General features: G+C 43.6%; 3 protein-coding genes across 3 annotated transcripts; 2 read left to right on the top strand and 1 right to left on the bottom strand.

Moving 5' to 3' along the window:
* Positions 1 to 5,712: 5,712 nt before the first annotated feature.
* On the top strand, positions 5,713 to 16,393 carry CSRNP1 (cysteine and serine rich nuclear protein 1). The gene is made up of 5 exons (XM_042889039.1): positions 5,713 to 5,749; positions 10,636 to 10,831; positions 13,017 to 13,276; positions 13,942 to 14,238; positions 15,150 to 16,393. The coding sequence occupies exons 2-5, from the start codon at positions 10,660 to 10,662 to the stop codon at positions 16,131 to 16,133; spliced, it is 1,713 nt and encodes a 570-aa protein (XP_042744973.1). The 5' UTR covers positions 5,713 to 5,749; positions 10,636 to 10,659; the 3' UTR covers positions 16,134 to 16,393.
* A 20,141-nt stretch (positions 16,394 to 36,534) lies between these two features.
* GORASP1 (golgi reassembly stacking protein 1) lies at positions 36,535 to 43,243 on the top strand. Its single transcript, XM_042888565.1, has 9 exons — positions 36,535 to 36,658; positions 37,002 to 37,082; positions 37,874 to 38,077; positions 39,174 to 39,260; positions 39,606 to 39,736; positions 40,277 to 40,418; positions 40,999 to 41,143; positions 41,363 to 41,518; positions 41,730 to 43,243. Exons 1-9 carry the CDS (start codon positions 36,596 to 36,598, stop codon positions 42,005 to 42,007), a joined length of 1,287 nt encoding a protein of 428 aa, XP_042744499.1. The 5' UTR covers positions 36,535 to 36,595; the 3' UTR covers positions 42,008 to 43,243.
* A 2,445-nt stretch (positions 43,244 to 45,688) lies between these two features.
* On the bottom strand, positions 45,689 to 67,453 carry WDR48 (WD repeat domain 48). The gene is made up of 19 exons (XM_042889038.1): positions 67,295 to 67,453; positions 61,879 to 62,019; positions 60,306 to 60,384; positions 60,020 to 60,102; positions 59,776 to 59,905; positions 57,462 to 57,550; positions 56,588 to 56,689; positions 56,059 to 56,283; positions 55,144 to 55,218; positions 54,698 to 54,800; positions 54,135 to 54,232; positions 53,203 to 53,310; positions 52,784 to 52,880; positions 51,858 to 51,953; positions 50,768 to 50,876; positions 49,426 to 49,513; positions 48,796 to 48,872; positions 47,611 to 47,803; positions 45,689 to 46,816 (listed from the first exon to the last, which is right to left on the bottom strand). Exons 1-19 carry the CDS (start codon positions 67,340 to 67,342, stop codon positions 46,721 to 46,723), a joined length of 2,037 nt encoding a protein of 678 aa, XP_042744972.1. The 5' UTR covers positions 67,343 to 67,453; the 3' UTR covers positions 45,689 to 46,720.
* Between the last annotated feature and the right edge of the window lie 3,615 nt (positions 67,454 to 71,068).

Here is a 71,068-nt window from a genome sequence, read left to right as displayed (position 1 = left end):
TAATTTCTATTACCTCATGGCGACTCCATTGATAGACAGCAGCGCACCTTGGGAGAATTAGGGAGCAAAAAGTAATGGGGGTTTTGTCCTCACAAGACAGAGCTGTGAGAGCTGCCTGGCTCGCCGCCAACACCACCAATTACAAACCCAGAACAGGAGGCAAGTCCTAGCGCTGAAAAATTACCATTTCCCAACCAGCTCAGTGCTGAAGAAGCTGTGCTGTAAGGTTCTGTTTCCTTTGGGACCCATTAGGAATCTAGGATTGCGATTTTGGGCCCCTCTGGTGTCTGGAGATGGTTTATTGCCACTGAACATAGTGAAGGATGGAGTTCACATTGCTGCTCCTTGTCCCTGTATTTGTATCTTTCTGGGAAACGTTATGTCAGGAGACCAAACAGTTGAGCATACATAAGAACTGATTTTGGAGGCTCTGTCACTGGTAATTATGCCTGAAAGCTGGAGATTTAATTATTGCTGGGAGGGTGATACCCTTGCAAGGACTGCAGCGGTCCCATCGCTGGAGATGTCACAGTGCTAACCCAGCTCTCTGCACATCAAGGAGTGAAAAGCTCAACACTCTGCATCCCCCCCCCCCTCCAAATCCCAGCATGAGGGATTCTGTTGACACCCAAGTTAACCATCAGTTGGGTTAATTGAGGACACAGCTGTCTGCATAACACTGCTTCTCTGCTGTGTTTGTGCTGCTAACCATCACCGGCGGTGGCTGAAGCTGCACAGCACTGTCACAATTCCCACTCTGTGTCTGCAGTCTACATTAACACTTTCTCGCTTGGGTTGATGATTTTTGCACATTTGTTGGGAATCAAACAATTATATCAGCACTCCTCAGCATTTAGATTGTATTGTCCAGCTGTCACAGGATCACAGAGTGGTTCAGATGGAAGGCACCTTAAAGATCATGCAGTTCCAACCTCCCTGCAGGGGGCTGGCTGACCCCCACCACATCAGGCTGCCCAGGGCCCCATCCAGCCTGGTCCTAAATGAATGGGGCATCCACAACTCCTCTGGGCAACAACCACACCTAACTACAAAGTTCCTGTACATTAAGGAGAGTGCTGTATTACAATGTCCTTATATGCATCAAGGATTGACAACATAGCATAACATGTACAGAAAGAACAGTATCCAGCACTAAATTCACCCGTAACCACCCAGTGGGTATGTAACAACATAGTATACAGGGCCTTACACGTTTTGACTGTCTTCCAGCATCATCTTCAATTGGGAGAAGGCTCTCATGAACTTGTGCTGGTCTAAGATCAATGAGGGAAGCACAGGGCATCTTCCATTTCATTCCAATGGCTGGTTCCAATGCAGTCACACCCTTCCTGTGGTTCCCAATGCAGGTGAATGGTAAAGCCATTCCATTTGCCAATTTAATGTCCATCTTCTGTTTAGTGTCCATCTTGAGGATGATCAAAGGGCTGCAGCATCTCTCCTATGAAGAAAGGTTGAGGGAGATGGGGTTGTTCAGTCTGGAGAAGAAAAGACTGATTGATCTCATTGTGGCCTTCTAGTACTGGAAGGGAGCATACAAAAAGGAGAGAGATCAACTTTTCATATCATCCAACAGTGATAGGGCAAGGGGAAATGGTTTTAAACTAAAAGAGGAGAAATTTAGGTTTGATGTTAGGAGGAAATTATATACTGATTAGTCGGAAATGTTTTCTTAGATGGTGGTGAGACAGCTGCCCAGAGAATGTGGATGCCCATTCCTGGAGCTGCACAAGGCCAGGTTGGATGGGACCCTGGGCAGCCTGAGCTGGTGGGTGGCAACAACCTGCCCATAGCATGGGGGTTGGAAATGGGTGATCTTTAGGGTCTCTTCCAATCTGGCTGCCCTATAAAAGCTGCAGCATCACCCCCTGCTCCTTCCCGCTGCATCCTGCACTTGGTCTGAGCCATTGCGCTCTGCCTGGATGCTCAGCAGGGAATTTCCTCCGATCAGAAAAATGCTCACATGGCATCCAGCCAGCAAACCCAGCTCCAGGCCAGGCTGCCAGCAATCTTGGCAAGGGAGTGCTGGCTTTCCTGGGCATGGGGGAGAGGAGGATATTTCTCCTGAGATGGAAAAGCCATGGTAAAAAGACCAACCTGGTTTGGGTTAGAAAGAAATATAGAAATATAGAAAGAAATAGCTGCACGTTGTTTTTGTTTTTTTTCTCTTCCCTCTCGAGTTCATTTGTTGGAGTATGGAGTCTCGAAGATGCAACATCAACAAAATGCACATAGAGTGAAATATTCCATTCAACCTAAACAGGAAAACGTCTTATGTTGTTTGAGGGCTATTTATCCTTCTGTGTTAGCTTCCACCAGGCTCCATCTCACAGCGGCTTTACTTTCCTCGAAACAAATAAAAGCGAGGCAGAAGTTTAACCCAGAGGTCACTTTTCCAGGATATCCCCTTTCTCCCATACCCTGGCTTTCATGCCAAACTCAGCTCAGGGACAGTGACAAACGACCTCCCCTTCATCTCCTAGGCACGCCGTACGGAGCAGTGATGTTACGCCCCAGTCCCACCATAACAAAGCCCTCCATGTCCCCAGGGATGGGATGGTGACACCCCACCGGCGCCAGGACCGCAACCGACACGGAGTCGCCGGGTGTAGTCCCAGAGCTGGAGGAAGCGAGGAGCCAGCATACAACCTGAACTTGCTCACCCACAACCCAAACCCCAAAAAGGAAAGCCTGCACACATGACGTCTTCCTGTCAGGAAATATTAATCACGGCCATGTCCAAACATGGTCAACGAAACGTCAGGAAAACCACTCCTTTGGAAACCGAGTGCTGTATGCTGCCACATTCAGGAAGGGCCTCCTGCCCTGAAGACAGGACTCACCCGTCAGTGCTTATAAAAAAGATGGAGACCAACTTTTTAGACAGTTTGATAGCGATAGGGCAAGGGGGTAATGGTTTTTAACGTTAAGAGAATGGGTTTAGATATGATATTAGGAAGACATTCTTGACTCAGAGGGCAGTGAGGCACTGGCACTGCTGCCCAGAGAGCTGTGGGTGTCCCATCCCTGGAGGTGCTCAAGGCCAGGTTGGATGGGGCTCTGGTCAACTTGATCTGGTAGGAGGTGTCCCTACCCACAGCAGGGGGAGGAGCTGGATGGGATTTAAGGTCCATTCCAACCCAAACCATTCTACAATTCTATATTTCTGTTACTGTGAATTTGTGAGCTGGGTGCTAGGGGAAAGATGGAAACACAGGACAACCACAATGTCATGGAGTTCCACCAGATGTTTTCCTGAGCAGCAAAATGGTATTGGAGTTATTCTCCCTCCATCCCCTGTTGTTCCCCATAGGAATCATTGAAAGGTGCCACAGTGAGACCAGCAGCAAAAATCCTGGTAGCACAACCTGATGTTGGTGGCATCAGCTGAACTGGCTATGGTTTTGGTGCTACAGAAGAATAGTTCATCATCAGATTTTCAGTATTTTTTTTCTAATATTTTAGCCTAGAGTTCAAAAGAGGTCCCAGACATGTTCAAGAATCCAGAATTTCCTTGTGGGGCCCAAAGTGGTTGTGAGACACAAAGTGGTTACGGGACAAAATACCTTTTGCAGCCCAGCCTGCTCAGTCTTATGGGTCCAAGCCCCTTCCAGGGGTCAACCCTTGCACCCAAAACACTCTGTGAGGCCCAAACCCACCAGCCCAAATCTTGGGACCCCAGTCTGCTTGTGTATCCAAAGTGTTTTGTGGGGCCCAAAATCCTCATAGGACTCAAACCTTTTTCTGGGCTTCGTTGGCCACAGGCTAACCCTGAGACTCCCAACCCCCTGAGGGACCCCTCTCAGTGGGGTCCTAGTTCAGTCTTGGGGTTCAAGCTGTGTCCATGGATCTCAAAAAGATACCTGAACTTCTTGTAGAGCTCGACTCTGTTTCCAGGTCAATCATTGCTCATGAGTTTCAGAACCCTTCAGGATACCCAACCCCTTGCATGTCCCAAAGCCCTTCCAGGGCTCGGGTCTGAGTCCAAACCCCACATGGAGCTCAAATTCTCTTCTGGGCTTGGGTCATCTACAGGCACGTGGGTCCCAAATCCTCTGAGGGACCCAAATCCTATGGGTGACCTAAATCCATTTTACGATCCAACCTGTGCCTTTGGTTCTCCAGACCCCAGGTGGAACCTGAATCCCCCTAGTCATCCAAATCCCTTACTTCTCTGAAAGAGTGGTGATGCATCGGCAGCCTGTGCCCAGGGAGGTGGTGGAGTCACTGCCCCCAGAGGTGGAGATGCAGCACTGAGATGATGTGGGTCAGTGGACACGGTGGGGATGGGTTAATGGTCGGGCTGGATGATCACAGATGTTCTTTCCAACCTTCATGATTCTGTGATTCTATGATCCCAGTGTGGTCGTGGGTCCTTAAATCCTTGTGGGATCTGAACAACCCGAGGCATCCTAGCCCCTCTTGGGGTCCCATCATGGCTGTGGCTCCCAACCCCCCGTGAGATCTGAAATCTTTGAGGCATCCAAAATCCTGTCAACAATTCTGGGTCCCAACACGGTTGTGAAACCCCAGGCCCTTGTGGCATTTGAACATCCTGGGGTATCTAAACCCCTTTTGGAGTCCCAGTGCTGCATGTTCCCAAAATTCCATGAGATCTAAACACTCTGAATTACCCAAATCTTTACCAGGGTCCCGCATGGTTCTGGAAACCCAAGCCTTTCCCTGCAGTATCCAAACCTCTTTCTGGATCACAGTGGGTTCCCAAATTCCATGTGGGATCTATACACCCTGAGGGACTCAAACCCCTTTTGGGGTCCCAATGTGGTTGTGTGTCCCCAAACTTCCATGGGATCTGAACTCCCTGAGACATCCAAATCCCCTTCAGGGTCACAGTGCAATTGCGTGTTCTGAAATTCCATGTGGGATCTCAACATTCTGAAGCACCCAAACCTCATTTGGGGTCCTGGTGTGGCTGCGTCCCCCTCAAACTTCCTCGGGATCTGAACACCCTGAGACATGCAAATCCCTTCCAGGGTCACAGTGCAATTGCAGGTTCCCAAACTCCATGTGGGATCTGAACACCCTGAGGCACCCAACCCCCTTTTGAAATCGCAGTGTGGCTGCAGCCCCAAACTTTTGGAGGGATCTGAATACCTCAAGGCACCCAAACACAGTTCAGGGTCACAGCATGGTTACGAGCGCCCAAACTTCTGAAAGATCCGAACACCCCAAGGCATCCGAATCACTTTCAGAGTCACAGTACAATTGGGAGTTCCCAAATTGCACGTGGGATCTCAATGATCCCCCTTTTGGGGGTCCCGGTTTGGCTGCGCGTCCCCAAACTTTCACGGGATCCGAACTCTCTTGAGGCACCCAAAGCCGTTCTGGGGTCCCGGCGCGGTTGTGGCTCCCAGCCCCTCAGGCCGTGTTTGCGGGGAGCCCCTCACCCCTCCGGCGCCCGCGCTCCGGGCCCAAGCCGCCCCGCCGTTCCCCGGGCCCCTCACGGGCAGCGCCCCCGGCGGGCGGGGCGGGGAGGCGGCGGCGGCGGCCCTGAGTCAGCGCCCCGCCCGGGGGGGGGCAGGAAGCCGGGCGGGCCCGGGAGCGCGCCGGCCCCGCTCCTGTCACCGCCTGCGTCAGAGCCCGGAGTTTTCCACTGACGAAAAAGGGCAGCGCGGCGCGGCGCGGCGCAGCCCCGGCAGCGGCAGAGCGGGAGGCGCCGCCGCCACTGCAGCCGGAGCCGCCGCGCCGAGAGCCGCAGCCGCCGCCGCAGGTAGGGCCCGGAGCGGGGAGCGGGGGGGGGGGGGGGGTTCGCGTCGCCAACGGTCCGGCTCGCGTCGCGCCGCCGTCGGGGCGTACGGCTGGCGTCCGTCCGTCGGGGGTGCGGATCGCCGTCCGCCGTCGGGTGCGGGGGCTGCGGCTCGGCGCTCCCGGCCGCGGGGGTCGGGGCTCCCCGTGTCCCGGCGGACGGAGCCGGGCGGGCGCGTCGCGTAGGCGCCGTTTGGGCCGGGGCTGCCGTGCCCGCGGCGCCCGGGGGCGGCGGGACCCGGGGAGGGTGAACGAACCGCTCGGAGCTCGGCGGGGACGGCGAGGATCGGGGAGCGGAATTGGGGGGGGTCTCCGCCGCGAGTCCCCCCCCGGTTTTTTTTCCCGGCCGGACACCTATTGACGGCACCCCGTCGCCCCTCGCTGAGGCTGCGGCTGCAGTTTTGAGATGTTGAAAGAAAAGCGGGGGGAGAAGGGGAGGGGGTGTGTGGGGGGGAGGAAGGCTGGCCGGCTCGCTGTACCCCGGAGCTCCCGGCCGGGGATGTATTCCTGTCGCTACAGCAACACCTACCGGCGCTCCGACGGACGCGCCGACGGACGGAGCGCAGCGCCCGCAGCGCTCAGCGCAACAGCGGCGGCTGTGGCAGCGCTTTGGGGAAAGGGAGAGGGGAACCGGAGGAGCCAAAGGGAAGCCCTCCGCACACAGAGCTGCCCCGGTATTCCCGGAGCGCTCATCACCTCCGCCGTGTCACTTTGGGATGAGGCTGACGCACGGGGACAGCCTTTTCCCAGAGCCAATTATTATAATTATTATTTTTTAATTATTTTTCCCCCCTTTTATTTTATTTTATTATTATTTTTTTTTTTCACGGAACTTCACGTTTTAATCATTATTCTTTTTTCTTTTTTTTTTTTTTTTCCCTTTTGTTCTTTTCCACGGAGCTTCGCCCTTTCATCGTCACTCTTTTTTAACTATTATCATTTTTTTTTTTCTTTTTCCCCTTTGTTCTTTTTCGTGCGGCTCCACATCTTAATTATCGCTCTTTTTTTATTATTATTATTATCCTTCTTGCCTTTTTCCTTTTCCTCCTTTCTCACGGAGGACACCCGGAGCTTCACATTCCTACCTTTAATAATTCAGTGCGGGAAAGGAGCGGAGCCGGGGGCAGCGTGCAGCACAGCGTGTACCTGCGGGAGGGCACACACGGAAACCTGCCCTGAATTATTCATGGGGTGTAATCAAGTCGAGGATTTTCCTAGACAAAAGCACGCGTCGCTCTGTTCATATTTATTGCGGTGCAGAGTACATCCGAAGCACGCTGCGTTCGGGCTATGTCAGATAACCTTTTAATGCATTTCCTAATGTTTCTTATTTACCTTTTGAGCTGTCAGTGAGCCAGAAGGGCTTGATGGCAAGCCTACAAAGCCGTTTCTTGCTGGGGTTCCCTAGATATTGGCTCACGTGTGCCCTGCTTCCCATGGACGGCGCTGGCAGTAGGATCGCTCAGGGCACAGCGAGTGCCTAAGGGCTATTTATAACCAGGGGAAAGCTGTGAAACCCTAAACCCAACCACGGGAGAGGGTGAAAATCAGCTGGGCTGAGCCCTACGGGCTCCCCATTGCACCTCAGTAAATATGGCAGGAGTTAAAATGGTTAAGTGGACGGCAGTGATTGAGGGCTGATGGCTCTGCACTGGTGTCTTTTTTGATGGTGCTGAGGTCATGCGGTGCGAATAACACCTGGAAAAGGAAGAAAAACCTCCCCTTGGATTCAGCTCTGGATTCAGAGCTGTAGTGTTGGGTTTTAAAGCAATATTGGGCCCTGCTGAAGGCTCAGCCCCTTTGCACTGGGCTTGCAGGGTGCTCCTAAGGCAGGAAAGCTGCTGGTAAATCCATGCGTAACACCGCTTGTTTTCTTGCTTTGCAGAGGGAACTTTGCTTACAGTTCACGTGTAGATTTGGGATCCTTCCACCTTTCTGGGATTCTCCCCAGGCGGAAAATCAAATTGCAAACACTGCTGTTCTCCTGCAGTCCCCCAGGAGCTGCTTCCAGGAGTGATTCCCTTTAATTGCCGCATGCTTTGCTCCTTGCAAAACCCCAAAACTTCCTCCCCGTGCCTCTGTGCAGCCCCTTACAGCCAGGCCCTGTAGGATTTTGGGTGCCCTCCTCCTCTCTGGGCTGCACGGATGCCTTCTGAAATCCAAATGACTCAAAATATTTACTGTTGATACGTTGTCCAAGTGGAGGATAGTTAAAACATTAATTCTTTGCATTCCTGCATATTAGGGCTTTGCTCTGCAACTCGCCGAGTGCCAGAAATGGGACTTAGCGGATTCACTCCCCTTCCCCCCCCCCTCCCACTAAGCTCCCCCACCCCCCCAAAAGCTTGGAAAAAAAAATAAAAAAGAAAAGGAGGGAGACAGAGAGAAAAAGAAAGGAATGCACATCTGGGCTAAATATTTGTTAGAAAGTATTCCCAGGATAGTGGGAGTTCTGGTGCCAGAGAGGAATTCCTGCGGGTTTGATCCATTGCATTATGTACTTGTTCCAAAAGCTGTTTTCAGTAAAATAGATGAGTAAGAAGTCTTAGCCAAGAACAGAATGTCTTTTTTGGCAACTAAAAGGAAGATAGGATTATTTTATTTCAGGTTATGTAAAAAAAAAAAAAAAAAGAAAAGAAAAAGAGAGAGAGTGAGAGGGAATAAAGGTGGTAAAATCCTCCTGCGCTCTGAGCCGCTTGCAGAGATTTCCACTGCCGAGCGCTGATATTTTCTGTTTTTCACGCTGCTGTGCACATTTTTGTGACTTCTATGGCAGGCACAGATGCGGATGGGAGTCTCAGGCTTGCGGCATCACCGCAGCTCAGTGATCCCAGCCGTGGTTTCAGCAGCATTGCTCTCATGGCTTGGGTTCTGCTGCCGAGCGCTTGGGCAAGGAGGGGAGGGCGCTGATGGCGCCTGGAGGAGGGCATTGGCTGTGCTCAGTGCAGGGCACCGACTCAGCCCTGATGGCTGAACCCCATCCGGGTGGTGTTTATAGGGGGCAGATGGATGTAAAGGTATTTTTTCAAAATAAATTAAAAAAATGGTACCGTCCGAAACACAGCTCCGTTGGATGAGTGTTGGGACAGCATCGACATTCTGCTCGCTTCCCTGGGAATTATACAAACTGGGAAAGCCCCTTCATACCTTTGGGGTTTTTTGTCTGTAGGTAGAAGTCCTGGTGCTGCCCAGGCTGCTGGCAGCTGGTCCTTGCCCAGCTCATCCCCGCAGTCAGGATTTGGGGTGGAGGGCTGAATGGATGGATGGCACGTGGGAGGAGGTGGCAAACTGATGCAAGGATGGGGTGAGTTTGGCCAAAACGCCATGTCACTGCCTGGCGGCTTCTCTCTGATGCCCGCTGGTGTCCCTGCAGGGAGGGGACAAAGCCCAAGTGACATCAGTGCCTGCTCTACTCCCATCTTCTGGATGTGCTGGAGAGCTGCATTCTCCTCCTGTTGGCTAGAAGGCAACATCCTTCAGTAGGGATAGAGGAGACGGCCTTGCGGCAGTGACTGGGTTCATCCCAGAGCCACCTGTGTTTGTTTTTGTGGAGTTTTTGACCATTCTATGTGGATGAGGAGGTACTTCATTTTGGACTTCATTTTGGAAGTTTTTTCCTTCACTTCTGGCATGGGTGACCATCAGCAGAACGGGTGGTGGAAAAAGAACTGAAAAAAAAGGAGATTAGAGAGTTTGCAACGATGTGGCTGCCAGCACTTTGCAAGTGAAAAGGAGAGGGCTCAGCACTGGTGCTGGATTGGACATGGTGCCACAGCCACTTTCTGCACATCAGCTTTGGGTCAAGGCCTCGACAACCCAACCTCTGGCACATGCAGCCCCATGCAATGATTAACTTCTTCCAAGCCCAGAAACACTTCATCCATCCATCTTTAACCTTTCAGGGGACTTCTGGCACGGAAGCTGTCGGTGAATGTGATTGATAAGCAGTGGGACTTTGCAGGCACCCACCATCGCAGGCACTGTTGAGCATCCCATCGTGGGGAGGTTCTGAAGTCCATGCAGTTTCTGTGCCGCCTGCTCAGGGCTGTCAGGAGGATGTCGGTTTGAGAGATTTAAATTCACATCAGACATGCAAAAGAGGGTGAGAAAGTGATATGGTTACGGTTACGAGGAGTAGGTTGTGCTGGTGGGAGGGTTTCACAAGAGGGCATGAGGACACTTTGTCCATTAACACTGGGTTTGCCCTTCCACCATGCTGCTCCAGGCACACTGGGTTGTGAATGCTGGAAATGGGCAATAGAAGAGCGTGAGGGAAATTTAGGAATCTAGGCAAGCACAGAGCTGCTTTGTTTTTAATTAGCTACGTTGTTTTTAATTGCTACTATGCTTGATACATAACCCAGCCTAAACAAGAATAGCTTATTGAATGGGGGACTGACTATGAAAGGCACCGTGAGGAGAAGGGCTGTTCTTCACAGTTGATATATTTGTATTTCAGTGCTTCATTTAATAAGTCTGTTTCCCCAGGGGGCTGTAGCAAGTAAATCATGCCAGCAGATTGTTCTCTGCAAACCGGCTTATTTTTGTAATTAGCAAGACGCTCGAGCTGTAACTGCGCAGAAAGCGATCGGGGGAAGGAGTTAACATAAAAGAATTAGTAAGCAAAATGTAGTAATTATTGTTGGATAACGTTTGTGTTGATTGAATGGGTTCCTGGGCGGTTGCGTTTCCTCTAAAAGAGGAGAGGAATTGCAGCTGCGTGCAGGGGCGGCAGCGAGGTGTGGTTGTGGGGTGCACCTTTGGGGAGTCACAGCCTGCGCACTGAGCCCATGCAGACTGTCAGTGGGATGATTTCCCTCTCTCATGATGCTTTTCTCCCTTCCTTTGCAGTTATATGAACAATACGGCGTCACCATGAGCGGGGTGTTGAAAAGGAAGTATGAAGAGCTGGGGGATGACAGCACCTACTGCTCCTCCTCCTCCTGTTCCCCTCTGTCTTCCTCGGCGTCCTCAGGCTGGGACTCGGATGAAGACAGCTCCCGTGGAGACAGCAAGCCCAGCTCTGCCATAGCACCTGGCTTTACCCGTGAGTCCCCTATCGCCTAGCCCTGTTTGCCCTATCCTTGTAACCCCCCAGCGTCTTCACAAGAGTCTTCCTCAGCTGCTCCTCCTACCATTTTGCCATTTGTTTGCACCTTTTTTTGGTCCAAATCCAAATTTCTGGGCCCATGGGGCACGCCAGTGCACAAGTGTCCAGAGGATGCTGCTATCAGAGCATCCTCCGTCCTTCAGCATGCTATCAGCTGTTCCATAGGCAGCTATGGAACAGACAGCCCGTAATGCTGGTTTTGAAAAATGATTAACCAGCAGCCTAATTACCATTTCAGAACCCGCTTCCTATGTAAGGTGGGGACTTTGCCAAAGAACACGACGCGTTTGACATTGCCTCCGCTGTCAGTACAGATAAATGCTATTTTGTTTTCCCAGTGTTATCGGTTTTGAGGGCTTTTAGGAAAACATGCAGAAGACAAGGTCATAAAATCCCTTATCTGCTGTGCAAAGGGAAAAGAAAGACAATAGGAGACCATCTTCATGGAGGAGAAATGGTCCAACCCAGTAAATTACACTGAACACCCACTGTATATAGCAGTTAAGCTCCACTTAGCAGACACACACAAACACACAGGGTCTGAAAAGGCTTTAGAAGTCTTGTAATAATAAAGAGTCTCATTCTTGCTTGTCTTCCCAGGTTTGGTGACAAAACAATGAACTTTTTGTATTCTCTGGCTCCATTGAAAAAGGGTCAGGAATGGAAAAACAATTTGGAGGGGGGGGGGGGGAAGGAGGGAGAAGCAAATGCCAAAGTGCAGCAGCTCGGTCGATAGATGCTAGCGGTGGTTAACTTGCCTCTTGATAAAGAGCTGATGGTTTAGAAGATTGAATCAAGGTTATTATGAAAAAGCAACGCACAGTGCAAAGATAGCATCAAAGCGATGGCGCAGCCTGGTTCGAAACCCTCAGTGAGTGAGCAGAAGCTGCTGACACAGCTGGGTGAATGCTTTTTTTTTTCTTTTCTTTTTTTCCATCTGAAACTGAGATGCGGTATTTTGGCAAGCAAGACCTGTGAAATGTAGGTGCAGCTTGCTGTTCAGTTTGCACTTTCTCAGCTCTGCTATCCAAGCAGCACAGCTCAGTCTCGTGCTAGGGACTGACCCAGCCCTTCCTGGCTGCTTGTTCCCACATTCCCACTACTTCATTAGCAGAGAGTGACACCAAAAAAATCAGACACTGAATTTGTGCATTGCGTCCTCTTCTTCCTGGCATGCAAACAGCACAAGGGACATTTGGATGGGATATAAGGAAAGCTTTCTATAATAAGGGTGGTGAGGCATTGGCACAGGTTGCTCAGAGAGGTGGTGAATGTCCCATTCCTGGAGACACTCAAAAGTCAGGCTGGACAACGCCCTGAGCACCTGATGGAGCTGTGAGTGTCCCTGTTCTTTGCAGGGGGGTTGGACCAGATGGCCTTTAAAGGTCAGTTCCAACTCAGACAGTTCTATGATTCTGTGAAATTGCTCTGACCAGTTATTCCACCCCTACTTGCTCCATCTGCGTGTGCAGAACCGGGTATCTCTGGAGAAGCTCTGTTCTGAGTGCTGTGTAGTGTATTTCAGCAGCATAAAATAAACCAGAGTCATGCATTGCTATGTTTACCCTGGGGTCACCTGCATCAAGATTAACATCTTAGCAGCTGCACTCAAACGAGTCTTAAAAGAATAGACTGTAGATTCGTGGTTCCTCCCAGTGGATGGTAAAAGGAAATATCAGGAGAAGCAGCCAATTCAGGCTATTTTCTGTCCTGCCCCAAAAGCTGGAGCTGAAGCATCAGTGTCCCAGTGTTGTGGGACCCTGGGACAACAGGCAGGGTGAAGGGGTTGGGAACAGGACAGGTGTGCAGGGTGGTTGGCTGCTTGTTCGTTCTGCTCTGCTGCATGTGAAGTAAATGTATTTCCTGGCAGAAGTTGTGGTGGGGAGGAGAAGCAGTGGGCATTTATTAGGGTGAATCTGAGTGGTGACTCCAGTGCATCAGGACTTGGCTTAGTTTCCCCTGTATCCACTTTCCACCTTTAGATCCTGGAGCACGAGATGCGGTGACCTTATCGTATCATGTTACCATTGCGAGTCCGGTTCATAGCGTTTAGCAAAGTTATTTTACCTCCATCTTCAGGATGGCATTGCTGACTGTATACTCTTTTCTCCCCCTTTTTTAGCCACGTCCATCCTGAAGAAATCCAAACGGCTGAAGAAGAACAACGTGGAGTTTGACCGGGTCACTGTGTTCTACTTCCCGCGCTGCCAGGGCTTCACGAGCGTACCGAGCCGCGGGGGCTGCACGCTGGGGATGGTGAGCAAACACAGCTCCTCTCGGCAGTTCACGTTAGCAGAGTTCTCCAAGGAGCAGGAAAACGTTCGTCGGGAGAAACTGGAAGAGAAATTGAAAGAGGAGAAGTTGGAAGCCTTGAAATGGAAAGTGAGTGGCTGGATTGGGGGTGTCTTTTCTCATGAAGGTCTTTTCTTTCTGTTGGTCTTTCCGAGTCCTTGGGACATTGATCCAGAACCTTCTGTGGGTCTCTGAGGAACACAGGTCGGTTCTCTGCCTTGAAAGAAGTGATGCTCAGCTCCCCTAGCAGGTATTCATCAGGTGTTCAGGTGGGACCTGAGTGAGATGCTGTGCACCCCATGGTCTTCAGGCTCTCGGGTTTCTCTCTGGAGGCTCTGAGACAGATACTGGTCATAGAGGTGGCCACTACTGGGGCAAGTCAGGAAGTGTTTGTGCTATGCAGTCAGATGTATGGTCTGGTGTTTGGGTGGTCCTCTGTGGAGCCAGGAGTCAGATCCTTATGGATCTCTTCCAATTTGTATTATTCTGCGATTTTATGATTCATGTATTGGAACAGGCTGCCCAGGGAGGTAGTGGAGTCACTATCCCTGAAATTGTTCAGGAACCATGGAGATGTGGCACTGAGGGACATGGTTAGCGGGCATGGCGGGGATGAGTTGGGATTGGACTAGATGACTTTAGTGGTCTTTTCCAATCTTTATGATTCCATGATTTCTCCTGGCCTGAGGTGTTGAGGGTTGCTGTCTTGGTGTCCCTGAGACCTCCATAACACTTTGCCCATGTTTTGCCCTCAGCTCACCATGAACGGCACGAAGGAATCAGAGGAAGCCAACCAGCTCACTATTGAAGACATCTCTGACGACGACATCGACGTCAGCAACGTGGACCTGGAGGATGGCTTTTTCCTCCAGCCCTATCCAGCCAAGAAAAGGCGTGCACTGCTCAAAGCCGTTGGGGTGAAGAAGATTGACAAGGAGGAGAAGCGGGAGCTGCACAGCATCCGCCTGTCCCGGGAGGATTGTGGCTGTGACTGTCAGGAGGTCTGCGATCCCGAGACCTGCAGCTGTAGCTTGGCAGGCATTAAGTGCCAGGTACTTCCCTATCTCATGCATCTCAAGTTGAAGCGGGTAAAGCTGTTGGAGATGCTGCTGGAAAGCATCTTCCTCCCAAATCGCTCATCCCATGGGGATGTGCAAGTGCACACACATTGTGAATGGCAGAGAGAGACAGGCTGTGGGGGATGCCTTGGCAAAGGGAAGCCCTTTGCTCCTCCCACGAGGCTCCAATTTCTCCTCCTCCTTTGGTTTTATTCTTATTCTCCTTGTTGGTGTGCATCCCAACTCCCAGCACACATAGGAGCATCAGTGTCAGCTCTGCAGGCCTACCTGCACATCACAGGGTGACCCCTGTAGCTGCACTTAGTTACCTTCATTTATTTTTTTTTAATATTTTCTGTTTTCAGAGGTGCTTGTCCTGCTGTGTTTGCAGGAGTATTCATTACTGTGGGTGCTGCTCACTTGCTTGCTATGTGCTGTGGTTGCAGGCTGGGCGGTGCAGGGTGTGTGTGTGCAGACAGTTGGTGTGCACAGGCACTTGGATATGCACAGGCAGATGGATGTGCACAGGGGGACTCATGGTCCATGTGCATGTCACAGCCCCCCTCTAGTGGCTGCTCACAGCTGGTACGTAGAAGTGCTGCAGATACCAGTGGAGCAATTTGTCCTTCATCCCGCAGAGAGGCAGAAGCTTGTGATATAGATCAGATATTAGATATCGTGGTGCAGTGCACAAAAATTCACATTTGCCCACTTATGTCTCCTTTCCGAGCATCTTCCAAAGAGCAAGTGGTGTGGGTTGGTTTTTTTTTTACTATTTTGTATTTTTTGGCTTGCTTTTAAATCCCTCACCCATCCTGCAGAGGTGATGTGTGAGAGTTGGGGGGGTTAATCAAGGTGGCTTGGGCTTTAGGCGAGGGTCCTCACCCCCATGTTTTTCCCCTCAGATGGACCACACCTCCTTCCCCTGTGGCTGTACCAAGGACGGCTGTGGCAACACAGAAGGTAGGATCGAGTTCAACCAGGCCCGGGTGCAGACCCACTTCATCCACACCATCATGAAGCTGGAGCTGGAGAAGCAGCAGCAGAGCAGTGAGGGGGTGGCAGAGGTTGAACCTCCCTTCCGAGAGCGGTTGCCTCAGCTGGGCTGCACAGCGACAAAGGGGCCCTTGGAAGAACGCACGGCGCCGCTGGCCCCCGCCTTCCAGTTCAGCCCTGAGTTGGAAGCCCTGGGGGAGAACAGCTGCAGCAGCGACATGACGGACTCCTCCATCTCCTCCCACCCCAGCGAGGACCTGGAGGAACCCTATGAGAGCCTCCCCTCCGACAAGTCCCAGTCGGACATCGATGACGATGGCTTGGCACGCATCCTCCACTTCAACGATTCGGATGCCGAAGAGGAGGCAGACCGCTGCCAGGACAACCTGAGCTGTTTCCACCCTGCCGACTTCTTCATTGAGGACCATGGCTGCGAGGCCAAGCCCGGCCCTGGGGCCTCATCCCACCTGTCTGAGTGCCTGGACGAGAACGCCAACCAGGACAGTGGTGGGCTGCTGGAGGAGGCCATGCACGCGCGCTGTGATGGGGTGTCATGCTGCGCCCCAGCCCCAGCTGAGTCGTGTTCCAAGAGCTATGCTGACCTCAGCCTTTCCTCTGACTCCTTGGATTTCTTCCAGTCCTTCTCGGACTATAACTTGGGACCCCTTTACAACTCCTTGAAGGAGTATGAGAACCTTGATAACTTCTCAGCGTTACAGTTTCAGTTGCCTAATTTCCCCGGTTTCCCGCAAGCTGGAGATCAGGGCTCCTGTTTCTTGGAGTCTCTCATCGGTTTGTCCGAATCCGTCCCCGAAACCCCAGCCCCTTTCACAGACAATCAGCTTTTGGAGGACGCCATCAAGTCATCGCTGATGGAAACGGTGAAGGTGTGAAGCTCCTGGCTGGCTGGGGATGCGAAGGATTGGCAGCATCGTGGTGCTGAAACCAAAGCCGAAGAACGGTTGGACAGGCAAACTTTCACTTGTGCTATGTGAAAAGGATTTAAAAAAAAAACAAAATCAGACTTTCTGAGCAGACAAACTATTTTTGGTCTTTATAGAATGTGGACGTTTTGACATACTGCAGCTACAATCAGTCCTCTTGCTGTTTGTGCAAAAATTTCTAAACTTTCATGATGGGGTTGGGGGACGGGAGGGGGTGGAGGGAGGGACGAAGACTTTCAAGTATGAATTTCCTTGTGTTTTGTATGCAAAGGCCTGTTGAGAAATGCTCCTTGCGAATGTTGCCAGTCGTACACACAGCCCCTTCTAGAAACGTTTCGGTGTCGCGGGAACTTTTTCAGCCAACTCTTGAAGCTGTATTTATTGTGAAAATTCGTGATTTGCATAAGAGCCAGACCAACATGCTCTTGGGTTTAAATCAGAAAAGGTTTACAGAAGAGATCCGTACACTATATACATAATCATCCTTCATCTATTTATTGCAAATTCCAGAATTTAACTAGCCACTGAAGCTTGAACTAGCATGAAACCTTATTTAAATTGGTGATACCTCAGATGTATTATGTGCACAATCATATTTTTTGCATAATATATCTGTATTTATTTATTTTCTACCTGTAGTACATGAATAGCACTGTGGTTTGTCAGTGACCTGGAAGGGCAGTAAGGTCTCCAGCAGCACACGTCCTAAAGATGACCCCAGTGTCTGAGTCTGGGAGGTGCTGTGTGTTTGGTCTTCACCTCACACTGCTACAAGAGCTGAATGCAAGGTGGGTGGGAGGGGAGGGATGAGGGAGGTGTTCCTACAGCATCCTCTGGTAGTGAACCATCCTTTGTAGACGTGATAGCGCGTAGTCTGGTATGCATGATACTGCTATAGGGAGCAAAACCATCCTGTGTTTGAGAAACATGAGCTAGCTCTATTTAATGAACAAAAATCACCGAAATCTTTCCATAAATTATTTTCTAACTTATTGAATTTCCTAAGGATTTGGCCATGAGATCATTCGTGATCGCTTATGGTGCCTGAATATGCAGAGGAACTGCCAGCGAGGGAGAAAGTCAGGGTGACCTTTGCAGCCTGTGGGGCTTTGGAGAGCAAAGTGAAGGGCAGCAGCACCCTTACGACTCCCAGATATCAAGGATATGGCAACTCCAGAAACTTGTGGGCCAGACTGTTTATACTCTTTTTTTAAGCAGATAAATTGGGTAAATCAAGGAAAGGAGATGAATATGAAGGTTGTTGCATTATTTATTGAGTCCGATTGCAGAGAGGAGGAAAAAAGAGAAATGGTTGTGCTTAGGAGGGAGATTAGAGGCCTACTTAGATTTTTTGTTGTTTGAATCAGCCTGAGAACATGACACTATTTGGCCATGCCACGTAACTGGACCCAAACCTGCACGCCAGTGATACACTAAGTGCCTACGCCAGCAGCGTGAGCGTCTAAGTATCTCTCTGGAAACCCACAGCTGTACATTGAAATCCCCCCTTGCATAGTCACCCAGTTGGGGGGAATCATCCCAGAATGTGGGGCTGAGGACCTTTCCCTTAGCTGAACCCTCGCTGTCCCCACCGGCAGGTATGGGGGCTGTTTGAGACCTGCCACTTGATGGACAAGTAGTCTTGCCATGCCACCATGGCACCCTGCCAGCAATTCAGAAAGCTTCTGGCGTATGAATAGCACGAAGGCTGGTTTTTTTTGTTTTTTTTTTTGTTTTTTTGTTTTTGTTTTTTAAATTATTGTTATTAATTATTATTATTATTATTTAATTGTACATCTTCTCTGGTATTGAGCCGGTCAACCTTGAAGCAGAGTCAACCCGCCACGTCCTCCCACGAGGCATCCCCTGAGGCCATCGCCATGGGCAGGAGGGCGACTGTAGGAATACTACTGGCAGATGGAGGATTTCCTGGATACCTATCTATCTATCTATCTATCTATCTTATTTTTTTTGTTGTCGCCGTCGTTTCTTTTGACTGAAAACCCCCCTTGGTTGTCTTCTGGTGGTAGTTGCTATCCTTCAGACTGCATCAAAAATACTGACTGTTGGAAGTCTGGTACCGTTCTGTATTTATTGGCACTAATATATTTTATAACATTCCTCAGTTTCTCTGCATATATATATATTTATATATATAAAATATAGGCATATATTTTATATATATATATATACACAACACTTTTTGTAATGAATGACAGAGATTGACTCCTGCCATTGTGGATTTTTTTTTTTTTTTCTATAATTTATTCATTTTATTTGTGTTGGTGCCAAAAAAAAAAAAAAAAAAATTTTTTTTTTTCTCTTTTTTTTTTTTTTTTTTTTCCAAGGCACTGAAATGTAAATATATAATTTTGTTGCTTGTTTGTTTGTTTTTCCTCTCGGTATCTATGTAAAAAGTTGCCTGTTAAACAGTTTTTAAACTGGCTATTTATTGACACAATCTGTAATTATCTAATGTATTGATTGAAACACTTTGGTTTCAACATAGCTTTATTTTAGCTTTCTTTGTGTATATATTGTGATTATGTTGCTTAAGGGTACAAGTTAAAAAAAAAAAAGCTTTATTTTTACCTTATCCATTTGCATTTGTTTAAAAAAAAAAAAAAAAAAGGAAAAAAGCATATTTGTCTACAGCTGCTGTCTCTCATTTCATCAAAGCAATATGAAGAAATTTCCATTACACTTTCAATAAAATAATTTTGTTTGAATGCGGCAGCGTCTTCACCCTTTCTCCTTGCGCCTCCAGCATGACTGCTTGTTACTTTCTTCTCTCTGCTGTGGCTCAGATGCTTGGATGAGGGGTGTGAGAGCTACTGCATGTCACAGCTGCTCCTTTTTTCCTTTGTTTTTGCTTTTTTTGGACCGGTTTGAAGCTCATCACCCCAGGATTCCCACCCCAAATAATGAGATGGACCTCAAAATCATGACTTTGCCCAAGGACGGGTGTCCTCCCAGAGGTACCCAGTACCACGATGAAAGAAGAGTGTCAAAGGACGCCCGTGGGGTGGGACACTGTCCTCATCCCCATGCCTGTAGCTCTGTCCAGACCTGGACATTGAAACTGCACCGGGCAGAGCATCTTTAGCAAGGAAATGGGAAATGGTGGTTGTATCAAAGCCCAGCAAAGTGCTGGCACGGTGGGTTGGAGTTGTCTGGCTGGAAGGTCACTGTATTGAGGCCATCTGGGCTGTCCCACTAATGTAGCTCTTTCTGCAGGACCTTCCTGCTGACTGGTGCCAGCCCATGATGTGTGGCACTGAGGATTCAGGAATGGAAAGGCCAAATTCATCAGTGAGCACAAATCAGAGACATGAACACGGAACATGAGCTGGATTTGGAACCACGTGTTTTTTCCCCATCAACGTTTGAGCCCCTCAAAATCCAGACTGAGTGGGAATAAAAAACCCTCTAGCCCATTGCAAAGGTGTTTCCCACTGTCACTGTAGTTTGTGCTGATGAACTGTTAAATGTTCACCTTCACTGGGCCAAAACAGCCTACAGCAAACTGTCATGGTCACCACAGCCTTCCTGCTTTTCCACCCCAGCGGGAGCCTCCTGTGTCACTCGTCTCCCTCCTTGGCAGCCTCCATGGCAAGGCTGAGGCCAGCTGCAATTCAGCACGCGGCAGGACAGACGTGCCCAGACCCGATGACACACGGCTGTGATTCATTGCCGTGGGCAGCTTCTTCAATGGACCCAATAAATCCCTCCTCTGCAGCTCCAGCTCGAGCTGTGCACTCCCCACCTTCCTCACCCTCTTTACTGTCGTTAGTTTTTCTCCTCCGTGCAGCTACCCTCGTTCCTAACACCCAAAAGCACACAATTATTCATTGTTTGCTATCATTTCATTCTTTAGTTGCTGCTGAAAGAGTTAAAGCATCTTTGCAACCAGCAGACAGACAGCAGTTCTCTCCCTACATAGGGACTGAGTCATTTGTTGCGCAGAGCTGGCACCAAGCAGGAAGGAGATGTCTCTGTTCTGGGCAGGAACAGCCATAAAGTGACAAAAAGATGGACTTCATGTCCAGTAGGGAATAAAAACACCCCAGGAGCTGCAGGGCAATGCAAGCCCAGGGTGTTGCCTGGGATGCTTTCATGAAGCCAGCTTTTCTCACATCAAGGACCTGCGTCTACTCTGAAGATCCAAAATAAACCACTTTTTATCCTTGCAGCACAGAAATCCTCATCACTCCATAAGGGTCCCTCTATCTAATCAACCAGTATTGCACACCAGCACAAAAGCAGTTTAATTTGAACCCCATGGGGGTTCCTTTGTGCTCATCCATCTCAGGAGCATCCAAGGAAATGGGTGTTGCTAAATGTAGAGAAGAAAGGTAAGTAATTCCTAGAATCATTGAAGTAGTAAGGAGCACTAAGATCATCTAGTCCAATCACCAGCCCATGCCTGTGACAGCTCTAGGCCATGTCACTCACTGTGACATCCACTCTTTTCTTGAACATCTCCAGGGATGGTGATTCCCCATCTCTCTGGGCAGCCTGTGCCAATGCCTCACCACCCATTCAGGGTTCCTAATATCCAACCTGAACCTCCCCTGACACAACTGCGTGCCAGTACCTCTCATCCTAGCTCTATTTCTTGCTAGAAAACAATGAATATTCTTCTTTTGACAGACACCTGGCTAAAGGGAGAATTCAGATAAGTCACTGATGGAAAGAACCAAGTTTTCTCCTTCACAGCTTCATCTACAAGGAGTTTTAAATACGGCTTGAACCACACATTTCATCAGCCTGCTTTGTATCACCAGGATGCTGTGAACAGCAGCATTGCCATCTGCTGGGCAGCAGCCCCAGCTGCTTTCTCCTTCAGCTCCACAGCACATTTTGCCCAGAGAGTGAGGTACCAAAATGCCTGAGGCCTGGAGCTCAGAGCAGAGCAGGCTGAGGCAGGGCTCACAGCCATACAGCTCCAGTGCTGAGCTCTGCTCTCTGGGGACAGCAATAGGGCCCGAGGGAACAACGTGGAGCTGTCAGGGGAAGGACAGCTGGGGGTGAGGGAAAGGCTGTGCCTCAGAGGGCAGTGGGCATGGAATGGGATGCCCAGGCTCAGAGCTGCCATTTGGACAAGGTTGCAGGAGGAAGCTGCCACCACAGCAAATAACATTCCTCCAAAATAAACCTGCTCTATTGAGAGCGTTATCTACTCCACTTCTAGGAAATAATGACTTGGATACTACTTTGGAGTAAATAGAGATGAGAATTTAATGGCTCGTAAGTGCTTTTTATATTGAAAGCTTCCCAAAGTGCTTTGCAGTAATTAGGGCTGAATAGCTGTGAGGAGAGGTGGGAGCACATTGTATTCCCAAAAATATGGGTCAATTTTGCTCAGGAGAGGAAACAATTGGGTGATGAAGTGATGTAAATTTGACTATTGTACTTGGAGGTTTATCTGACAAAACACGTCTGGGGTAGGATGTGAATGAGGGCACGTCCATAATATAAGCATGGAATCATAGGATCATAGAATCACAGAATCATAGGATCATAGAATCATAGGATCATAGAATGCCGTGGATTGAAAAGGACCTCAAAGACCATCTAGTTTCAAAGTCTCTGCTATGTGCAGGGTCACCAACCAGCAGACCAGGCTGCCCAGAGCCACATCCAGTCTGGCCTTGAATGCCTGCAGGGATGGGGCATCCACAGCCTCCTTGGGCAACATGTTCCAATACGTCACCACCTTCTGAGTGAAAAATTTCCTCCTAAATCATCTCAATCCAGCTGTGACATGACTGAGGGCTCCATTGCCATGAGTATCTCTGTGTGATCTCTAAGAGTATCTCTGTGAGATCCTCTAAGAACTCCGGGTGTGCTGTGTTTGGGGCCATTGGAGATGTTCTAAGCTCTGTAGACAGCTCTATGGGGTTGGTGGAGATGAAATGGGGCCTCAGAAACCTGTGCTTCTCTGAATCAGCAGCAGGATGGGATGTCCTCAGTTGTCCCTAGTGGCCTTGTCCTCCATACTGGATCCCTGAATCCCAGAGCTGTGTTGTACAGCATCTACAACCTTACCAAACACCTCAAGATGTTGTGGCCATCCTGTACCTCACCAGCACCCTACACCTGCTGGGATCAGACTCAGAAGGTGCCTTCAGTAGCCATGAGTGCTTCCTTTCTTTGTTCTGCTAAAGGACATGGGGAACATCAGTTTTCCAAAACATGGACGGCTTTAGCTGCATACTCATCACCCAGCTGTGGAAAAAGCACATATTTTATTACATAATATTTAATATTATGGTACCCAATGGTGTTTTTGCTGTCCTATTGGATATTGTATCTCTGTAAGACCTAGTACCTTCACATAATAAAGCCTGTTGGAAGAACAGCATTTTCCACAGGTGCCTGAGGTAAGGTTACAGATTTTCCTGTAGTGCTCAGAAGCAAGGCTCTTGAATGCCAAGGCATGGAAGAAGCACATGCAATGCCACGTGAGTGCTCCCAGGCCATCGCCTCCTCTTATCCTATGCCATAAATCACAGCTGAGCAGCACAAACTGTTCCTGTCATGGGAACCCGGAAAAAAAAAAATGCTCCTTCTTGGTGCTGGGGACGTGATAATGACTCTAAACAGCCTCTAACACGTGGCTCTCCTGCAGCTGCAGCATAATATTTCTCCTCCTGGCTGCCATCCTTAACCTCTTTGTGGCTCAGGCACTGAGCACACAGAGATAGACCCAATCTCAGGCACCTCAAAGCCAGCAGAGACTGCACTCCTTCACCTCTCAGCATCCAGGAGGGTTCTGGAAAGGATTGAGGGACTCCTGTGGAAAATCCCACCCTCTGAAGCCTTTGATCATGTATACTTAGGGTGCTGCTCTCACTTGGTTCCTAAGCAAAATGCAAGGGCTATGACTCCATTATTAGTGAGTCTAACAGATCTAGAAGTGAAGCAGCTGAACTTGGTGTCACACGCTGTCTTAAAAGTAGCAAGAGCCACTCACTAACATTAAAGGGAAGGAAAGCTAATTCATTATTTTTTTTTGTGTCTTTGCCTGTGTCAGAGGAGGACAATTGCCAAAATTCTGAATACAGAAGAGACATTGTCAAGGGCAGCCTGATAAAGCAATGTGCTGCAAACACAGCTGGGGCTCCAGTCCTTTTGTAAATCCTGAATAAAGTGCTGCTGGTTTCATTTTCACTTGCGCTCACCGCAATAAGCAGAGTTTATCTGTTTTCCAGTAGGACCTCCGGGTAATGGCAGTAAAAAGAAGCTCCCGGTTGCTTATCTGAGCGTCTGCAAGCAAACATAAAGGACAGAGTGCAAGGCTGTATACACGCCGTTTTATCAGCCCGCAAAACTTCTTCGGGAGCTGGTGATAAGCACGTCAAGCATTCCTCCGGTTTGCCAATGCCCTCTAGTGGCACCTAAGCATTCACTTTGCATCTCTGTCTGAAGCAGGGTGAAAGATCAGCTTGTTACCCCCTATTGTAAGCACGTTCACTAACGGCATGGGTAATTAAGAAAGAGTGTGTGTTGGTGTCGTGCTGTCTCATTTGTGCGGTGCACGTATGACTTGCTGCAGAGCAAAGTGTGTAACATGGTCTGTGGGCTGTGAAACCTGAACTTCTTTCCACCTTCCTATCCCTATGTAGGTTTCTCAGGATGCAAACCCATTTCAAGTGCTGGCATTAATGCAAATGTATCTCCTCTTATGTAAATCAGCAATCAGCTTGATTTCCACTCCCAGGAAGTCAGCAATTATGTGTAAAGTCAAGGTTAAAGCAAAGAGAGCTTTACCATTCCTTTGATTAAGTGCACAGTGAGATGCCCAGCTGTGCAGGAACAGCAGCAGGAACTCAGAGGGTGAGAAGGATGCGGCAGTAGGAGCAAGAATGAGGATGAGAACAAAGGTTTTAAGTCTTTATATACATATATGTACATATAAAGTATATGTATATATATGTATATATATATGTATATAAGTATATGTATATATGTATATATAAAGTATATGTGTATATATATATATGTATATAAAGACTTAAAACCTTTGTATATACATATATATATGTGTGTGTATATATATATAGATTATATATATATGAAACTACAAAGTATTTGGCACCCAGGCCATGCAGAAATGGTGTGTGTGCCTTTGAACAGTGGAGTAGCTCCATATAGGAAACATGGAAAAGAGACCATGGAGCTGGAAATCTGCATTAGCTGGTTTTGCTCATTACTGTGTTAAGATGCCTGTAGTGGTTTAAATATGCTCACAAAAGGTTATGAATTGGCTTAGGGAAATTCATTTCAAAAGAATCACAATCATTTAGGTTGGAAAAGACTGCTAAGGTCATCTAGTCCAACCACCAACACATTAGTCCAACCATCAGCTTATCAAAGTTCTCTGGCTAAGCCCTTTCACTGCACCTGGTGACATCACAGCCACTGTCTTTAAAGCTTCCACGGTTGAAGAACACCATGAGCAGTCTTCCAGGTCATATCAAGTGAAGTGAAATTGACGTCTGCTTCCAGAAGTCTCCACAACCCCACCACAATGACCGGGAAGCAATGCATGCTCTTCCCAATCTAAGTCCCTTTTTTTGGCTGATATCCCTTCCTTCAGAGAGCTGCCAGATCTTTCTCACAGAGATCTTGTTCCCTCCATAGAGGGAACCCTTTCCAATCGCTGTAACAAACACTTCAGGTTTTGTGCTGGCATGCTAAGTGGAGAGAAAGAACAAATATGCTATAATCTATACCACTTAGCTGCTGAGACATTCACCCTTTCCTAGCTTAAATATTCCAATTACAATTTACTCAGGCAACCAAGAGGAAGAAGATATTGAATCATCTTCAGTGAAGTGGTAGCAATTTTCCAAGCATTTAATGCTAGCATATTTGATAAGAAGCTGTTGTCTAAATCTTTGCTTAATGTTACTATGCTCAGAACTTGTTAAACTGATCAAAAATGTTCCCAATGTGGAAAAAAAAAAAAAGAAACTGAAAACAAACCCACAACCAAAAGAAAGCAAGGACCTGTTCAAGGTGTTGCCCAAGGTTACCCAAACACCTCCACATTGCACAGTTCCCACTGGGCCGTGCAGAAGAAATAACACCTGACAAATTTCGGATCGGGTTAAAACCCAAGCAGGGCTAACCCAGCCAGCACTTCAGGCTGGTAACTGTCGATGCACATGTTGCATTCCCTTCTAAGAAAAGCATCTGTCCACCCAGCTGCCTGCTGCTCCATGTAACATGACCGGATCTTTATCAATTGGATAATAAGAGCATTAGCCTAAGGGGAGGGTGGTTCAATCTTGGCTGGATGTGCTGGTCCTGTTTTCTAGCATCCTTTTCTCCTCCCTTCTTCCTGCTGAACGTACTTCTCTCTGCCTGCACCCAAATTGCTGGCTCTCAGTTCCAGGGGTGGCAGAGATCTGGGCTAGGAGGAAAAAAAGAGGAAAATGGGAAATGCTGTGGCTGGCAGAGATCTGGTCACGCTCATAGGAATGCAAAACATCCCAGACTTTTTCCCAGGTGGAGCAGACCATTACCCAGATGGGTAGTCCACCTGACCATGGCAAGTGGTGGTCCTTGCAGGGGGAAATGCCAAGAGGTGCATTCCATCTTTGCTAGCAGCCTTAACATAGCCCTTAAGATGAACATGTAGAAGCCTTTGCAATGAGTAACATTATGACAGATGGCAGTGGAGGGGCAGACTGACAAAATGGCAGCTGACATGGAAGTGTAGATGAAGCAAAAGTGTGAAACTGAATTTCTCCATGCGGAAAAAATGGCACCCATTGACATTCATTGATGTTTGCTGAATGTTTATGGAGACCGTGAGCACAGTGAGGTGGGAGATGATATTTCAGCAGTGGCAACAACAGCAGTGGGTCATCCCTGCTGGGGCAGATTTGTACGAGCACAGCATGTGGGCTCTTGTCCATTGGTGGCAAAAATGCAGAGCTCATGGTGGTGACTATGTTGAGAAATAGTGTTTTGTCACTGAAAATTTGCTCTATCAGTGTTGCTGTGCTCAGTTGTATTTTCCATGGAAATAGTTTGGAGGCATTACTTTTGGAGCAACCTACATATCTGCACCCTAAAATAATTCCTCTTCTCTCACTGCAGCCTGGGCAAAGTGAAAGGTTGGTTACTTGTGATCTAGAGGAATGTTTTCCTTTTTTTTCAGGAGCCACCTCTGCTAATATTCATCCAGTCGCATTCCAGACATCCAGTGTAAAGCTCAACCACTCTAAGCACTTACTGACACGCATTAGGCATCTATCTAGGAGCACACAGATTCTTCAGTACAACATAAAAACCCAGAGACTTGTTTCCACGATGAAGCAAAATTTCTTCAGGACAAACAGAGCATCAAAGTATAGGCAGTAAACCACCTTGAACTGCAGTCAAAGATCAGTTGTCAGCATGAGAAATGGTTGGTATAATTCCATACACGGCACGGACCTGAATTTTCTCTCCGGATCATTTTTACCCAAGTTTCTATTGAGGAGTTTGTTTTAAAAGTAGGTGCAGGGTTCTATAAGTACTGACATCAGCAGGTCTGGGGCTAGACAAGGTTGAGGGACTCGGCTCAGTGGGCATGGTGGTGATGGGTTGATGGCAGGACTAGAAGATTCCAGTAGTCTTTTCCAACCTTAATGATTCTATGATTGTAGACATAATAAAGTAAAAAAGGAAAAGTTAAGAAAATGAACTGGAAAAGAGAGCAAGGTTCATTCATCCAAGTATTGAAATCTGCTGCCCATGGGATGGACACGGTAGGACCAGGGTTTTTTCTTGTGTAATTTCACCAGCCCTATTTAACCAACCCTTTGTATTTTCTTGGAAGCCATAGAAGTTCATTGTGATGTTTAGCACTGAAACCTTTTTTAAGCCATTGAACATTTTTTCCCTTTACATCATAGATCATTTTTAGCTCCCAGTTAGTTTTGGCTAGGAGGTCAGAGAGTGGCCTCTTAGCCAAACAGTCTCTTCTCTCATTTCCACCACATTCATCACCCTTGTTAGACCTGGCCAGCTCTCTCATTTTCTATTGCTAATTTATTATTCCAAAGATTCTGTGTGTGCTCTCTATGTACAATTCTGTTGAAGAACATTGTTGTCTGTTTATTCTCCTTTTGGACACCGTGCCATTTAGATTGAGTAATTGTTTGTCCATAATCTGTACTCTACAGCAAAGCAAATGGTATACTCATTTTGCAGCTGAGTGGCTTTGATGTTGGGTTGTGCTGTAATGCCCAAAGGAGAAATAAATTACACTCCAGATGATGAATTACAGCTGTTTTCTGAATTCCTCCACTTCAGACATTGTTTTAGTGTAGAGCTCCAGGGGGACTGTCTGTGTTTTGCTATATGCTTGGTGAATGAGGTGAACCTCTTGGTCATATGTGAATGAAGAGAGGGGAGTAAGAGCACTAGGACTGGGAAGTACTGCTCCATGTAAGAGGACTTGGCAAGGGTGAAAAACCTTGAATTTATGAGTTATGACTGACTGTAGGTGAAGGAAATCAATTAAAAAACCCACAGAAATTGGAGTAAATGGCTGATTAGTTTTTGGTATCACAGAAATATAACAAAGCTCCAATTCAGAAATGTAGCTCGAGATGCTGAAGCCTAGTGCTGCCATCCAAAATGTCAAAATTCTCTGTCTGGAGACTTACTCATTAGAAGTGGCAAATCAATTGAGTGTTTTGCAAAGTGTAAGAACGTGGTTTGGGCATTGTAAAGGTTGCTGCAAAAAGGTGCTTTGCTTGACAGTTAAATGATAACGCACAGGAAAACCCCCAAGACAGCAGTCTTAATACTCTATCTTGCAAAGCATAGTTGTTTGAGAAGACAGTTGAATCTCTTCCAAAAAGGCTCCATAATCCTGACAAAAGCTGAGCAAGCTGGAGGTTGGGCTACATGATCTCCTGAGGTCCATTCATCCTGAATTATACTACGAGTTATTTTGATTGAGTGTTCAGAAAAATTGCACTGTCACTCTCTACAGGCAGAGGCCTTGGATTTGACACTGAAAAAACACTGCTCACAACAATGGGAAGAGCAGATGAGTCCATCAGAACGGAGAAAAACAATTCTGTGAGTTATAAACAGTCCATCAGAAAAACTGCTGTTACGAGGCACTCGAAGAGCCGAAGTCCAGGAGGATTTAGACAAATCTCCTATTGCTGCTCTTTGTAGCTTTGTTAAAGTATCTCAGAGTTTGACTGTGACGAGCCTATCTGAAAGGAACAGAGCACAACCAGTCTCGTCAATACGAAGTTACCATATTTACCCATAAAAAGCACTAGGAGAAAGGATCATCATCTTAAAAAATTGTGAAGCATTTGCCTTCATTTGCCTTTAAATACAAAACTATAAGCAATAGGAAGTGTAATAATCTCTTTAGGTAGACATTTAACTTACTTTACAACGTGTTGATGGACATACAGGTGATCTCACACATATGACATCCCTTCACTTACAGTTTCAGAGTTCCTACAGTTTTACAGAACGTGTTTTATTCCAGTTCATATACATACATCAGTGCAAAGTCAACCACTTAAAGAAGAGATAAATCAGGCACCAAGTGTATAAAATGTTAAGGAAGGAGGAAGTAGCCCTGGAGGAGAAAGGGTTTTGCTATTTACTTTTCTCCCTGTACCACAGCTCTTGCATTGAATCGTGACTGCATAAGTACCTAGTGCTCACATGCTTAGAAAATGCTTCTGCAGTTAATCAAGTACATGTGCTTAGGTGCTGAATGAATTTAAACGCCATCAATGGCACGTGCTGCTGAAAGCCTGCCAATTCAAATCCCACTCTGGAAGGCAGATGCTTACATCTCTCCAAGATTCTATCTGAAATGCCAAAATTGATGCTCTTAATCTCACCCCAAAACACTAGCAAAGTGAAGAGCTTTACTCAGTGCTCCCTTTGTGAGACAGTGAACGAGAGGATAGGCTGGTCATAACAGATGCTACGTTGCTTAACACGATGCACAAAGTTACACCTGTACTACAGCACTGACAACAAATTAAATAATGAAGAGCAGTATTCAAAAAAGAGCAGCTTTTTCTGCAGTCTGGAAGGAACTGCTTGGAGCAACTGGCAAGGATAATTTATAATTAGAGCAGCATACAGCAGTAGCGTATTGGCTTCCGTGCTCTTCAGTTACGGGTGCTTAACATAACACAAAACTGATGAGTTGGGCAAGTTCCATCAGCTGTGCCAAGGGTAATGTTACCTACACGCCTGAGCTGCTCTAACAGCTTGTTGCTACAAAAAAAAGAAGGGACTTCTTATCACTCCACTCCTGGCAACGTGGTCCTGAGCTGCCTTGAATCAGCTCTGGGAGCTTTCATTTCACGTGGTCAAATGATTTGACTCACTAACCTGGGGGAAAATTGCTGGCATTTTTGCTCTGTTATTTCTCTGTCATTTTAGAAAGTTGAATCAGGCAGGTATGGAATTGGATGGTTTCAGAGCCTGTGCAAAGAAGCAGGTGACACCATGTGGCAATCACCAGATTTATGTCCCAAACACTCAACTTCTGGTGTTAGAAAATCAATCTCTTTCAGTTCCTCCCCACTGAAGCTGTTCCATCCTGTATAAATAACATATTAACTAGAGTAGGAATGAAAACCTGATTTGTGCTCTGTGTAGAACCTGGCTGTTGGACTACAGTGTCAACATCTATTTTCCTTCCCAGCATATTTCTCATATATATGAAAATGCACACACAAGAATAGATCTTTCACTCCATGTTTGTTCATGAGAAAGATGATGCAGCTTACATGCCTACTTCCAAATATGTGTGCACGACTGAGAATCCCTGTGAAATAACAAACCACCACTGAAGTATCATGGCTCTTCCTAGTGGATAGTATAGCTGGTTCTCCCCATCTCCCATCTCAGTCCTTTCCATTCTTAAGTCCACTTCAATGAATGCTTCTGTTAAAGTGCTTCACTACTCCAACACAATATGCTGACACTGATGGGGTAAGTGCAGCTATGCGTTTCATCACTGCTTTTTATCGAGGGATAACTCTCAGTATATAAAATTCATCCCTTTTCACTCTGGCACTCCAGGACTGATGGACTTTAAAACATGCCAGGGATGGTGCTGTCTGCAAGCAGATGAAATGTACTGAAAGGACTATGGTTGCATAAAAATTCCTGCATAGATAGACAAACAAACCCTCACTTGCTCCATCTCCTGGCATTATGGACACAAAACACCATGATCTCTGATCTCTGGCATTGAGACCTCCATACAAACACCATGGAGAGCCTCTTGACTGGGAGACAGTTAGAAATGGAGTTTAATCAGACTGCTGCTGAGATGCAGGGAATGGCTAGACAAGCATATTAATCACAGCCTGTTTACAGGCAAGTGACCACTTTTAACTCCTTATACCTCTATTTTCCCATGCTTTTTCCTCCCCAAACCAACTTGATCCTTTCCTTTCTCCACCTGCAGCAGTAGCAGGACTCGAAAGTGAACCAGTTTGTTTTGACCATACCAAAACCTGCTTTCACTGCCAGGAGAACAGGAGCAGACAAGAGTGCTTTTCCTTGCTGGAGAACACTTGGACATAAGGATTGAACATCCTGGTATCTATCAGCTGTCCTGGGCCTGATCCTTTCAGCAGCTACACACCAATGCATTACACAATCTGTCTTCCTAGAGAGGTCACTACAACCAAGTGAGTTAGAGGCAAAATAATCACACTCATCTTCAACAATGAAGATAAAGGAACTGCATCCTCAACACGGAAGGAACTACAAGCCAGTCAGCCTAAAATCAGCCATTAAGAAGGCTACGGTGCAAATTTTGAGTCATGAAGGCCAAGAAGATCGCCCAGTATGGATTTACCAAAGGCAATTGCACCACAGTCAACCCAGTGCCTTCCACAGTGAGTTGTCTGGGACGAGGGCAGAGGATGTTTAGCCTCTGGTATGGAATAACCACATGTAACTGTGCATGCTGAGGGGACTCTAGAAAAGGATCACGATGAACAACAAATTGCACAGTGAACCCTTGCAGCAAACAAAGCCTACCACAATTTAAGCTGCATTAGCAGGTGTGTAGCTAGCAGATTGTAGGAAGAAATTTCCCTCACTATTCAGCATCTGTAAGACTGTATCCTTGGAGTAGTTGTCCAGTTGGGTGTCCCCCAGTGAAAGAAAGACACTCAGATACTGGAACAAGCCCAGTAAAGGGCCACCACATGACTAGGGGAGCATAACCTAGAGAGTTAACCAGTTTGCCTTTTAATATAAAGCCTCACTTTATGAGCAGAGCACCTCTTGAGGCTCCATCGGAAGTTACTTAGTCACTTAAACATACACTTACACAGCCATTTTAATGCCCCCAAACACCTGATACATCCTCATTGGGCTGACATAGGACTTACAGGAGACTCGTTCACTTCTGAAGCTTTAAGGTAACTTATACCAAACGCTATTCAAGTAATTTCAACATACTCAAGCCTGCACTACTGCTTGCCTGCTACCAACTCAGTCTGCCGGGCTCCTCCCTCACTGAATGCAGCTTAAATGCTGGAATATTTCCAAAATCTCTATTTGTATAGGAAATACCTTGGCCTGACAACTTGAGTAATTTTGATAGCACTGGCATGCTGGTACAGTAACTGAGCAAACAAAGAATTTGCTTAGTCTCTGCAAGTCTCAGTAATAAGACAAGTAAGCCTATTAAATAAGAGATGCAGTACTGCTGCATTGAATTGAGTTGCTTTGGAAGCACCCAAAAGTTATTTGTCAGTGAACATCAATATATTATTTATATTCAATGCCACCAATATAATGTTTATATTCAATTTATATTCAAAGTCTCCCTTGTGAATAGAGCTTGAAGCAACAAAATCAACAGAGCTGGCAACAGCTGAACTTTGGCCTCTTCATAGACAGAAATACACTTATCATCATAGAGTCATAGGACCATAGAATCATAGAATGGCCTGGGTTGAAAAGGACCACGATGCTCATCTAGTTCCAACCCCCTGCTGTGTGCAGGGTCACCAACCAGCAGACCAGGCTGCCCAGAGCCACATCCAGCCTGGCTTTGAATGCCTCCAGGGATGGGGCATCCACAGCCTCCTTGGGCAACCTGTGCCAGTGCTAAACCTCTCCTGTCTTAGTTTAAAACCATTCCCCCTTGTTCTATCATTTCTTATATATGCTTCTCCAGGATTGCAAGACTCTATTGATGATCATTTGAAGTTTTTATGTATGGTGTATATATGAAAACCCTGCCTTACATCGTCCTGGAGACAACTATATGTTCACAGTCCCTGTTCATGAGCATCCTGTCCTTGTCCTCAAAGAGGACGTATCTGTACAAGCAGATATGACTGAAGATCTGGACAAATTTATTGTTTGCCACTGAAGTGGGTAATCTTATCAGATACACAATTTCTGATGAACTCTACAGAAAACAAGTATGCAAGAAGCCAAAGAAATGTATTCACACCATGCAATTCTTCTGCCATATTGCACAACTACTTATACAACGGGGGAAAAATCCTCTGTTATAAGGGTACTGCCTAGAAGTGCTTGTTTTTGTCCACTAATTGAAAAAGAAAAAGAAACCTGTGACTGATCAGTTAGCTTCATACAATCTATGTGCTCATCTAACCACATTTGAGAATGGTCAGCGCACGTTTCACCAATTGACTCTCATTTACATTGGAACCCTTAGAAAAGACCCATCCTGCGAGCGAGTTGCAATTGCCAAGCACACAAAGGGCTTTGAAAAATAAGCATTTGAAGTTTACAGTGCTCTGCAGAATCTGTCGGTCGCATGTCAAGTTGTTTTAGTTCCATTATGCTGGAAGATAAAGTGCATTTCCTTCACAAGGAAAGGAAAGACCACACGCAGGTTTTTCTAAGGCTGTCATTTTTCTAATTCTAAAATGCCGTAACACCAAAATGCCATAACAGTGAAATGCCACACTTCAAGTGATTTCAAACTTTGTAAGAGTCAAAATGTATTGCTAAATGGCTTGCTAATTTTCATGTCCACAGCCTGACATTCCACCTCACAAAATTAGCTGTATTTTTATCGTGTATTGACTTTATTATAAAAGGAAAATCCACTGCTGACAAAGTGTTATGGAGAATACCTCAAGTGTTACTCTTGGCCGTTTCCTGATTTAAGTTCTTTACTATGAGAGTGGTGAGGTGCTGGAACAGCTGCCCAGAGAGGTTGTGGATGCCCCATACCTGGAGGTGTTCAAGGCCAGGTTGGATGGGGCCCTGGGCAGCCTGCCTAGTATTAGATGTGGAGGTTGGTGGCCCTGCCCTCAACAGAGGGTTGGAGCTTCATGATCCTTGAGGTCTCTTCCAACCCAAGCCATTCTATGATTCTACGACTGATAATACAACCCTACTTTCACTATCTAATAAACAATTAACAGAATGACATTTAGAGAGTGAGATTTCAGAACACATTCACTAAGAAATTTGACAACCATTCTCACCCACCAGTTACAGATCAGCACATTCAAGTACAGCTGGGTTCCCTTTTTACCATACCCTGGATATGATCAGACAGCCCTCCCTGCATATCATCATAAACCCTTCTAAATGGAAGGAGGAAGACTGCTCAGAAAGCCTTTCAGTACCAGTCTACTTGCTTCTGTCATATAATTACATCAAAGTAGCTCCAAAATGACAACCAAATCCAAGCAGACCTGCAAGAAGAGTTTTATCCCCTAACAAGGACTTACTTTCCCACTGCAGAAAAAAATACAAGCATTCTTACTTATCAGAAAAAGAGGAAGAGGTTCGGAGTAGTGTAGAGATATCCACTAAAAAAAAACACTTCTACCCATTAGCTATCAAAAATATTTGTGTAATATATTCCTTTCTCTTTTCTTTTTTCTTTCATTTCTCAGCTCTCAAACAGCTTCACAATCTATTATATTAGCAGCTATTAAAATAAAATTGTCCTAATGCATTAAATGTTGAAAAGTCATATAGATAGAAAAAGTCAAATGAAATGAGTCTCCTAATTCGCACAAACAATACTCCCCTCAGCACTCTCCCAGCCTTTGGATGGTTTTAGCTCAGGAAATATCTTTTGCTACAGTTGTTTCTGTCTACATATTGGCTTTCCCTGGATTTTTCTTTGGTGAACTCGACCAGTGCTTCCTTGGGGCCAAGTGAACTCTTGGCATCACAGCCTCCTGTGGTAGGGAGCTGCAGAACTCAATGAGCTGTTACATGAAAAATCACCTCCTTCTGCTCACTTTGAACCTGTGCTCTCACAATTTCAACAGTTCCCTTGTTAGAAAAGGGAACAAGAGCAAACACTCAGCTCCCGACTACTTCCCCTGTACCACAAACGACTTTGTAGCACATGCTCTCTCTCTCTCTTCAATTGCTTCTCACCCAAATGAAGAAGTGCTGCCTTGCTTCATCATTCCCTATGTGTGATACCTTCAACTATTATTAATGCTCTCTTTCAATCTTTCCAGTTCTTATTGGTTGTTTTTGGTTTTTCTTTAGGAAAAGACAAGGGAAAATTCATATGGTAATTCACCAATGTCTTCCTTGCTATTCCTTTTTGCTTTTACAGCAGTTCTCAGTTACTACCAATAGCTGAAATGCCTCTTTGTAAACCTCAGGTCTCACAGCAGGCTGTTGCTGAACAGCTCAGAGCCCACAGTTTCACACGTGCAGTCAGTCAGAGCTTTTCCTGATACATATCCTTTTGTGTTTACTTACACTTCGTTATATCTATGCTTTTATTGCCCACCTAATCTTTCACGAACCTTTTACAGTTCTGGAATTGCTCCTTCCTTTTACTGCTCTGAATAATTCCATCGGTGTATTTTGTCATTTCACTGCTTATCCCTCTTGCCAGCTTATTACTATTTATTACAGCCAATAGGTGTGCTAACTCATTTCTGAATTCCTTTGAAGAGCTTGTGCAATTGCCACCTGTTCCTTCAAAACCATAAGTTTGGAAGTCTCCTTGGCATTCACTTTAAGTGAAGGCAGATCCTCTGACAGGTTTCCCACCAAAAAAAATGTTTTGGGGTGGGATCCTCCTCACTGTCTTCCACAGTAAACATCAAAGCAGATAACTCCATTGGGCTTTTAGGCTGTGGTCTTATATATTCTAAGTAATCCTTTTGTAACAGGGTCAGTCTCTGGCATTCTCTTTTGGTGTTTGAAGAAAGAATGAAGAAACTCTTCCATTATTGAGGAATTACTGATGCAGAATCAGAGTTCGTCCTAAGACGAATGGAGTGGAAGATAAGAAATTTAAGGAAGAAGGGAAATATCAGCAATTCTTAGTGATTACCAAGGCTCCGTATGCCTTGGTTGGATGGCTGCAGCCAGACAGTTGTTGTCAATGGCTTTGTGGCCAGTGATGAGTGGTGTCCACCAGGAGTCCGTCTTAGGATCGGTGCTCTTCCATTGCAATGACAGGCAGTGGCACTGAGACACAACTGAGACACAACAGAAAGAAGGAATGTGATCCAGAGGGACCTGTGCAGGCTTGAAAAGTGGGCTCATGTGAACCTAATGAGGTTGAACAAGGCCAAGGGCAAGGTGCTGCACTTGGGTCGGGGCAATCCCAGCTGTATGGACTGGGAGAAGAACTCACCGAGAGCAACCCTGTGGAGAAAGATATGGGGTCCTGATGGACGAAAAGCTGCACACCAGCAGCGGTGTGAGCCTGCAGCCCGGGAGACCGACAGCAACTTGGGCTGCATCAGCTCTGCTGATGGGGCGGCAGCGGGGACAGGGAGGGGACTGTATGAATATTCTATTCTGTGATTCTGTGACTGCCTCGTGGGGCCCCGCATGGAGCGATGCTGGGGGAGGGATTGGAGCTGTGGGAGCGCGTCCAGGGGAGGGCATGGGGATGCTCAGAGGGCAGGGGGATGCTCAGAGGGCTGGAGAGCTCCTGCCGTGCCGGAAGGCTCGAGGAGCTGGGGGTGGTCGGTCTGCGGAAGGCTCCGGGGAGACCTCACTGCGGCTTTCCAGTACTCAAGCTTACAGACAGGAGGGGAAGCGACTTTTTACACGGTCTGATAGCGGCAGGACAAAAGGGAACGGTTTAAAGTGAAAGACGGGAGATTCAGATTACATGTCCGGGAATTTTTTCACTGAGAGGGCGGTGAGACACTGCCACGGACCGCCCACAGGAGGACACACAACCTCGTTCCGACCCGCGCAGCCGCACACGCGGCTGAGCCGCCCCTCATGGCGGGGCGGGCCGGCAACGGCGGCGGGCGGGAGCGGAGGCGTTGCTAGGGGCGGTGCTTCCCGCATCTCCCTGCTCGGCGCTCCGCTGCTCAGGTCTGCGGGGCCGTTCGTCGAGTTCGGGCGGCGGGGAGATGCTGCTCGGCGCCGCCGCTTGAGCCGCGCTGCCAGGCATGGGGTTGGGCTCGAGCTCCGAGCTCCCGGACGGCGGCGCCGAGGGCTTCCACGTACACGGGGTGAGGCGGAGCGGGGCGGTGGGGGTTGTGGCGCCGCGCTGCCTCAGGCGGGCCGGGCCCGCGCTGCCTCAGGGGGGAGGAACTCGTGTGTGAAAAATGGTGGTGCTGCACCTGGGAAATGTGTGTGTGTGTGTGGAGGAAAAGCCCCAAGGGGCGATTGGAAGCAAATAACATAAATATCTGAGTTCACGGTTGTGGACTGCTTCCAGTGTCTGTCACTTGTTGTGTCGTTTCTGGTTCAGTAGAAGGTAAATATTGACTCAGGTGTAATAATTAACACCATATCTCTTAACGTGATTGCAGATCCATGTACAATTAAAATGTATATATATATGTTCTTCAGGTTCAGGAGAACTCCCCTGCTCAGCAAGGAGGGCTGGAGCCTTTCTTCGACTTCATCGTTGCGATAGGACACACCAGGCTGGTGAGTCCTTCTAAGACTTTATTTTCTTTTTTCTCTTTATTTTTTTTCCTGAAGTATCATTACTGTGAGAGGTAGAAGGCAAAGCTGTCAGAATAGAGAATGGCTTGTGGGGCGTTGCACGTGGCATTAAAAAGGTAAGTCAAAACCTGAGGAGCCTTACTGATGCCTTCGGTCAGCCTGGCTTCTTTGCAGGTTAACTCTGTGCTTGTGGTGTTATTCGTGGGTGTTTTCTGCCACCAGGTGAATTTTGAGCTGGTGAGTCAGTGGTGAGAGCTCAGCATTTGTTTAAGCAAAGTTGTTTGAACATTTGATAAAATAGGGGAAAGAATCACTGACAGGAAGAAAAGTGCCACGTGGCCTGTTTGCTTATGGTTTAGGGCTGGTCACAGTTCCTGAATGGTGAGTTAATGAGGAAGAATTAAGTGCGTTTTAATGCATTGTTTTGGTTTGGAAGATTCACATCTTTGGCCCGAGGATCAGTACTGATCAGCCAGGAAGTGCTGCCACTTACTGATGCAAACATGTAGCTAAGATCTAACATTCCTGACTTACCAGAGGTTAAAAGAAAAGGAAAGTAAGCAATTAAACTGAATGAGAGTAGTTACTCTTTTAGAAGCTGACAGCACACACTGCTTCTGAATAAAAGAAAACTGCACTGCTGGACTGATTGTAAAACATGAAGTCTAATGACTGCTTTGGTTCCTTGTATTCAAATTCTGCCACAAGCGTGACATCTGTGTTACGAGAGCAACTCGAAATCGCATTAACCATATATATGTATCTCTCTACAGAATAAAGAAAACAATATGTTGAAAGATCTGCTGAAGGCAAATGCTGAAAAAGCAGTGAAACTGGAGGTGTATAACATCAAAACAATGAAGATAAGAGAGGTGGAGGTGGTCCCCAGTAACATGTGGGGAGGACAAGGTCTTCTCGGAGCCAGCGTGAGGTTCTGCAGTTTCCAGGGGGCCAATGAACACGTGTGGCATGTTTTGGTGAGTCAGAATTCCTTGCTTATCCAAAATAGTTATTGCCGAGTTAAGAACAGAATGTAGACTTCCATTTTGAAGCTTCCTCCCAGACAGCAATATACTATTTTATTGGTGGGATCTATTCTCTCTAGGAGGTAAACATCAAAAAGGTGTTCTATAGAGTCACAGAATGGTTTGGGTTGAAAGGGAGCCCAAGGATCATCAAGTTCCAACCCCCTTCCACAGGCAGGGCCACCAACCTCCAGTTTTACTGATCAGATTTGAAGCTTTTCATCTGGTGTGTGTGTGTGTTTTCTGTTAGATGAGGTATGCCATTTAGAAGGATTGCTAATTCATAGTCTGAGGTATTTCAGGAATGTTTTCATAAGGATTTACAGATCCTTATGCGTGAGAATGTTGCTGTATATGTAGAATGCAGTTGTGGGTGACTGTCTCTTGGTGGCTTGCTGGTGTTCCTATAACCTGGCTTTAAAGTACATGTGTTTTTAAGAGTAGTATGTAGAAGTGCAGTGCTGAAATCACGAAGAGGAGGGGAACACAGTCTTGAAAGCTTGAGCTATTTGAACAGAGACAAGTTGTTGTCTGTTAGTGTTGCCTGCCACTAAGAATAAAATGCATCGCAGCCCAACCAGACTGTGCAGACTGCATGATGGGCAGAAGGGTGTTTTGTCTTGTTGAAGAAACAATAGCAAAGCAAAAAATAAAAATAAAAAGCAATGATTCTGGCTCAGTTGGTGCTTTTGTTTTTTCAACTTCACTGAAATAATACTCATGTAGAAAAAGCACCAAAAAATTGTTTCAAAACCAAGAGGGAGAGCTGAAAATGTAGAACAGCTTAGGAAAGACTGAGCTGGTCTGTTCTTATGTCTGTGATTCTTGAAGTAAATGCAACCTCTTATCAACTTCAAAACATCTCATTTCCAAATTGGTCCTTCTGTATTTGGCATGTCTTACACAGTGTTGCTCCTACCATTAGACTGCTTGAAGACTTCTGTGTTGTCCTGTAAACCAGATGTTCTTTTCTCCTGTTGTCTTTTGAGTTAGCTTTTAGTAATTTCATCTTCTGAGAGTGCAGGTGACAGCTGCCATTCTTTCACAGGATGTTGAACCCGCATCTCCTGCTGCTGTAGGTGGATTGCAGCCATACTCTGACTACATTGTTGGATCTGATCAGATTCTGCAGGAGGTAGGGTTGGTGTTCCTTCACATAACATTTTCATGCCTGCTGTGTTTGTCTGTTAGGGTTTATAACCCTAATTGCATGCACACAGAACATACAGGGGTGGTTGTTTTGGATTTTGTGAGGTTAACATTTGAGGTGCTTAATGGCTGAGCTCAACTTTACCAGTATTTACTCATTTATCTATCTATTTAAACCTGGCAAAGGAGGAAAAAAAGAAGTGTACATTAATAAGTTTTAGTCTATCTTTGAGTTTTTAATATCTCATGTTGAAGTAAATGCCTCAAATACCCATTTGTTTCTAGTTCCTCATCTCATGCGTTTAATAACTGCTGTTACTTCTTCTCTTAGTCAGAAGATTTCTTCTCGCTGGTTGAGTCCCATGAGGGAAAGCCGCTGAAGCTGATGGTTTATAACACTGAAGCAGACTCCATTCGAGAGGTAGTTGTGACTCCCAATGGAGCTTGGGGTGGAGAAGGAAGGTACTGATCTGCGGACAGCCACTGGGTGATGACAGCTTATGCACTCACTGTAAATGAGCTCTTGTTAAGAATATTGTCATTGATTACAGCTCGTTGTTTTCGCTTTAAGGCTTATTTCCTTCTCGCTTGAAACTGTTCATCATTAAAGAAAAGAAATAGCTGGGAGGTATTAGGCATGTTCTGGATCTAATCCTATTTGAGTTGGTACTGATGGTAAAACTTATGCTGACTTCCTTGCTAGCAGATGCGCGAGCTACACTTTCACACTTGAGCATTTGGTGAAGCAAGAACGAAATGCAAATCAGGTCAGATCGTATATTTCATGAAGATATAGAAAATAGTTAACCAAGAGCTGAGCTACATCTATCTAAATATCATTTGCCTCGTGCTCTGTTAGTAGCAGAAAGGATTCTTGCAGGTAGGTATTTCCTGCTCTCGTTTAAGGACTCGAACTCTTTTCGTTTTAGAAGTCAGAATTTAAAAGGCTTACCAGCCTTGTTAAGGACTTTTTCCAAATCTTGTTTTACTTCTGTTGTGCAGTTTGGGGTGTGGTATTGGATATGGCTATTTGCACAGGATTCCAACACAGTCAATAGCATCAAAGAAAAAGCCAGAAAGCAAACCGCCTTCGCCTTTACCAGAAGCTGGAACTCCTGTACCATCCACTAATGGTTACACAGAGGTACGTAGGAAGTAAGATCACACATCCTATGGGATTTCATTTTCATTTAATTTTCTGCTTGTTTTAAGATTCAGAATGCAGTATTTTTGAGCACAGCAGAAGTAAGAGTTGGTGACGCCAAGCAGATGGCAGAAATGATGGCTTGAGAGAGAAATAGACTTTATTGCCTCAAAATTCCTTCTGGTATCTTTCTGTATTCATCACTAGTTTGGGTGCAATAATGACTATTCCAGTTATTCTTTCATTGGTATTGGCTGAAATGCATTTTTGTCAGATCCTTGCTTCTTGTTCTGAGGATGTGATAACTGTCTGGGTCAGTGAGAAGATGGTTTAGGATATCCTTGTGACTAGGAAATAAAATATACCTACAAGAGTTAAGTGTCAGCTGTTCAAATAACACGTTGGCTTTGAAAGAATATGTTTTAACCAGTCATAAACAGTGACTTGATTATTAGTTTCAGCATCAAGTTCTCTCTGAATAGATGGACTTAGAGACCGAGGCAGAACACTGTCTCATGGGAAGACTGATTTCAGGTGACACTTGCAGCATGAAAAGATGTGTTTTACTCTGTCATTCCAGGCTGCATTATTAGCACCTACTTCTCAAAGTGACAACTCTGAAGTACTTATGAACCTGGATCAATCCACAGGCCAAGAAATGAGTGGGTATTCACCAGAAAGCTCACTTTCTCCTCCTCCCCCTCTCCAGAGGGTTATGGATCCAGGTATGTTTTCTTTCACGCTTTTTCCAACCTACTCCCTTTCAAAAGAAAGAGGACATTTAAATAAACCAAAAAGCTCTAAACAAGTTTGAGAATTAAATACAAGACCATGAGCAGTGGTGTAGAGTTGAATAAATTTCAGTCTGCACATAGCATGTCTCTTTTTTTTGAAGCTGAAGTTTTCTGTTAATCTGAAAGTGTCCCAACATTTTCTTTCTTCAGGGTTTCTTGACATGTCTGGTATTTCACTTCCTGAGCTCACTGACTTAACAAACGTGTCCAGCATTTCTTCCTCTGCCTCCTTCAGCATGCCAGCAGCAGGCTCTTTTGTAGGCACTGAAAAGCTCATGTCAAACAGTGACCCTTCTGCTTATTTTGGTAAGTGTACTTTGGGTTTCCAGACCTCAGAGCTCAGAGACCTCAGAGCTGAGTAAACGCAGCTCGTGTATTTGGTAGCTTGAATCTGCGTGCTGTGCCTGTCAGAGGCTTGCCATTCAATCTGATTTTTTGGGCGCCATAACCAGAGGCACTGACAGGAATTGGTGTGTGTTTGGTTCTTTGCTTTATGACATACTTCTTGATTTCCCAGAGAACACCACAGCTTTGAGCCCTGAAGATATAATGAAGAGTCCTGAAGGCTCTGCCAGGCAGCCAGAGTTGGACCACCTTCTGCCTACAGCATCTTTACCTTCTTTTACTCTTCCTAATGAAATTTCTTCAAAAACAGCACTAGAAACTGATCCCCAAAACCAAGAAACAGTACTCATGAACAGTTTTGAGAGCTCTCAGCCCACTGCTCAGGTGAAACCTGATGATGAAGTGGTACCTGAACAGAAAGGCGATGAAGCTCCACAAAGGCATGAGTGAAATGGATGCTGCTGCTTTTTACAGATGAAAGTATGCTGTAAAATTATTTTGGAATATTTTTATGATGAAAGAATTACATCTGTTCTATTTTGTTAGTGTAGACAACACTATAAAAAAACATATCCAGGTGAACTACATATTGTATTGTCTTCTGCAACCACTGTTCAGCAGATTGGTCTGAATTCAAACTTTGAATGCCAGCCAGAGTCACCAAGTGGAAGGCAAAATTAATGTGGAAACTAGTTGGAGAATGGTCTTGAATGCAATCAAATGTCTGAATTTCCTTAGTGACAAAGGAACAGCTTTTCCTCTGCTTTTCTATTTGCTGTTTTCCTACAAATCATTAAGACACGGGGGTACGTCATGGTGCAGCAGCATTTATTGCTTTTTGTAGCTTTATTTTTTATCTTGTTTCCACTTGTTTTCAAATAGCTTCTGAAGGTGTGGTAGGTGAATAGTAAATCTGAAATGAACAATGAACAATGTGAGGGTGTTTTTTATACCTCTCAGGGCAGTGATTTATCACTAAATTTTACTACTTCTGATTGGGAATACCCTCAGTGTAGTTGGTACAGTTAAGGTGGTGAAAATCCTCAACGAATGAAGGGAACTGGGTACCTGTGGGTCAAAATGTTCTTTATATTCCATAGTCATTGTTAGTTTTAAACACAGTTTTGATGTAAAACAAGGCAGCCCTGCCTGTAGCAGAGGGGGTTGGAGCTTAATGGTCCTTTCCAGCCCAAGCAGTTCTATGATTCTATGATCTGATTCTATGAAGACGGGAGGGGGTGAGAATACTTTCTTCCTGCTTAGAAGACAAATAGATTACACCTTAAGTAGAGGTTGCAGAATTAAAAGACTTGAAATCCAGTCTGCTGGATGGCCTGCTAATACTAATCTTTCTACTGCTGCTAAAATAAATTTCTTCTTTTATTCCCTTAATTGACTGCTAGGGGAGTAAACATCCAAACAGACACTAAAGGTTTATAATAATGTAATTTAAGCTAGAGGTAATTTCCTAAGCCTCGTAAGTGAAGGCACGCAGGTGATCTGTTATTTCTTACTGTTTGTTTAGGACTGCTTCCAGCATTGCACCTTTACCAATGTTGTTTTTAAGCTTATAGCAATACATTTAGGTGATGCTGTACCCTAAGCACATTTTCGAACCTTCAGTGGAGGAAGTGTCAAAACTGAATTGGAAATGCTATAGGAATAAAGAGCTTGATGCTTACAGCAGCCTGTGTCCAGCCTGCTTCATTGTAAGTGGATCTTGGGACTGGGAGGAGTTGGTGTGAAGATTTGAGCCCAAGGAACATTTGTCTGATAGAGCAGTTTAGGAAAGCCTAGTATGTTCTATTCTTCTAATAGAAGGTTAAGCTTCATTTAGCACTAATTCTCAATTCCTGATCCCCTGCCAGGTTGGAGATTAAGTCTCAAGATGCTTGAATCTACCTACAGTATAGGAGTAGGGATCATAACGTCCAAGCAGGCATTGGTGGGTTTGAGTTGGGTGCTTCAGCTACTGCAGGGTTCTGAATTTCATCTCAGCTGGTACCAGGGATTACTGCAGGAACTTCACATCCTCTGCCTTCCACTGTTTTCAAGTGAGAGCAGCTGCAAGTTGCTAATTTCATTTAATTAATGGTACTAACCTGTTATTCCTGGCCACCACCATTCAAACATCCTTTTCCCTTCAGAGAAGCACTAATTTGCCTTGGCTGAAGGTCAGGGCAATTAGCCTGGTCACTCCTCTCCTACAGAATATAAACAACTGAACTCATAAATCCCAAATCACATTTTTTCCCCCACCACCTCTTCTGGCCGTGAGTTAGAATTTAAGGCTTTGACTTCATTTTTTAGTAGGTTTTTTTTTTTTATAACTTTTAGTCTTTCTGAATTTCACACTAAATCCTTCAAGTAGTTGTCCTAAAATGATACATTTCAACTATAACTACTGCCTACGACTGCTGGTTTCAGCACTACCCTGACTGAAGGGAAAACATCACTTGCCCCAGTGAATCTTTTTTCTCATAACAGGCTCTGTCTCTCAAAACTTTATTTACAAAGCCTTTCCAATCTGAGCATGGAATTCAAGAAGCTCTACAACTCAATGGCCTTTCCTATGATTCTGACCATCTCGATCTCTTGCTCTGTTTGTAATGCACCATTGGGATGTGTCTCAAGCTGACTTTGAAAAAGCTGGGTGGTGCATTTTATGTTCTTTCCTTCAGGACTTCCAGGAAGCAGTTCCAAAAAACAAGATGAAAATTAAAAGATGACCAAAAGAGATTCCTCCTATCTGCTGTTCCCTCTGAGAACTCTGGAAATACATTTAGCCTCTACCTTACTGCTCTCTCCTCTCAGAGCATCACAACTGATAGCACCCACAGGAAATATTGAGCATTTCATTTCTGCACTTTCAGCATCAGAAAACACAATGGTGTTTTTCCATTTGCCACTTAGAGCACTAATGTTTCTACATCCAGAAAACTCACTTGAGCTACCTCTACCTATGTTCTACACTGCTGCTAGCACACAGTATTCTCACAGCATGAAAATAAGCACTGCCTGCAAAAGCAGCATTAATTGTGCACATTCTTCATCTCAACAGCATCTCCAAGTTCGCATTTGAAGGCCTGCTACATTCTCATATTCACCCACATTACAAGATCACCTTGGAAGGAGTTGATGAAAGCACTGTGGTTACCTCAGCCATTCCATTCCTTGAGGCTTCAAAGTACTCAAACTCTTTTGCAGTTCAGCCACTAAGTGGCAATGGTACAAGTTACAACCTCACACAAGTGATCCAATACACAAAACAGTTTCAGACTTTTAACTGAAGCCTTTTATTCTATACAATTGTGAAACATCATTTATCCTTCTGGCATTGCAGACTCCTCTGTCACTCTTCCCTGAAATTGCAGTTTTAGGATGTTTTGGAAAAAAAAGGAAAGAGGAAAAATTACAGCATTGGGTTATTTCTAACAAAATTACTGGGAGAATGTACAGTGTAGACAATGGGTCAGCAAGATGACCAGAAAAAAGCCCACTGAAACAAAGCACAAACCCTGGCTATTAGTTAATACAAGTCAGGACAATTTATCAATAAAAATTACAGTTGTGTTTTAAGCATTAATTCACAAATACTACTGAAAATGTGCAGATAGCACAACCGCATTAAAGTGAGCATACACAGAAATGGGCTCTAAAAACTGAAAGCAACCCTTCCAAAAGATGAGTAAAAGACATGCTAGCTTAGTTCTGAGCCACGTTTTTTATTCAAGCAATGAGTTTGTTGAGTTAGGTTAATAGAGCAGAAGGCAATGATTTCATTTTTTCAAATAAAATACAATGAAAAATATTTCACACTTTGTTGACCAATACAATCCCAGTAACACAACCTATTGGGACTTCCTTTAGGCCTCAACCTAAATCTTGATAGCAAGACCCAGGAAGGGCAAGAGCACGTGTCTCCCAAAGAAACTCAATTAACGTACTGCCCTCTGAAGGCACTTGTGCTTCTGCTTCAGACAAGTCATCTTCACATCATTTCTTTACGAGGATTTTAATTTATTCTGGATACAAATGGTTTTCCTGGGACAATCCCACATTTTCTCAACAAAAGCTGAAGCACCGTTCCCCCCTCCCCCCTTCAATAAGTTAAACTATAAAAGACTACTATGAGTCTGCAACAGTCACAGGTTTTTCTTTGTTTAGAAATAACAGTGAAAAGAAGATCTGCATCTACGACAAAAGAACAACTGCATATAAAACTTTGGAAGAAAAAAAAAAAAAGTAAGTATTTTTACATCATGAGTATGAAAATGTGCTGTGAATTGTCTGGAGTTCGAGGTGAAACACTGGAAGTTATATTCAGAACGGTCTGAAGTTTTAACAAAGTGTCACATAGAGCAGAGTTACCAAAAATTAGACTGCGGTGTCCTTAGAGCACAAATGGCCAGAACTGGTTACATAGATTAAAAAAGAATTCATCAGGTTGCAGCAAAGCATGTTCACCCTATTGTGATGCACAGCATCGTTGGACTGACCCTGCTACAATATTTACCTAGTGTTCTTGTTTTGCAGACAACAACTCTCCAAAGCAACGTTCAAGTCACAGTATTAGAACAAGTCTGATGTTAATCCTCCATCAGCAATTAAGCAGGCCAGTTCGTTGAAGTATGCATTACCTATTTACTAAATGCCTTTAAGGGACAGAAATGGTTCAGTAACCCGAGAGACCACTGTAGGTACTTTATGAATGGAATGTAATAAAAATACTGCCCGTGCAGTTCTGAATTATGTTGTACATACCACTACTCATTACTATGATGGAAATGGTTTCATATCAAGCGTGAGCAGATGACAATATAAAGTTCTGGAAAAAAAAAAATACAGCAAAAAAGGAGGAAGCAAAAGTCTGCACTGGATTATCATCCATTCCCTGTACACCTCACACAATGTCAACCACTCAGGGACCTCCCATCTCAGTGACTGAGACTAGGACAGATTTTAGTTTAAATCATACAGGTTTTTTTTCCTCTATATTACAGATCTATTAGTCACTTCAATTAAATGCATACTTTCCATCCATACTGAGTCATTAGAAGTCTCATCTACCTTAGGGGTTCAGTGGGCTTCTATAGCACTACTCTTGGAACCAGTACGTTATGGTCAAGTCAATGAGTAACCATGTAAGTCCACCGCTCCCCTTCACGTTGATTTCTGGCGATAATGAAGCGTCAGATCACCACCACTCTTCCAGATGAAGTGCTTTACAGTCCGAAGGTCCATATTCGGATCCAAAACCTGAATAGCAAGAACGTCATTTACTGCATAAGTCTGCTGTATTGTCAGAATATTCAAGGATGTAACACTGTGGTTGGGCAATATACTCCTATGAGTGAACTGGCATCAAAGATCAACCATGCAAAGGCTCAGATCTGTCATCTAGCAAGCCAAACTCTTGTGTTATAGAGAGGTCTTCGCCCCCTCACTGTATAATTTCATTAACAACCACTTCCTCAATATTTAACCTTCATGCAAGCAGATGTCAGGAACAAGTTCCTGATTAAAATTTGGAAATGGATGATTTTTAGAGCTCACATCAAGAACTCTGCCAAACTTTACTTATTTATTTTTTTTCCAGTTTTTCCCTGCTTGAGTTATAACAGGCAATGAATCACATTAATCTCCCTAACGCTGAGTCTGTTTTGCTTGTGATGGTAATTATTCAGTGACCTCCTTGTCCTAATCTCAACTCTTGAGCCATTTTCCATCATATTTTCTCCTCTCCCTCCTTTGAAGAAAATGACTAAGAGCAATATGGGAGAGCTCAGCTGTGCATACGTGTGAAGCTATTGCATGATTCTATAAAGGCTGGTGGTCAGAACTGAATGAAGTAGGCATGCTTCATGAATTCTCTGGCCCAGCCGTCCACTACTGCCTGAACTGTCAGTTAACACGATAAGATGGTTTGTTCTTACTTTTAAATGCAGCAGATAATCTGTGGTATATTTCCATCTCAGTACTCAGAAATTCACAACTGCTTGACTGTTAGAAGCTGGTTTTATTCATGAGCTAAAAATTCCTGAGTGCCTTACCTGGTCCTGGCAAAGAAGTTCAATTTTCTCCTCTGCGAGCACAGCGATGTCCTCCTCTTTTTCTTGTTCTCCTGCTTTCTCATTATTGGAAGAACTAGTTGTCTGAGACTCATTATCCAAGTTTATGATCTTCTCATACACATGCTCCATCACTTTTCTCACCTGAAGCATATCACTTGCTGACAGCCGGTCTCTACAGAAGGTAAATAAAGATTGGCAAGACATAACTTGAGGGAACTATTTCTTATTTCCATCATACTCTATCTATAGCAAGCTAAGCAAACCATTAAATTTTGCACCTATCATAATATAGAAAGATGAACAGGATCATCCAAACAAAATACTGTGACACAACAGCTGTCAATCCAAAGAGTGGCACGAAGGATCTCAGAAAAGCAGCAAGATATCTGACAGACTGAATTCAAGAAATCAAACCTCATTAGGTTAAAAATCAAACCTTATTCTTTCCAAAGAAAAGGAATTAGTAAGAAGGACAGAGGATATGGAACAAGAATATGCTGTTCTTCCTACATTACAAAAAGGGAATTCTGAACAAATCAATGGCAGTTCTTCCACAACGCACACAAAGTCTGTGGAGCTTTTCTTTCACAAATTGTCTCTGATGTGAAGAACTCAGCAAAGGAACCAGACACTTATTGAAAAAACACTTGGAATTACTGCAAATAAATTGTAGGTGTCTTGCCCACCTTACTGACTAGACATTTGAGAACCTGCACTGATTTCCAATGTATGCAGCCCACATGTGATGGGCAAACCATGTTCCCTGCCAGGTTCTGTACCTTTTCCTTCTAAAAACTATTATTGATCACTGTTAGAAAGAGGAAAAGAACGTAAAATTGTAGTTCTGGACAGTAGGACAATTTGTAAGTTCCTCTGTGCTCTAATGGAACACTATAAACAAAACAACACCAAATCAAATTTCACTATTTGGTTTTTCAGAGATTTCTTAGCATTAACTTAAGAAACTGTCAGTTGAAAGAAACTTTACTTTCTTCCAAAGATTCTGATAGAACTGAATACTTTAGAACATTGCTGCTGCAATGACTGCAAACTGTGTTCCACAAGTAAATCAAGCACAGTATGATTCTCTCCAGCAATATGTTATTTTCGAGCTTACAATTCCCTTTATGCAATGTTGAGACTCAAATATGCACTATTACTTACTTTTTTAGAGTTTTTGCCCCTGAAGACGAATGAGGTTGGAGGTAGAAGGGAATCTTATTGAATTTGGGCATATTTTTCTGGAAGGAAATAAATTTGGAAAATGTTAAATTTAGAATGAACTATTATCAGCTCCCATTGCCACCATCTGGTAAGCAAAGTATAGTCAGTTCCTGATTACCAATAACCAAGAGGTTCTTAATAAGCAACTACCACAGACAGCTTCCAAATTAGTGACACTTCTAATGTGCTCCAGTTTCAGTGATGCACATATTGCACCTACCTTCTGAATGTAATTACTGTTTGCTTCAGAGCAAATCAGACAATATGAAAATACAGCAGTGATGTAAAGGTTACTCTCTACACCTGAGCTCTACACTTGAAAAGGACTCCTGTTACAGCGATTTGAAATCCTTTTCTAAGCCTTCAATGCACAAAAAACCTTAACTGGACACTTCAAAAAAAATCATGCTTATTCATGGGTGTTGAGTACAGCCCTTGAGAACACTTATTTTAAAATACAGTACGTGAGAGGCAGAAAAATTGAACGTGTTATTCAGATTGAGCTCAGTTAAAGATTTTGTAGTTGACCTTCAACAAACAAAACCTGAAGTCTACACGTGGGAAACTTACATCCACAGTGATGTCAATCACCCATTGTGGCACAGTCTCATTCAGAAGCATGGACTCCGTTTCACCACCTGAATCCCGACACAATAACCTGCAGAGAAGTCAGCTCTATGAATGGAAACGTTCAGTGTACAGAAACCAATCATAACACACATTAAAAAGCACTCAGGAGAGGATGTGCCCTTTTAACGTGCTTGAAGCTTGAAGCTGGTTAGCTAGCCTTTCACAGGATCAAGCTTACTGAGGAAGTGGTCAGGTATTTCCTACAAAGGAAAATGAGTGTAACTACATGCAAGAAGGATCTCTAAGGCAAAAATAAGGAGAACTACAGGCTGCAGCACAAACCATGGAACTACTTTGCTCATGGACTGCATGCGTTTTTTGTGTTGTAAGCTCAAAACCTGAAGGGGGAAAGGCAGCTGACAAAAGTTCTTTTCTGCTTGGGAAAACAGAGCTCTGCATGTAAAATATCTGCTAAACTCTCACTGAATTGAAAGAATAAAAATAATTTTAAGGAATGCACACATACAGCAATGAAACAAACCCAAACATTTATGTTAATTCCTTCATAGCAAAGCACACCTCATTTTCATAAATAATTATCAAGTATTTCCCCAGAGATCTCTGCAATTCAACTCTTAGGTGCAACATGCAAAGCTTGTTTCCTCCAATGGTGTCATTTTAATGTTCTCTTGAGAACAAGCTGTATAACACCTGAATCCACCATACAGAATGAATGCAATATTAAGCTTCAGCCAAGATGTACATACACTAATACTGGAAAGAAAAATCCAGTTTTCAAAGCTGAAAAATGTAACCCTATTTTGCTGATCCATTCACATACTGAAAGTTACATGGTTTTGGAACCTATGCAGCTTGTGAAGGAAAAAAACAATAAACCCAAAAGGACCACCTCCCAGCTCTAAAATTCACTGTTAATAAGCATTAACTCTCTGGTGAGCAGGAGCCACTCTGTCCAAATCAGTAATGCTCAGAGACGAATGTAAGAGATCCGTAACAAAGTCCTACAAGAATCTGAAACATTGCAGTTTCCTTGTAAAACAAAGTTCAGTTTACCTGTTTGCAGGCAGAGGGCACCAAAAAATACCTCACAGCTGCAACACAGAACTAAAAGCTATCGTAACTCTCAACACCGTAAGACCCCACACCTTGTTGGCATCCAACAAAGATGTCAGCTTGAACACTGAAAACAGTATTACTAACTGCTTAGTTTGTCTGCCGAGGGTACATCTTCAATGCATAGCACACAACAAACACAGGTGACTGCATGTTGATAAGGCAGGAAGTGTTTGGCCACTTAGTGCATGCTTTTGAGATTCTATACCTGAACAAAGTGCGTCCTCCAGCCTCACCGAATATAACTGGTGTATGTGGTGGTACTTGAAAATATCCATTTCCTTTCTGGACTCTGTTTTCCTGCTCACCATTCACTGCTGGAAAAAAAATACACACACCAATAAGACTGCACTATGCCTTAAAACTGGGTGTACACAGACAGAAAAAATATCTTCTCCATCTACAGTTAATCAATTTCATAAATGAAACAAAATCATCAGCTCTGTAAGAGAAACCAAATCCCCATTTCCAACACATAGCAAGTCTATCAGAAGGAAACTTGTGAGTAAAGGGATTCTCCTCTGTGTTTTCAGAACTCAGAAAGATACTAGCTTTGTTTTTCTATGTGGATTTGCCAAATGTCAAGATACAGTACTAGTAAAGCTCAAACTCACACTTCTTTAAGTTACTGCATTCTACATTCATTTATTTTTGCACAGTTAGTAGTCTGGTCTTCAAACACTTGAAGAAATGATTCTACATCCACGCAAAATTAAAAAAAAATTCAGCATTAATTATGCAATTTTTCAAGAAAATTCATTTTGTCATTCCAGTACCTTGAAACATAAGTTGTAAGTATTTAGACTCACATCTTCCAAAAGTAAAATCACATTAAACAAAGAGCCCAAGAAAGAAAAATCTATTATTTATTAGAGAAGGAATGAATATAATGCTAAGGTAGAGCAGGAGAGAAGTCCTATAGTTTGAGAGATTTCCTCACGGCAGCTCTGTTAACAACTGACAGTAACAATAAGAAGCAGTTCTCATCTCTTTCTTTGAATTGTTACTTTTGAGAAGGAAAAATGGAGGCTCTGATTCTGCAGTGAATGTTCTGAACATTTCACTAATCCATGACAACTCACAGAAATAAGCAGCGTGGCATGAATATGGCAACACTACAAAAGCTTGAGAATTACACTTCTATACTGACTCCAAAGCTGTGGGCAGTCAATACAAAGAAGTATGATAATCAGCAAGTTTATCCAGAGAAGTCTGCTAAGTGCTGCAATTGTTAAAGAAACAAAAACATAAAAATATAAGAACAAATCTCAAAGGAAGAAAAATATTAAAACACCTACTATGATTTATTTCATTTTCTTCTTCATCCATTGGATTGATGTGTGTTCTAGGCCAGTACTCCAGAAGTGCTTGCAATAGAAGCCCTCCAAGGTTCACTGTCAAGACACAGCAAGAACTTCAGTTACATCAAAAGCATTGACATAACATCCTACATTTGATCCACAGATGAAAATTCTCCCCAAAGTTCCCAAAGCAAACTAATCATTGGCACAGACATCTGCTTATCACAAACTCAAAACTGCAGGCCAAATCTTTTAGATTTTTCTTTCAGAAAGACTCAAGTCTCAGAATCATTACTGCTGGTTCACTGACTTAATTCAACATTCTCTAGTTTTAATAGTAGCTCTACAATTAGGAATATCACTTTTTCCCTTTTGCTTCCTGGATGTCGAAAACCAAGTGGTATAATAGCAGGGTGGCAAAATCTTTGGCTACAGCAAATGAGAACAAGCCCAAATACAGCAGCCACAGATGCAGAAATGAAGGAAAAAAGCTGCTTGCCTTTGGAGGGCCTCAGGTAAGCAGGGATCTCTGGCAAGAGATGCCCTCACCTCCACTGTTTACCCTTAAATGAAGTGTGGGAAGGGGTGGATCCTGGCTCCAACCCTTCCAGTCAGTCAGGCCCACTGCTTGCACCTGACCTCCCCTTGGTTGGCCCTGTTTCTCACCAGGTGCTCAGTCACTTTTTCAGCCCATAACTTAGCATTTCCACTGCACCGAGCCAAGAAGAAAAAACTACTTGAATATTTCAGAAAAAAAAAAAACATTTTTTCTTTGGAGAACTCTTTACAAAATTTAGTCTCAAGAAATTCTCTCTAAAACCCAATCAACAACTGATTTGTCCAACAAACGTTTTGTAATGTAAACACTGGAACTGGTTCTGCTTTTATGTTTCAGAGAAGGACAACTAGTGGTAAAAACATACATTTTGGATCGGAACCATCTGGACTGCTGAACCCAGCATCTTTTGCTGAAACCCAAGCTGCAAAGCAGTCACTTTCATCCAAAGTAATTGTCAGCATCTGTTGGAAAAAGACCATGAGAGCAAGAATGCAATAGTTGTGTTGTACTAAACAACCCAACAAATTTACTGAAGGAACAGCTGGGAATACAAAGCAAAAAATTAATTCCTAACTGTATTGTGAATTTAAAGTGACACAATAGTGTAGAAGTCATAATAGATTATTAAGAATGGAGGTACAATGTATTGATTTGCTTCAATGTAAGTCAAACTCATCAGACAAACGATAAGTTCTTCAAAACTTAGAACACATTATAATTGTTGTGAAGAAATAGTATACAAAACATGACACCAGAAGAAGAGATTTAGGATTTGTAGCTCACCCCAGTTTTCAAGTCTACTGAGAACCAGTTTGGCACATACACCATTTTAAATCTCTTCTTAATTTCCTCTTCAAAATCTACTTTCCCAAGGTCTTCAACTTTACATGCCTGTACAGCAGAAAGGATACAGGAATGTTTCAATTTTGCACACTGCATCATAACACAACTCTTAGAAACTTATACTTGATTTTCATATGCACTCAAAATTATTATCATTTCTCCACAACCAATTTAGTACAGAAACACACAAGTTAAAACTTCGAGTTTTTGTCCATAAATTGAAGAACACATTTTTTTCCTGAGGTAAAGCATCAAGCCAGCAGAGAAGGAAAAGAAAGAAAAAGTGAATCTTAAACACAAGTCAACACACTTTGACTTGATGAGTAACCCATCTCTACAGTGAGTATGTATGCAGCTGTAGCTAAGAAAAGTTGCTGAAAACCCTAATAACAAAAGCTCAAAATAACTGAATGAAGGTACCAAATTAACATTAACGCCTGCCTTGGTCCTAATATTGTTTTCCAGTATATATCACTGCAAGCCAAAAGAAAACATTCAGTTTTCTGCAAGTCCTCTGAAACATTTTTAGTACAAATCCACGTTCTTCATTCTCATTCCCTTCTTTCTCGCTTCAGTCAGCAGCTCAGTAACACAGCTGAGTGTGCTTTATTAAAGGACTGAATTGAAAGCAAATGAAGATGTTATTATCCAACCTAACATTGGGCAAAGAAGCTCTTAAGATGCAGAAAGGCTTCAGAAAGGCATCTCCTCTTTCAAAAAAGTCATCTTTGCATTATGTCTTAGGACAGAAAAATGACTTATTTTTCAACCAGAAAAAACTCCCATAACAAAAAAAAAAAAATTTCAGAACCCCCCCCAGAAAATAATTACTGATACAACAGTAGATGTTTAATCTAAAATCATGTACTTACTTTTAAGACATCCCAGTATGCCACATTATTATTTGTGTCTTTGGTTAATATGTGTCTCTTGTCATTAAGAATGTGGCACTGAATGATACTAGCACCCCCTGCCAAACAAACAAGAATTAAGGTCACCACACTTCTCTGTTTGTCTAGCTTTACAGTAAATTAAACCACATAACACAACAGGAGCGATTATTCTTTGGTTTAACTCTATTATGCAAGCACCAATATTTAAATGCTATTCAACCACAACTAACACTACATAAATGATACTCGTGCTGTCTTTGATTTTATTTATCATGGTTTTGCCCAGCACAGAGATAATTTTCTCTGTAGATGCTCACACGATGCTGTATTTTGGATTTTTGATGTAAACAGTGGTGATAGCACCGATGTTTTCATTTGCTGCAGAGCAATGCATAAAGTTATTACAGAACAGTCCTTAAACAGAGCCAAGGACTTTTCAGAAATCAAAGTGTCAGACAGCTGAGAACATGAGCTGGTCTTAAAGATCTACCATTTCTGCTAATGATAACGTTTCACAAGCACTCAGGAAAACAGCTGTTTACCTTTTATAACTTGGTCAGGCTGTGTACATAGGGGTGGTATAGGATTGGTACAATCATTATCATAGTCCCCAGATGCTCTAAAATTATGAATTCCCTTCAAAGTCTAAAGAAGCAAAAAAAAATAAGGACACATTCAATCATTTCAAAAACTTTGCTTTTATCTTGACTAAGAAGTGCCAGTTTGTGCTGCTATTCAGATGTTAACCACTCAGTGTTGGATATTTAATAAATAGAAGCAGCATAGATAATAAAGGAAGTAATTCAAAGATTTGTATATTTTGGTCAACTTGAGTATTCACATTTTATAATTTAAACAAACAAAGAAAAAACGTTATAGATCATCTCAACTCAGTCCAATTGCAAGTAACACTCCATTAGATCCTAAAGCAAGCCTGCAAATCCATGATGATGTATTTGAATCAGAGCCTAAAATATTTCTCACTTACCCATTTATTCACAGAGGATTTAGTTGTTGCAACCCAAATTGCTGGAGGAGGATCAGCTGATCTATCAAGTTCCATCTAGATAACAGAATTATAGATACTTTCAGTTACTCAATTTAACTTTGCTCTGTGTATGCACAGCTTGTATAACAGCTTTCCTTGTGAATCCACCATCTTGGCTTAAGTGTATAAGCAATATACATATATATACACACTTATATGGCTTATATACTGGTTTCTGTTTCAGTCACACTTTTTACACCTACACGTCCCACTGCCATGTCATTAAGTGTTACATATTACTAATACAGTTCTGTGCATATATTTCTAAGAAGCAATTAATTTTTTATCTCAAGCCTTGGCACTCCTGATTTGCTTTCTAAAAACTGTACTAAAGCCCAGTAAAAACAACCTTTCATATTTAAAACATGCTCAATTTCAGTAACATCTGAATTTATACATTTTTTATAGCAATCAGGTATTTCTTCAGACAAATAAGTTGCAGATGTAATTTAAGACAAAAAAAACACCCAAAATATTGGAGGTTGCTAGTCAGGTAAAAATGTGCAGCATACAGTCTTTTGTCAGCATACACCTCAAGCCACTGTTTTGTTAGACAGGATAAGTGCCAGGACAAGAAGCAGATGGCACAAACTGAAAAACAAGAGGATCCCTCTGAAGATCAGGAAGCAACTTCTTTTTTTTTTTTAATATTATTAATATTTTTTAGATTGTGAGGGTCACCAAGCACCAGAACAGGTGTTACAAAGCGTCCCCCCTTGGAGATTTCAAATGCTATCTTAAACTGGTCCTGGGAAACTGGCTCTAGATGGTCCTACCCGAACACAGGGTTGGACAAGATAATTCTCAGGGATACCTTCTGACCATTCTGTGATTTTGTGAAGCAAAATCAATTACCTTAAGAACTGGTGCCTTTTCTTCACAGATAAGCACACGAATATCAGGATTCCGTAAATCTGTACAATAGATCTTCCTGTCTCTTCCTCCTGAATAAACATGAGTGAATGCTTCATTGACCTGCAGAGCCCAAACACCTTCATCATGGACTCGATATGTGGCTATACATCTCTGCTGCCCAAGGGACCACAGACGAATAGTCCCATCAGAACTGCCTGAAAGACACTGAGCAACAATCATTGTAATTTCATAAAAACCTTTCATAATTCTTCTTTTTCCACTAAGATGATGCTAAATGAGAAGTGGCAGTTAACAACTCTCGTCACTATTTCCAGACAGCTTGTATTCATCAGTTTCCCATACATGAACACCATTCGCTGCCAGCCACCCCCTCAATCACTCAGCACCTAAACAATTCTTGTTGGTACATCTTCTGTAATCGACAACACAGAACAGTTATCGCGCTGAAAAGACATTAATGACATTTCCGTGTTCTGCAAAATGCCTGGCCTCAAACAGAAGCACATACCTGGGTACCATCTCTGTTCAACAGCAAAGCTTTTACGTTGTCTGTGTGCCCTTTGAGTTTCATTAGTTTTGCACAAGTTCTTGGATCCCACACCCTGAGAACCTACACAAACAGACACAGAATAACTGCATTAACATTCTTTCATTTATGCATTTTCTCCATATAATTAAGCCTTTCTGAATAAACTGACCCTTACCCTCAACAAGTACACATCCATCACCAAAAGCATGTTTTGTTAGAACAGGATACACAACTACATCTTATGCATCTCTAATAAACAGACAGATTTTCTTCCCTTGATTGTAATGGCATTTGTTCTGGCTTTTTCTGTTGTCTTCTTAAGATCTTAATGAATGCAAGCGATTGGAAGCAAGACAACGTGTGGAAAGAAAAAGAATTCTGAGAACCTGGCTGGTATATTCTACTTTCATTTTCATATAGACAAGGAACTCCTGGGTGTTTTACCTTTCTCTATAACAAACACCATCAAACACAAAGTTTCACTAGCTCACTTTACTGACCACCGCATGGGGGCCTTGGAAGTTGCTGTATCATTTCTTTTTCACCAGTGGTACATGCTTCAGTTTGTATGATCAGCTGAGTAATATGCCCCCAAAATTAGAGCTCTTTTAATGAAATTAAATGATCTCTGATGTATGGATGTTTACACAATGCATGGTTTTAATACGTTATCTATAGGTGACTGATATTCCAACTTCCACTCAAAAAAACAAAACCAACCCCAAAAAAACCTCACTTCCCTTACTTAAAACACAAAAGCTGCTACAGATGTAAAACTGAACACCAGTAAAATTGTCTCTTTACATTAAGATTTGAAGAGAAGCAGAATAAGCCTTACTAGATTTTTGCTTACCTTCTCAGTGGACCCCGATACAATAACTGTTCCCATTTGATTCATTGCAAGGCTATAGATGGAATCTTTGTTCCCACTCAGGGAAGAAGCTGTTTCAAAAGCAAAATATTAACACTTTCAATTTTAATGTTGCCACTTGAAAACGTAGTTATTTATTCACTAAAAAAACAAAACAAAACAAAAAACACTACAGAATCAAATGTAGGTTTTGATCTATAATAGTGCCATCCTACTCCACATATGGGGCTCTGCTAAAAAAAGGAGCAAGACTGCAGACAGCATATTGCTATGCTTTCTGATTCGTGATCCAGTGTTGTATAAAACCTCACATTTATGGTCACTACACTCCTGGTGTCCACAGTGATTCAATGCAAGGTAATCTTGTGGTTCTCAACTGCTTAGAGAATGGTACTTCTAAGTGATTTCCTAATAAGTGCTTGGATTTAAGCGCAGAGATTTTTCCTAGCCAAGCAAGCTAAAAAGTGGTAATAAAAATCTTTGAGTTTAGCACACTGTCCAACAAACATATAACCTATAAAAGGCTTTAAAACTTTCTCCATAGTGCTAACGCAGGCAGGAGGACACTGGGAATGTAGGACAGAATTGTAGAAACAAAATTCATGCTGTAACAAAAGCAGTGCTCAACTCCTTCCTCTTCTAGAAGGGACAGTCACTCAGAAGCAAAACTCCTCATCCAATTTAAACTACAGCTATGCTGACTGAGAGACAATCTTTAAAAACAGGCTTCCTTTTCATGTTGGCTTGTGTACATTGCTTCCCTGTAATCAGACAGCAAATTAGACCACAGCCTTCACTTGCACTCCAATGAAATGCTGTTTGAAAGGACTGTGCAAAGCCAGTTCATTCACAACACATGTTCTTCCCACCAGAAGCATTTTTAGTTGGGAGCACTGTACTTACAGAGAACAACTTTGCCTGCTTCTCTTCCCTCTCCCTTATCATGCACTACTGCTCTAACACCAGAAAAGCAAATTTATGTCTGTCATCTTAGAGGTAATGCCTCTATTTCCTTTTCATTTTGTGCTCAGAACAAATCATTTGGGTTCTGTATCACAGTAGAAGCGTTCAAGAAACTAATTTTTCCCCCTAGACCAAGTCTTCCCAAGAGCAAGACTTTCCTCAAAAATTCCCTGTTCAACCAAATCACAACATGTCTTAAAGTTATCAGCAAAATCTGGTGACAAAACACTTTGAGTGATAGCAAACTTCCACAGAAAACACATACAACTATTTAGAAGTCAGCTCTGCTGGAGGCCACACAAACATGCCAGCACAGGGCTAAAACTGAATTGAAAATCCTATACACAGATCAAACACTCTGTATAAAATGAAAGAGACCACTCACTTTGAACAGTATACTTCTGAAGTACCTACAGGCAGCAAAGCACACTGTGATCAAACTAGATCTCCTTCCACAAAATGTAAGAGCCACCACAAAACAGGATGCTGATGGCCCAAATTTGTGTCACTCACTCAAGCAATTAAATATTACCCAACTTCAAGGTTGGTGTCACACTTTCCAGAAGAGAAACTTGACCAACACTGTTCTGACAATTCTAAGAAACTGAGGTTGGGATTGCCCTCTAGGTGAAAAAACAGTGAATTTCAATATACTGTAATATCTTTAAGGGGACAGAGAATACTGTAATATCTTTAAAGGGACAGAGTACTCCTTAAAATATGATAAAATTAAGGATTAAACCTGACGTAGAACCTACTGACAGTGTCCCCTTGCCTTCTAACATTTAACTACCAAGTTAGATCTCTTCAGTACCCTACCATTACTTCTATTTCACCACAATGGCAGGAATTCTTACCAAAGTTTATCTAGTAACTTTATTCTTCTGACAGATACATCTATTGAATGTACCAAATTCTGCTCTAGGGGCTGTACTACATTTGTTGCAGCATCTAAATAAACACAAAACACATTACAGAAATTCTCCCTCTGAATATTTCTCAGTGCATTTTCTGCATTAGCTAAGGAGCAAAAAGCTTCTTAAGCTAAAGCTCTGTGAACTTCTGATGAACAACAGCTCATTACATCTCAGGAGAAGAGGTCCAAATAGACCTGTATCTTTATTCTGAGTATCATGACTGTTGGCTGTTCAACACCTGCAACTATTATACAACACAATAAGTGGACCAAGTACATACCCTCAAAAACTTAAGGATTCTTGCACATTTTTTAATCTGCACACAGAAATGGGTATCTTTAGTCTTAAAATGATCTCACAGATTATGCTAGTTCAATAAAATATGCTGTATTTGTCTCCCATCCCCAGGTACCTACTTGTGACAGTGTTGTTTGAGGCAGTCAGTGCTGTTAGAGTATTTACATCCCAGAGGAATATTTGTCTGTCCAGCCCGGCAGATGCTACCAGTTCTTTATCTTTTGCATATGCTAAGGCTTTCACATAATCCTGTAACAAAGTGTAACAACGTGACTCAACAATATTACACACTTGAAGTTTACATTACAACATTTAAAAGGTTGTCAATTGTAATATACAGTAGTTCCAAATAATGTCTTTCACCTTATGTGTCCTTAGTGTTGACATGCAAAATCCTTTATGTGCGTTCCACACTTTCACAGTAGTATCTGAAGAAGCAGATATCACTAAATGGGGAAGGATAGAGTGAACTTTAATAGCTTATATATTACCTTAGAAAATGCCTGAACAATCCTCTAAGCTTCTTAACAAATGATTCAATGAAAACAAAATGTGTAGGTATGATTCATTTAAATGTGCTCGCAGTGTTTTAGCACATTAACACCACACAAATTTTACATGCTTACAGAAGACACAATTTAGTACTCACATGTTTTACCATTGCAGCAGAGTACAATATCATTTACCCAATCTGTGTGATGTTCCATAGATGCAATATAAGGGTCTTGCTGAAAATTACAAAAAAAAAGTTTAAAATCCCCTTGTGAAAGGAAAAGACAATGCAACTATCAGATCCTGTTGTGACATTTGCAATCTTCAAATGGACCAAAAGTTGACTAACACGATGCTGCTTGAAGTCACTATTCCCGTTCTTTCAAAATATAATATCACAAAGTAGTTTTCAGGGAACCCCCTATATATTTTAAACTCATTCCCATTTCATGATGAATTTCACCTCAAAACGTTTAGTTTTCTATCACAGAAAAACAACCAAAATGGCAGTGTTTGCCAAGCTAAAGTTATTTCTGCACTCATAGGATTAGACTTCTGCTACAGAGAGGAACAGAACAACTAAAACACAATACGAAGATCTCTCAGACATGAAGCTTATAGAATCACAGACCTCAAGAGATCACAGAGTCCAACCCCATTGCTAAAGCAGGTCCCTACAAGCAGGGCACACAAGTAGACATTCAGAGAAGTCTTGAACGTGTCCAGAGGAGACCACACCACCTTTCAGCACAGGCTGTTCCAGTGCTCTGCCCCTCTGACAGCACAGAATTTCTTCCTTGTGTTAGTACGGAACTTTCTAGGTTCCAGATTCTGCCTGCTGCCCCTTGTTCTATTATTGCTCGCCACTGAAAAGAGTCTGACAGAAGTGTTATCTCCTGCATATTTCACATAGAAGCCCTGGTTTCCAGTAATCTACTCAAATTCATAATGCTCACCTTTTGTTCAGAGCGAGCCAAGGCTGGTGACCCCTAAGAGAAAAGCGGCTTGGCAGAAAAGGACTCGGGGGTCCCTTGGACATCACGTTGAACATGACCTAGCAGTGTGACCTTGCTGCAAAGAAGGCTAATGGTATCCTGGGCTGCCTTATGCAAAGAATCACCAGCAGGCAGAAGGAGGTGATCCTTCTGCACTGTGTCCAGTGGACCCTCCAATACCAGAGAAACATGGAACTACTGAAGAGAGCCCAAGAAAAGGCCAAGGCAATTAAGTGTCTGAAACACCACTCCTCCGAGGAGAGTCCAAGAGCCAGAGTTGTTTGGCATAATGCTTTAATAAGCTTTCCTTAGCTAGAAGATCAAAAAGAAAGTGGAGCTAACAGGATGTGATCAACTGATCTTAATAATAAAGGGGAGATAAGGAGTAGAGATCTTCCCAAGATACCAGAATATATAAAAGAGTTCACCAAAAGTTCATTTGTAACTAACACAACATACACAGACCTAAGCAATCTTTTTTTATGACTTCTTTATCACTGAAAATTGCAACATTCTACATTGAATTTATCTCAGTTGCAATTAGTTCTTCAGGACGTTGGCCCAAATGTGGGTTTGTAAACTCCAATACATCTTGTTACAATATGAACATTTACCAAAAACAATTTTCTACCATGATTGGCACTTGTTAAAAACTGGTACATCTGGTATACACCTGTAGCGTGCTAACTGAAAAAACACAAAGCAGATTTAGACTGAGAAATCCTCTTGGCTTACCTTGTGCTGATTGACACTCCATATCCTTATAATAGAGTCTCGGCCTGCTGTGAAGAGTCTATTTAATGCTGGATCCAGCTGAAGTGCATTTACCCCATTTCGGTTATACTTCTCCACCTCATCTCTAATCACATAGGAGACCTAAAATACATTTACACAGACCTGATTATGGTATTAAGATACTGAATCGGCCACAAAATGCTACCAGCTAATTTCATTCCAGTGAGGTTCTCAGGTAGAAAATACTAAGAGCTTTAAAAGCATTAAATGAGTCTGCCAGTTTGAAAGTCACCATCGCTAACCTCAGCCAATTTCCTCCCCCTGAAAACGGGGAAGAGTTACAAAGATGTTAGTGCTACACAAGGAGCCCAAGGGATTATTTAATCCTTACAAATCAGGCTTAGACTGGGAGAATCCTCAGTTTAATTCCCCGCTTTGCAGAGATTCTGGATGATCCCAAACAACATGATGCATTTGTGGCTCATTTTCTAAGCAGGTTTCATGTTTTCTAAAGCTGTGATGACAGTGTTTCTCAGCCTTGCAGGGAGAGGATGCCACCAGTAAGGATTACAAAATACTGCAGGTTCAAATTCTATCCCAGCTATTACTATTAATACTATTATGACAATTGGAGAAAGGCAGTATTTTGATACTTAAAAAAAAAAAAAAAAAAAACTAAAAAAGAACACACATCTCCTTTCTAACATAAGAAGCAGAAATATTTAGTCTTCTTCCAATTAGGGAAATTCTTGTTTCAGTCCTTCTGTACCTGACAGCACAGTGTGTATTGCTCAAAAACATTAAATGGAGATTTAAGGGGACAAACTACAAGTCTTACAATGCTCTCCACTATGCCTCCTGCAGTAAGCACGGTTATAAAGGACTACAGATGCTTCCAAGCCAACCCACTCACCCAACCATTTCACATCATGCAGCCTCCTAACCATTTACACAGTGGTTTGCATATGGTTAAGAAGAAAGCTCTCCATTCAGAGACAATGTGGGAGAACCAAAAGCTATCCTCCTTTCCAGACACTGGAAAACAATTACAACAGGGTAAAACATTAAGCTTGACAGAATACAGCCTGCCAACAGCAGGAATCATTTGGATATGTAAGTGCCAGTGTTTTGAAAACTCTTTCAAGGAGTAGTTTTGGACTTAATGAAATTAATTTTTCAGGCCAATAAGAACCTTAGAGCAGCATAAAGAAAATGTTTTCCACTGACCAACCATGTATAACACTGCTGTTAAAACACATGGAGCTCTTGGAGCGGGTCCAGAGGCAGCCACTAAGATGATCAGAGGGCTGGAGCACCTCTCCTATGAGGAAAGGTTGAGGGAACTGGGCTTGTTTAGCTTGGAGAAGAGAAGGCTCTGGGGAGACCTCATTGTGGCCTTCCAGTACTTGAAGGGAGCATATAAACAGGAGGGGGAATGATTGTTCACAAGGGTGGACTGTGATAGGACAAAGGGGAATGGTTTTAAAGTGAGACAGGGGAGGTTTAGGTTAGATATTAGGAGGAAGTTTTTCACTCAGAGGGTGGTGAGGCACTGGAACAGGTTGCCCAAGGAGGCTGTGGATGCCCCATCCCTGCAGGCATTCAAGGCCAGGCTGGATGTGGCTCTGGGCAGCCTGGTCTGCTGGTTGGTGACCCTGCACACAGCAGGGAGTTGAAACTGGATGAGCATTGTGGTCCTTTTCATCCCAGGCCATTCTGTGATTCTCTGATATGACTGTACATACAGGGCAAAATGTCCCTGCAGCACTTCATCTGGCCTCAACCACACCACATCTGTGCTGTTAAAATGCCCATGCAGCCTACCTAACTCAAAGAACGTTACGATCAAAGTCAAGGTCTAACAAACAAAGCAAGAAAGATGGGCAAAGTCACATTGCTTTCCAACTTTTGAATAAAAGCAATGAAAATACCAAATGCAAGCTGTTCAGCTCTTTACAAGCTCCTTTACAGCTCTTGTTCATATTTTGAGAGAAGCGAGTAAATGAGAGCAAGTATCTTTTTAAAGAGTTAACAGGTCTCTGATAGACTTAAGAGCAAATGGAAGATGTGGGTATAGTTAGTAGTTAATTACATGTTAATATGCAATTTAAAGGGACAAAATAAAGTCTGCCAAAAGGGGGCTAGAATGCTTCTCAAAACAAGGAACTTGAAATCGAGCAATAAACACAGCAGCAATTTGATTTAAAATATCTGACAGTTGTTTAAGGCTGGTGGACAGCAGTCACATTCAGTAAAGCCTAGAGATCACTAGGGCAAACAAAGCAAGAATGCAGGTTATCCACATGTCACTCTCCATCATTGCCTTATTTTTGAGGAGAAAGGTCTGAAGTATTATTACTTGGTTTTAGATTGGAGTGATACTCAAAATAGAAATAACAACTGTTAGAAAATATGGTAACAGTGCAATAATTATGAAGTACATACTCAAGTATGTGTACACAAATGCACAAAATAATAGATACAAGAGGTTTTTCTGTGATTAAATTCACCTCTAAGCCACAGCACAGACATTTTTCGCAGTCCAGATGAGGTGGCACTGCATTTGGACAGGACTGTGAAGGTCATCAGGAAGCCACGACTTGCACCACCTGGCAGACATTTCAAACCAGGCAACTGAGAGCACATTGCTGCTTGGTTCACTGCATCGATTGATTCACAAAGCCAGCATCAAACACAAAGATGACTGAGCTTGCTGTGATATTGCCATTTGATGGTCCAGGCAGGGCAAGATGTGGCATGAAATACTCCGATAATGACCAAGGCTTTTTACGTTTATTATGCTGTAGCATTTATAAACTCCTGTAACAAATAACAACACTTCACTGCAGTAAACACTGCAGAAATATTACAGTGATGAACCTTCACTATAAAGAATTTATGGGACTCAGTACCTTAATTGGATCAGGACTAGCCATTTTAATGACTAAAAGCACCAGAGACACAGGTAATATCAACAGATACATTTCAGTACACAAGTCCAAGTTCTTACAGTACCTGTAATGCATTTCCTTCATCAACTCTATCAGCCAGATAGAAGTTTTGCTCCCCTAGTTACAATACACACATTAAGACAGATTTTCTTTATGTACAGGTAGAATCTGCCTTCAAAAATGCCAGCATTCTTCTGGAGGAAACAGTGAACAGACAAGGCATGAAGGCACACATTCCTTTTTTTAAGTAGAGGGAAATTCTCAGCCACCTGCTGTCATAGACAACTGGGAAAAGATATTTTTCAAGAACCCTAGAATGCATTGGCTGCATTAAAAAATAAGAGATGAAGCAGGTAACCACTAAGGAAAAGATAAAACAACAAGCCGTTTCTTCACCATCATGGCACTGCAGATGGTACTCTTTAAAATAACCTAAGCTTCTAAAACTAAGAATATACTGATATTTAAGTTTTCATCAGAGGATCCAAGCCCAGAATAACAGTAATGTGTTAAGGAGTTCATCTTATCTTTTTTACAGTGAATCAATTTACTGGGTAAGGATTAGATAGAAAATGACACATAACATCTTTAAAAAAATATACTGCATACAAAACCTACCCTGTTCTTACTAAGTTCTATCATTCAAAAATAAAATCAGTAGCTGAAATATTTATAACTACAGAAGTTTTCCCTTTCACTGCTTTCCAGTTGCTGTCAAGATGTTTTAGTGAATCAATACAACAAAATCAGTGCAAAGTCTGCTTATTCTGTACAGGCCTTTATCTTTAAGATAAAAACACTTAAAATTGATTCAAATTTCATAACCAAGATATTGGTCCAAATCATATTGATGTTCACCAGTTTTGTCAAAGGATTTGGAGAAGAGGGTTACAATTGCTCTGGACAAGCAGCAGGTTTGGGAAAGCATTTATAAGCTTCTCCTGAAGGGAAACTACTTTAAGACACCTGCTGAAAAATGGCTTCACCTCAAATTAATTCACAGTACAACATCAGAAAGCCACAGCACACGGCCAACTGCTTCTCATCACACAGTGGTGTTTATTACTCTCAAACCCTGCACCTCCATTCCCACCCAGTTAAGGGGACCTTACAGTTGGGACACCAACACATTTCAAATGAGTGCCTTACATTTAAATAATTATAGTTCTTACCTTTATCCACGTTATTTTGAGGTCTGAAACACCTATCCTGATTAAACCCTTATGCAGTATACAATTATATCCAGAAGCATCCCACGCTATTTTGAATGGTTCTACTGACCAGTAGAACAGGTGCATCAGAGACAACAACAGTTCAAACTTGCATAAATCTTAACCAGCTCTCATATCCTCTAAAAGAATCAGGTTTCTCCATGCCTGATGGATATTTTTCCAATCGGATTTCAGGATAAATCTCTATTATTTGAAGCAGAAACATATTAAACGCTCTGCCATTGGGAAGCAGAATAAACTGTTAATGGTTTTTACTTTCTACCAGCAGCTGACGGATGTAAGAGCCACTGAGAATACCTGACCAAAATGTGTATTTAACCAAGTAAGTGAAATAATACAATAAAATACTTTGTATGTGCTTATCATGTAACCAAAGTTATTCTCTGTTGATCTAGACTTGGAGTACACTGGCTGAAGCCCAGATCAGTATAGCAGGATATGGAGAAGCAAAAGCATCAAGTAACACAGTGATAGCAATTCATCAAATAAATAGCCCGCTACAAAATTCCCTTTCTTGGGAGGCCAATCTTCAAGAACTTGTACATGCTACAGATGATGCTGCAATATTTTATTCTTTGTGTTTTTGAAAACGCCAGTGGGTTTTTCAGAAGGGCACGGAGGCTCTTTATGCAGCACTGACCAAGTGCTTACATTAACTACAAAAAACCACTATAAGCTAAAAACATTTCCCCTATGTGACAGAACACAAAAGATGCCTTAATACACAGCACCCACCTCTGTTTGGAAGGATGCTGAGACTATTTCAAGCCAAATCGATATATATATATTTTTTAATATAACGGTTAGCTGAAACTTGCACTTACCACTAAAGGTAGGCATAAAACATTAATCCTCTTCCATACCGAAAGACAGAAAACCATTTAAAGTGCCGGCAGTATCCCGAACAAGATAACGAAACATCACAATAAACCCATTTCCCTGACTTTTACCATTCACTGCCACAGCCTGACCGGTCTGCGGACTTCCCTTTGGAACGGCTGGCCGGAGCCGGCCGGGTGGCTCAGTTCTGCATCCCCCGAGCTGAGGAAACCGCTTCTCTTCAACCCCTCAGTCGGGCCGCGGAGCCGAACACCACCTCCTTCACGGAGCAACGCGGAGACCCGTCCCCAGCAACCATCGCCCCCCTCCAGTGCCCCGCCGTCACCCTGAGGGCGGCCCACGCGTATCCACGCCGCCCCGAAGCCCCACTGCTCCCCGCAGCCGCGCACCCACCTGCACTTTCCGCCGCCCCGCCGTGTTCTGCCGGTGATGCGCCGCCATCTTGCATGTTGACACTGTGACGTCACTTCCGAGGAGGATGAGCCGTTCCGGAAGTCCCGCCCCCCTCTCTGCCCAAAGCCCGTATAGAGGAGAGGCGCGGGCGCCAGCGTTGACTGAGGCGTTGCCAGGCAACTGCGAAGGGGGCGGGGCCAGAGAAGGAGGCGCGGTGAGCGTTTCCGGCCTGCCGTGGCCGCGCGCCATCTTACGCCCTTAGTTTTATCTTCTGGTCGTCGGAGCTCTGGGTGCGGGCTCATCTCCTTACTCATCCCACCGCTTCCTGATTGTTTTCTTCCTATTGGTGGCCGGAGGGACATGTTTTTATCCCTGGGAGAGCAGTGGAGGCGTGGCCTATGGGCTGAAGTTGTTCGACTCCATCTGAGGTGCTGACAGAACGCTGGTGCATGGCCCCGACACTGAGGTGCTCTGGCTGCATCAGGCAGTGCTTCTGTGCTGCTGAAGGCTTCACGTGTGCCTTTAAATGTCATAGAACGGCTTCAGTTGGAAGAGTCTTTAGAGATTATTGGGTGTTGGAGCTGGCACAGGCAGGATTTTCCCCTGCTGGATCAGGCTGCCCATTGCCCCATCCAGCCTGGCCTTGAGCACCTCCAGGCGTGGGGCATCCACAGCTTCTCTGTGCCAATGCCTCACCACCTTCTGAGTAAAGAATTTCCTTTTAACATTTAAGCTCAATCTCCCCTCTGATAGTTTAAAGCCATTCTTCCTTGTCCTGATGATATCAGGCCATGTAAAAAGTCGCTCCCTCTCCTGTCTGTATGCTTACGTACTGGAAGGCTGCAGTGAGGTATCTCTAGAGCCTTCTCTTCTCCAGACTGACCACCCCCAGCTCCTTCAGCCTTTTTTCATAGGAGAGGTTCTCCAGCCGTCTGGGCATCTTTCTGGTTCTCCTCTGAACCCACTCCAGCAGCTTTGCATCCTTGTGCTGGAGGTCCAGGCCTGGTCTCAGCACTCCATGTGGGGCCCCACGTGGGCAGAACAGAGGGGGACAGCCCCCTTCCACTTCCTGCTGCTGCCCCTCTGTTGATATCACCCAGTATGCTGTTGGCCTTCCAGGCTGCAAGTGCTTCTCTGCATAGTTGTTCTCAAAGAGTTCTTTGTAGACAGATCTGGGATTGCCCCGACTCAAGTACAGCACCTTGCACTTGGCCATGTTGAACCTCATTAGGTTTGTTTACATGGGACCATTTTTCAAGCCTGTCCAGGTCCTTCTGGATGGCAGCCATTTTATAAGTGTGCTGGGGGTCAAATGCTCAGCCTGACTTTTGAGCTTTCCTACTGAGAAAATAGCAAAGATTCAAGCATCTTCCCTAGAGAGCTTGGGAAGATTGTATTATTTTGTCTAATAGAAAATACTTGCTCAAGTTTTGAGTGTATGACTATGAAAGTCTATGCTGCTTTTTAGAGGAATGCCTCCAGCTTCAAAGCATCTCTTTGTTGCTTAACCCATTAATGCATGAAGTGTTGAGTTGCAGCAATGACGATATTCTGGATTAAGATCTGTATAGAATTGTGCATAGGGATGTTATCTTGGAAGGTTTGTTTTGGTATTGATTATTTCATTTACTTTAAAACAGAAAAGATGACTGGACTAGGAGATTGGTGAAATGCACAGAGAATCAATAATCCTAGTGAGAAGCATTTACAGTGACAAAAAAACTGGTAAAGGAATAAATAAAAAAATATATAGTCACGTATTCACATTGCTGATTGCTGATTGCAGCCATGCTCACTGGCCACTCATTAATGCTAATACAAACTGCTTATTCTGATAAGAAATGCATTTTCCAGCACTGCTGAGTGCAGTGTCCTCCTTGCAATTGCAAGCAGAGGGTAAAAGAGATCAGCCTTGGCGTAAGCTCTTCCTTAGCAGCTCTATTTCCACTGTTTCCTGTTATTACAATGTTAAAGAGCATATGATTCAAAACATCTAGGATAGATGTGACAAAGTTGTGCTGCTTAGCACATTACATTTTTTCTAAGATAAAATTAAAGCTCTTTAAGCAAAAATTGAGTTGTATATTAGCATTAAGCTAACAGCAATTATCAAATTGTTTCAGATGCATGCGTTTCCTATGTAATCTTAATGGACTGTGAACCAAAGAGGTAGTATGAAGTTTTTCTGCTTAAGTAAATACTGAACCAAGTGCCTTCCCACCTTTCAATATGCATTAGTCTATTACAGGGTTTAAGACTTCTTTCCATGGAACAGTAATTATCATGCATACCTTAAAAACCTCTCTTAAAGTCTCTCTAATAAAGATATTGACATGTTTATGATTTTTGTGTTATTCTGATAAAATGGAATAATTTATTTAATAAACCATAATAATCATTTCATAATCCTTGAGCACAAATGGATTTTTCACTTAGCAGAGTTAATCTTCATATTGTGTCTTCAAGGGCAGTCTTCTGTGATTCTAGGATTCTTGATTGTATATTAAAAAAAAAAAGATTTGTTTATTAACTGTAGGCCTTTTTTACTTACATTGTAATGCAATTTTAAAGTTGATTTTTCCTCTCTGCATGTCAACTGATTACATGTGGATAGTCCCTGCTACACAGTGTTTCTTAAACCCCTCTGACCAACAGTTCATTACTGAAAGGAGAAAAAAATATGCCCAGAGCTCACTTTGTATCGTAGAACCTCTGAAGCTGGGAGGGATCCCTAGAGATTGTGTCGTCCATCAGAGGTTGTCTTTGCTGAAACACAAGAAGTATCATGGTGGTAAGCAATAAGTTGCTGCTTTCTGTGTGTCTGAGCTGCGCTTTCAGCCTGTTACTCATTCTCATTCACCACTGACATGAAGCAAGGCTGGGCTGATACAGAGTCTTGAAGACAAACTGCACAAAAAATATGGTAGATAAGGTTTTCTATGCTATGTGCTGAACTGACATGGCATTTTAGGAAAGCAATAACGTCATCAAATTTATAAGGTTAACTTCTTTTGGCTTTGGAAGAGAAGAAACAAGATTTGTAGATAAATCCAGGGATTATTTTTCAATTTCCCTAAAACTCTGATCATCTTTGGTTGAATTGTAACCTTCTGAAAACACTGGCGTGAGCAAATAGATGTTGAGCCAAAAAGGAAGTGGGAGAGAACTGAGCAGGATTCAGGAATTAGGGCAGGGCATCGAGATAAGGAGAAAAGCAAGTAGATGCTTATTGGATAAGCAACCGCTGTAATAAATAAAAAGATGAAGATGAAATTTCCTCAGTAATAATAAGGTCAAAAATACTATTGCATTTTCCAGCTTCTTCCCTCTGCTGTTGTGAGGTTTGCCTGTCACAGCATTAAAAATAAAAACCTTACAAGAATTTAAACATAACTATGATTTGGAGCCTGTAGGAATTACAGTGAAAAGTTCAAATGTTTATTGGCTGCAGCAGAGAAGACGAAAGGAAACGTTATAGCAGTTTTCAGATAATTGAGGAGTATGGGATAAACTCATCTTCATGTCCGTGGTGAATGAGGAGTAATGAGCTGTAATTGCAGTTCAGAAGATTCATATGAAGCACAAGAAAGAACATTTCTTGGCAGTCCGAATAGTGAAGCATTAGAGTATGTTGTATATGGAGGGGCTGGAATCACCATTTGTTGTAAGAAGAGACGAGGCAAATATCTCCAGGAATTACATCAGTATTGCTGATGCAGTTTGAGGATGAATCAGGAACAAGGTGGCTTTAGAGTATCACTTCCAACCCCATTT

The sequence above is a fragment of the Lagopus leucura genome, unplaced genomic scaffold (genome assembly GCF_019238085.1).
Source record: "Lagopus leucura isolate 7727_CA_CO unplaced genomic scaffold, USGS_WTPT01 Super-Scaffold_100157, whole genome shotgun sequence".
Lineage (NCBI taxonomy): Eukaryota > Metazoa > Chordata > Aves > Galliformes > Phasianidae > Lagopus > Lagopus leucura.
The sequence above is the reverse complement of the archived record's forward strand: the minus strand, read 5'-3'. Positions and strand labels throughout refer to the sequence as shown.

Excerpts from the sequence above, each read along its gene's own strand:
- CSRNP1 (XM_042889039.1), top strand. The coding sequence starts at position 10,660 with ATGAGCGGGGTGTTGAAAAGGAAGTATGAAGAGCTGGGGGATGACAGC. Across the intron at positions 10,832-13,016 it reads CATAGCACCTGGCTTTACCC|CCACGTCCATCCTGAAGAAA; the intron begins GTGAGTCCCCTA and ends CCCCTTTTTTAG. Across the intron at positions 14,239-15,149 it reads TGGCAGGCATTAAGTGCCAG|ATGGACCACACCTCCTTCCC; the intron begins GTACTTCCCTAT and ends TTTTCCCCTCAG.
- GORASP1 (XM_042888565.1), top strand. The coding sequence starts at position 36,596 with ATGGGGTTGGGCTCGAGCTCCGAGCTCCCGGACGGCGGCGCCGAGGGC. Across the intron at positions 37,083-37,873 it reads CGATAGGACACACCAGGCTG|AATAAAGAAAACAATATGTT; the intron begins GTGAGTCCTTCT and ends ATCTCTCTACAG. Across the intron at positions 41,519-41,729 it reads TGACCCTTCTGCTTATTTTG|AGAACACCACAGCTTTGAGC; the intron begins GTAAGTGTACTT and ends TTGATTTCCCAG.
- WDR48 (XM_042889038.1), bottom strand. The coding sequence starts at position 67,342 with ATGGCGGCGCATCACCGGCAGAACACGGCGGGGCGGCGGAAAGTGCAG. Across the intron at positions 60,103-60,305 it reads CTGCTGCAATGGTAAAACAT|TGATATCTGCTTCTTCAGAT; the intron begins GTGAGTACTAAA and ends TTCCCCATTTAG. Across the intron at positions 51,954-52,783 it reads AGATGGTTCCGATCCAAAAT|TGAACCTTGGAGGGCTTCTA; the intron begins GTATGTTTTTAC and ends GTGTCTTGACAG.